Source organism: Lithobates pipiens, unplaced genomic scaffold, assembly GCF_037356315.1.
Source record: "Lithobates pipiens isolate NorthernLeopardFrog02 unplaced genomic scaffold, aLitPip1_a1.2 Scaffold_25, whole genome shotgun sequence".
NCBI lineage: Eukaryota > Metazoa > Chordata > Amphibia > Anura > Ranidae > Lithobates > Lithobates pipiens.
In genome coordinates this window covers 174,349,843-174,421,931 of record NW_027507787.1, presented here as the reverse complement: position 1 = coordinate 174,421,931, position 72,089 = coordinate 174,349,843, and positions in this window count along the sequence as shown.

The window sequence follows — 72,089 nt, the reverse complement described above, 5'->3', positions numbered from 1 at the left end:
TAATAACATTCAATTAAAACAGGACTTGTGTAGTAATTAAATACGCTTTATTATTTTTTATATCATTATTTATTCAATTTTTTTTCCTCAAAAGAGAAGTTCCCCTTTAAAGTGGAGAATAGGCCTGTGAAGAGATAAAGCAGATGAACATTTTATTTTCTACTAAAGGTTTTTCTTATGATTTTGTCTGCTGCAGTGACCATTTTACTAAAAATGTGAGTGTTCTTTCATTGATAAACGGGCATGTGACTAAAATATAATTTTTTTTTAAGAAACCTATATCTGTCAAGCTCCACCACAAGAATTCCTCCAAAGTCTAGTGTGGGTGGCGTATGCTTCCATAGACCATACTGTGTCTGTTTCCCTCAGAGATGGCTTATTTCTTCCTGCACAACTTAGGTCTGCCAAGTTCTCTCACCACCTTCCCGCTTACATTGATTCTGGTGCTGCTAGCAATTTCATTGACAGGGACCTAGCACACAGTCTACGGTTTCCGGTGACTAAGGCACAAAGACCTTTCTCAGTTTTAGACGTTGCTAATTCTCCCTTGTCCGTGGGTCTGGCGACCTTGTGTACGGTACCTATTACCCTAACCATTGGGGAATTTCACAGGGAGACAATCAGCTTCTCCCTGATCTTTTCTCCTGGCTTAAACTTCACAACCCGCACATAGACTGGGCTGCAGAGGAGATTGGGTCCTGGTCCCAGACCTGCATTCAGAATTGCATTAAAACTGCTAACCAGTTGCCCATGTATAACTCTGTGTGGCCAGTACCAGTCACGTGCCTTTATTCCAGTCCTATTCAGATCCTGATCATGACAACGTTTCCAAATGTGACTACAGTTTACATAACCATGTACCTTTATATGACTCTGTTATAACAAAATATGCTGACAAGTCTATTGAATTCTCTACAGGCCACCTCTCCAGCCAAATGCCACAGCTGGAAACCTCTCCTCCTAGAAACCCAGCTTAACTGAGTTGTCTCGTAGTCTTGAGCCCTGTTTGGATACTTCCTCTAAATCTTCAGAAGTCAAGCCCCCTGGATTATACCTACCTCTGTCTGTCGCTAAACTCCCTTGATCGCACAACCAAGCTAACTTGTCCACAAGTTCCACTGTCGCTACACCTGCTGATGCAATTCAGATTGTGGCTACACCTGGAAATGCGATTCAGAGAGTTGCTGCACCTGGCGATGCAATTCAGATAGTCGATACGCCTGGCGATGTGATTCAGACAGTTGCTGCGCCTGGTGAAGCAATTCAGACCATTGCTACACCTGGTGATTCAGCCCAGTCGACCTCTGCATCAGTTTTGCCAGTCCAGCCCATGCCCATTGAAATTCCTGCTTTTTCTTATTCTGGACTCTCTGGTGATGAGATTCAGACAGTCGCTGCGCTTGGCGATGTGGCTTGGTCGGCCACTGCATCAATTTGTGCCGGTCCAGCCCATGCCCACTGAGCCTCCTGCTTTTTCTTATTCAGGGCTTTCTGTAACCTGGCCTCACCCTACTTCTAATACACCCATTTGTGCCGGATGAAGAGGTTCAATCCACCCTTTGGATAAACTGCCTCATTCGGCCAAGTGGGGCTTTCAACCTTTTTTCAGGGCTCTCCGTATTCCGCTCGTGTTTCAGATGTCTGGCTTGACCCCTGTGATATGTTCCCTGCTAACCAACCTGACCTTGTGGATCCACGGACCTCTGCCCAGTCTGATGGTCCTGTACTGGATGTCCAATTGGTCTTTGAGGGTCCGGGGGCCCCTCCTCAGAGGGGGGGTAATGTCATGATCACTTAGTGCTCCTGTTCCTCATTCCAGCACCCGAGTGTTGGCTGTTGCTTTTCCCCAGTCTTTGTTCACCTGCAAGATGATTGATCCGATCTGTCACCTGATATAAGCAAACCGAACATTCTATCCTTTGCTTGTGATAGAGAAAGTTACCTGCATTCTTCCTGTTCAAGCCTCCCATTTGCCTGCCTTGCTTTGCTGTTGGATTTCCCTCTGTATGACCCGGATCTGATATTAGACTATTCCCTGAACTCAGCCTGCCTTATTACCTAGACTGTCATTGGACCGGATATTGGACTATTCCCTGAACTCAGCCTGCCTTATTACCTGGACAGTCTTAGAACTGTCTGCTAAACGGCAAGTAGTCTGCTGTTTGCTCTGTGCGCATCTGCCCTAGTGTGGTGGCCAGGCACTATAGCATTGTGTATAAGTCCTGGGTGCAACCAAGTACCGGTAGGCCTGCTTGTTTTAAGGGAAAAGGGGCTGCTATTGGTGAAGCACACAGTAGCTAGCTATAGTGTTTGACCACCTGCATTGAGGTAGACGTGACATTCGTGACAATCTTAAAAACCTGTTTGGTCAAGTTATCTCTTTCTATCACCTGCCCCTACCACTCTTTTGCTTTTTGTCCCATCCCACATCGCTATCTTGAATCCTCCATGATTGGGAGCCATCTGTCCCTTCTTCATTTGCATAGCTGGTTACCTAATGATGCTCCTTTTGATCCTGTATACGCAAAGACTAATGGCGCGTACACACGAGCGGACTTTTCAACATCCAAAGTCCGAAGGACTGAGTCCGTCAGACTATCCGATCGTGTGTGGGCTGCAACGGACTTTTGACTCACCAAAGTCCGAAGGACTTTAGAATATGGAACATGCTTCAAATTTTCCCGACGGAACTCCGCCGGACCCGGTCCCCTTCGAAAAATCCGCTCGTGTGTATGCTACTCCGACGGACTAAAACCGACGCTAGGGCAGCTATTGGCTACTGGCTATGAACTTCCGTATTCGAGTCGGGTCGTACGTCATCACGTTCGAATCCGTCGGAGTTTAGTGTGATCGTGTGTGGCCAAGTCCGTTCGGCCGAAAAGTCTGTCAGAACTCCGTCGGAATTCCAGCAGAACTCCGACGGAACTCCTTTTGGAAGTCTGTCGGACATAAGTCCTCTCGTGTGTACGGGGCTTTACTTTGGGTTTTGAATGGGACTGAATTATCACAAAAATTTGATACTTCAGATCCACAGCCTCCTGAGATGTGTGATGTATATATTCAGGTGGTTGAACAGGTGGTTGAATACATCATCCTCACCTAGGCAAAGAGGCTGGAAGATGGAAGTGGAGGGGGCATAAAGTTATGTGCTTAAAAAAAAAGGGAGGTTATTATTATTATACAGGATTTATATAGCGCCAACAGCTTACATGACACTTTACAATATAAAAGGGAGACAGTGCAGTTAAAATACAATAAAATACAAGAGGGTTAAGAGGGCCCTGCTCAAAAGAGCTTACAATCTAATAGCATGGGGCAAGTGGTACAAAAGGTTGTGACTGTGGGGATTGATTTGATGGAAGTGATAAATGATTAGTTGGAGGCATGATAGGCTACCCCGAAGAAGGCAGCCAGAGTAGGAAATAGTTGGACAGATTGAGGTAGAGGATAGGAGAGGTTCTGGAAAAATCCTAGAGAAGAGCAAAGGAGGAGGAAATAAGGGTGCTCGAGAGCAGAAGGTCTTGAGAGGGACGGAGAGAACAGTTTGGGTGATATTTGGAGACAAGATTGGTGATGTAGCTTGGGGCAGAGTTGTAAATGGCTTTGTATGTTGTTAGTATTTTGAAATTAATTGGCTGGGCGATTGGAAGCCAGTGTAGGGATTGGCAGAGAGGGGTGGCATACACTGAGTGGTTGGTAAGGTAGATGAGTATGGCAGCAGCATTCATTATAGACTGAAGAGGGGATACCCTGTGTAGAGGTAGGCCTATGAGGAAGGAGTTACAATAGTCAAGACGAGAGATAACAAGGGAGTGAATGAGTAGCTTGGTGGTTTCCTTAGTTAAAAATGGGCGAATTTTAGATGTTACGGAAGTGAAGTCTATAAGCTTTTGACAAAGATTGGATGTGGGGCTGAAAGGACAGGTCACAGTCTTGGATTACACCTAGTACCCTAGTGTGAGAGGAGGAATTGATGGTTGCATTATTGATTTTGATGGAAAAGTCATGGAGGGGGGCACAGATAGGAGGGAATAGTATCAGGACAGTTTTAGAGAAATTTAGTTTTTGGAAGTGGTGTGACATCCATGCTGATATGTCATTTAGTAAGTTAGTAATGCAAGAGGAGACTGAAGGAGTGAGGTGAGGAGTAGACAGATAGTTTCAGGTGTCATCATTGGCATCGAGATGGTATTGTAAGCCATGGGAGTTTATCAAGTGACGCAAGAAAGAGGTGTAGATAGAGAAGAGAAAGGGGTCCATGAACAGAGTCTTGGAGAAACCCTACAGAAATAGGAAATGTAGAGGGGGAGACAGAGTTGTAAATAACACTGAAAATGTGCTGTGATAAGTAGGAGGAGAACCAGAATAGAGCAGAATCTTGGAGGCCAAGAAAACTGAGTTTATTGAGAAGAAACGGGTGTTCAACAGTAGCAAAGTCCACAGAGAGGTGAGGACAAGTTACTGTAGGTGGCAACAAGGTTGGTTTCCGATATGTGCCATTGCTGTCAATTGGCCACTCCATTATTGCAATCACTGCCAGATACAACCTGTCTATTGTTTTCGGGATGACATTTCTCCATATACCTAATTATCCAAAGCTCAGAAAAGTTTAATTGAGGCCGCGTACACACGCGCGGACTGTTCGCCCAACTTTGTCCGTCCAACAGTTTCAGCAAACAGTCCGCTCAAAATTAGCATGGACGGACATGCCCACACACGACGAACGAACAGTTTGCTGAAACCGTGCGCGATGACGTGAACAGCACGTACGACGGGACGAAAAATACGACGTCCTATACACTGCATTATAGCTTTCGGCGTGAAAATCCTTTCTGAGCATGCGCGCAACTTTGTTTGACGAACAAGCCTACACACGAGCGGGCTATTCGCTGAAACAAGGTTTCAGCGGACAGTTTTTCGGAAATTCCGAAAAACCTTGTCCGTCCAACTGTCCGCTGAAACTGTCCGCTGAAAGCCCACACACGAGCGGACTGTCCGCCCAAACACTGTTCAGCGGACAAAGTTGGGCGAACAGTCCGCCCGTGTGTACGCGGCCTAAGAGTACATTTTGGGCCCATTCACACGTTTGTGTGTCAATGCAAGAAAAAATGCATTTTTTGCAATACAACACATCATGCAGAGTGTTCAGAGATGTGCATTTTGCATCAAATTATTACAAGGAGCAATATCACCATCTCATCTACTGCACTGATACACACACTTTGTGTTTTGGTTCATATGTATTTAAGAGCATTGCTATTCATTATGAAAGGCAGTCCAGTGTACATATAGGGTAGACCTAAAGGCAGCCATTAGGTCTACCCTATATGTGCGCTAGGGTGCCATTCACAATGAATAGCAATGCTTTTAAATACACACTGTATGAACCAAAAAAACAAAATGTGTGTATGAATACAGTAGATGAGCTAGATGGTGATATTACTCCTTGTAATAATTTGAGGCACAATGCACATCTCTGAAAGCTCTGCATGATATGAATGGTTGGTTTATTCAGCACATGTTCATTTCCATGCAAGATAACTTGCAGTAAGAGCAGAAACCTCTGCCGTAGGCAGCGAGATGGCAGAGACGTTGTAATATAGATCCACAAATAAGGAGAGAGGAAAGGTGCATCCTTGTTCCTTAAATTATTACGTTACACTGAACTGTACATGAACCCAGTTTGCTTATAAAGGAAGCAGCTGTTTGTGCGATTCAATCCATGGTTCACTAAAAGGGTGACCCTGACCACTTCCTCAATTTAACTGCAACTATTCAGACCATGATATTTAGACATGCACATTGTGCCCAGCAGGTGGCAGTTGTGTTGGCAGGCTAAATTCCGTGGAACCCTCGGAATATTAAGCACCTCTTCTAAAAGGAATACTAGATTGTTGTTATGTAATTTTTTATTTTTTTGGGGGGGGGAGGGGGGTTCAAGGTGCACGAGTTAAAAATATACATATATTAGGACAAAGAGAGGGCAGAAGGAAGGAATGGAAACTACTATGTAGTAGATATTAATAACCACTTTGTTTGGCAGATTTTTCATCCAAAAAAATATTTTTCAGGTTTTGGAAATGGGAGTTTCTTTTTCTTGCATAAGTATGTCATTTAAGATGAGAAAAGACACGGAAATGAGAAAATTTAGCCAGCAATATGAATTTTTTTTATTGGTTTCTTTTATAAATATATGAAATATATATATATATATATATATATATATATATATATATATATATATATATATATATATATATATATATATATATATATATATAATCTTATATTTGTTTCATGTTTACAGAAATTAAAGTGGTAGTAAACCCCTTCAATTTTTTTTTTTTAAATGGGTCTCCTGCAGGGTTATGCCATATTGTGCTAGTATGCACCACATGCTACCACATTATGGCAGACTTACCTGTAAAACGTAAACCCCCCTAGCAGTGTCCTGTCACTTCTCCCACTGCTCCTAAATGCTTCCATCTTCCTTCTGGGTTGCATCTTGCTGGGCACTTGAATTGGCTGGAATAATGTCACTTCCAGGTATGCGCACATGAGCCATATTACCACAACTCAATGTGAGTGCCATCAATGTGGTCTGAGCTGACAGGAAGAGGAAGACATTTATAAGAGAAGAGACCACTAGGGTCTCTTTTGTTATACTGTAAATACCAGGGGTCAAGTCCTGGGGAAAAAAGTGTGGGAACTGACACCCAAGATCCACTCCCCCACCAAAAAAAAAAATGATATGCTCATACACACGAACGCTTCAAAAGTGGTATTTTTCATCCAATTTTCGGCTTGTGTGTATAAACTGTTAGTACATAAAAAAAAAACAATCCTCAAACATAAATACGGTAATTCTCTGAATAATCAGCATTCATTCAATTGTGCTTCCATGCAAATGTGAACATCATGTTCTGATCTTTATTGGGGAATTTTATTTTGTATATAGAGTGTTTATGTGGTGAGTTTACACTTTTCATTGAACAGAGTTTGGATAACACAGGGTTAAACGGAAAGGTCATAAATTAACTGCACACTATCTGGACAGAATACTCGGGGAGATAGTGATGTGTTCCTGCTTAGGAGATGTATGTTAGCTTGGGGGGCTGCAAACTCTGCAGGGCTCCAACACACACTCGCTGCTATTCCAACCCTTCACATATTTCCACATAAACTTCCCTCCTGGCATTAAACTTTGCCAGGTATCGTGCTCAGCTTACCACCCCAAACTGATGTTCCTCCCTCAGCTCACCTCTCTCGCTGCATGTCCTGTGAGCAGAATAGCTGTGCTTCTCCTCTGGGTTCTCTCATCATATGGCACTGAAGATAGAGGAGGGGGGATTCAGCGGGACACACAGAGCAAGTATGCAGGAGACTGGGGGGGGGGGGGTGAGGAGACAGAAAATCAGGAGGGGTCTGACTAAATACATTCACTTAGCAGCAGGGACCTGATCTACCCGTCAGCTAGCTGTGATTGACAGGTAGATTGAAGCGGAAGCTGTCATGGGGCCCCCTACTGGCAATGCCTGAATGGTCAGGTGTGCAGCACTTACTATTGCGAGCTGTGTCGTCTGCTGCTGGTGTAGCACCTGCCACACAGCTCACATACTTCAAAGTCTTGCAGGACACAGCTGCTAACAGGAACTGAGTTCCTGTTGTGGAAAAAGTACAGGAACTCCGTTCCCATGCGTTCCCGCAGGACTTGAACCTTGGTAAATACCCTGCCTTGTGAGCAGTTTTTAAACATTTGAGTTTAATACCACTTTAATTTTTTTTCTTTTTCTTTAATACCACTTTAAGTATTTTTCTTTTTCACAATTCAGACAAGTAGACATGATTAGAGCTTTACAACTGCATAGATCTTTCAATAGATCAAGGTTTGAAGTTGGCAGTCGCCAGTGCAATTTTGCTTCTTTGGCTTTGTTCATACTCACCAACTCCGTAGCTATTACAGCATTTGTATGAGCAGTGGCCATTGGTATATTCAGAGAGTCCCAGAAGTTTTTAATCCTAGGCATCCTGCAATATGCAAATTACCAATTTTCCAATCCATCAACACATCCCACGATGCTGTGTGGGACCCCACACATTTGTTGAAAGGTGTCCAAATTGCACTGTTTTAGATGCTCTGATGCTTAGATGTTTAGATGCTTAGTGCTACGTTGGAACATTGTTCGGCATCTAATTTTGTTAGGGGCTTCAACTTTACATCAAGATCCTATCAGAGATATGTGTGTTTTTTTTTTTTTTGTGTTTTATTAAATTCACCTAAAGCCTGGCATGGGTTGTATTTAAAGCATTAGTGCACTTATCCATAGTGTGGACCTCCATGCCCTCTTCCCCAACATTACCGCTACCCTTTATAACACAAAATAAGTGTTTCGTTCTTATCATGTCATACCCATTCATAAGAGAAGGATAGTCATATCAGTCAGGGAAGACCAATGCTGCCATTATTTTCATTTATTTATTTTTTTTGTAATTTCTTCTACCTTCTGATGGATATAACTAAAGATAATGTTACTGTAGCATACACCATCTCACCTAAATTTTGTATGTGCATGGTGGGCGAAAAGAAGCACAATGGTCACTTTAACTTAACTTAAAGGGTTCGTTCGAATTTTCTGAAAATATGAAAAGTTGAACTAACACCCTACACCACCCTCTCCACCATCCATGGTTCATAGTTTTCAATTATTCACACAGCCCAGTTCAATGGTCCAGGGATTTGAAAATCGCTCTATTCTTCCAATTTTTGTCCCTAGTGTCAGGGAAATAGCCGCAATATCACCAGGTTCGTTCGTGTTAACGCGCGTCGGCGCCTACGTAAGCGCAAGGTAGTTTCCAGACGAACGACCGACGCTACGTCTAACCGGGCGGGCATACGCGGTGATGCCACGAATACTCAACGTACTCGACGTAGACGTACGATCGCTCCAACGCGCTCGCGACGTGACCCGGTCATCTCGTCCATTTAAACGATCGCCTGACACTCCTGCATTGCTGGATTATCGTCAGCTCTCCTGTGAAACCTGTACCCGTGCTTCCTGTTTTCTGATCTCCAGTGTACCGACCCGGCTTGCTTGACCTGCTCCTGTTGTTCTCCTGGCTCTGACTCCTGGCTTGTACCTGACGTTCCTGATCCGCTTCCTGCACCTGATCCCGGCCTGTTGACTATTCTCTGGACTTCCGCTGTCTACTCTCGGACTTCCTAGCACAGTTGCCCTTCTAGGCCTGCTTACTCCGTACTTGGCCTCTGCTGCTGCTACCTGGCAACCTGTGCTACTGTGGGCACTGCATCCCTGTGTCAACTTCAGGGTTGTGCTGCGCTCGGCCGCAAGGGGAGCCCTCTCAGCATTTCGGCCTCACTCCTGACCGTGACACCTAGAGATGCCAGGAGGGTTGATGTGTAGCTCCTTTTCCCACCCATGTGTTTATGTGGCCAGGGAGTCTCAGCCATGCAAGTGAATTGGCCAGATGTTGTTCATGGTTGGTAAGTATGTGGTGGTGAACACCAGGTACTCAAAGATTACCCCATAAATCACCTACAGAGATTATATAATAAAGATAAGGGTGAATGCTCTAAACGGTGGGAGTATATCGGTAAAGCTACAACATGAAAAACTAAGTTAAAAGGCCTGATTTCACTCAACCACCAGAGAAATACATTGAGTATATATAATGATACTCACTGGGCTGTAATAAATTCACATTGTATTAATCAAAAATATAAACATAGGTAAATAACTGCAAATTGTGTAATGCATTAAAATGGTACCAATACCCACATACACACTTAAAAACATGTATCCACCTCTCTCACTGTAAACAGTGCACTCAATAAACCCCTATAAAAATGAATGCATGATATTGTAATCAAATAACCAAGACAAATAATGGTGATGCCATGCATGGTAGATGAATGAAACTTTGGAGACAAAAAGTTCCATGCATTGTGATGCAAAAAGGAAACAAGCCAATGGCCATCCAATGGTAGTGTCCTTATGGAAAGTGATAATAAATATCAATACTCCAAGATTCCAGGTGGAGAAACAGATGAAAAAACATGGATCTCTGGTTAGGTTACCTCATATTGTAAGAGCTCCCATATTTATAAGGGCAGGGATGAATTAGCATGGTCAATAGGAGGGTTAATGTTCACCAAATATGCAAAGTAAATGGCTTTCTTAAACATATAGCTGTGTGGTCCTATAGTCAGGGTGGATTTGTGAACCAAGCCTCCCTCACACACCAATACATATTCAGATAAGTATTCTATCAGTTGCGTTGGAAGTGAGTCCTCAAAGTTTTTAGATAGGACCCAAGGGTCACAAGGTCAGTGGATGTTCCTATAGAAGCATGCATGCATATTTTGTATACTTATCCATCCAGTAGTTCATGTTAAGTTAAATCCATAGTTCTCATGCAGGGGAATGTGCTCCCTGGATGCTCATAACCATGTACCAAAAGGATCGCCATGAGGCAGAGAGAGAAGGTGAACGTCAGATGCACCTCACTGGTTTTGATGGGCACAGACCGGCTGCTTCAGAGGCAAAGTAGTGGTGGCTGGCTTTGTCACCATGGTTTTAAATTATGTTTGAAAATGTATAAAGATAATACTCCTGCGCTACTATGGGATGTTAAATATACATATAGGATGCTGCAGACACCATATGAGTAAAACAATTCTCACAATGAAATCTATTCCCTTCAGGGGGGTGGGTCCCTGAGCTGAACTTTACTGAAGATTTGTGGTAATGTCCAAACAGTAAATTTTAGTGGAGTGCTATCACACCCCTAACTATCTGGGGAGACTCAGTTGAAGTCACGTGACAATGACATAGGAGAGAGGCATACAGACACCGGAAGAGACGTCTGACACGAGCTCGATGCTCGTTTATACACTGCGTTGTTTATTTTAATTAAATGTGAGTAATTTTTTGCTTAATAAATTCAGCAAACTGGTTTTAAATACTACACCTAGGATGGCTCTCTCTTTCTAACTTTCTATATTGAGTGCCCCTATGAGGCTCAGGGATCCACCCCCCAGAAGGGAATAGAGTGGCCATCGCTGACATCCGACACTGCCATACAGGAGGAGCACGTTGGATCCATCTCTGTTCACTTCCTATATGCTGTTTACCTTACAGCAGTAAGGTAATTACCCACTATATTCCACGGGTGTTACCGACACTGAAGGATCACTCCTCACATTATCACTAGATGTGATTTATTTAGGAAATCTTCATCTGCTGTTCCCATAAGAACTTTCACTTTAGTTGCACTTTTGCACTTTGGGCTTTGATTTATGTCCATACACTTAAATATTTTTTAATTATTATATGTTCTTTAGTGATTACTGTTTTTGAGATATAAGCTAGTATTTTATGAATTAAGTTTTTTCTTTACTACAGTCACTTTTTTTACAAATTTTGTGCGTTATTATTAGCTGCATGATATTTATATTAGCGCGCTAGCACTTTATGCGCTTTATATATATGAATTTGCACTTAGCATATGTCTTTATATTTATTTGATCTTCACATAGGAGATATACGGAGAGAGATACACTGTTGGTATCCTATATATAGCACTTGTTTATCACGAGATTTATGTTTGAAAATGGCCACCACGCCACGTTGCGCTGGTGCACTTCCGCACAAAGTTGCGTGATGGTGCAACATTGCGCACACGTATCATCACCGCGTGTGTGGTGGCTGCCAGCCAGCAGCCGCTGCTTCCTTAACAGCAGTTGACAACATTACCCAAGTATGGCCCTGTAGCCATATTTAGGCAATGATGTAATCCGCCCCTTTGCGTACATGACCGGGGATTCCCAATCATGTAATTGCATGGGCTAGGTGACATCAGTGATTAGTAAGGATGCAGCAGCTGCAAGCAGACACTGCATCCTTAGCAACCATTGACAGCTGGAGACTGTCATGTTTGTCCATGCTGAACTCACTAAATGTCTAACATTCAGACCAAACTCAATGCCCATCCCTACACACCACATATCTCAACAGAAAAGAGAATACTACACCCTAGATGTCTATATAATCTGGATTCTAATTTTCATGATATTGAAGAGGAGGTACTTACTTTTTTCATATACCAAATTTGCATTTTTTGTAGATCAAAAATTAATACGCCATGTCAATTCTGTATGTCATTAGTTCCAATATTTCACTGTATCTATAGACACTATTTGAATCAAGATGTAATGTTTGCCTGTACAAGTTTGTTGAGAAAGTCAACAAATTCCGTGATCTGTATTTTTTTCACATGACTATAACTTTTCTTATGAATAAGCTTTACTGCATTGATTTTAGGTATGATGTAAAGTTGTATACTGTATTTGGCCTCAGTCAGAGCCAGGTGGACTGTGACTTAAAACTTTGAACAAAATTCTAACTAACACGCAATGTCCCATCCAGGTCTCAACATGTTTCTTATGGATGGAAGACCAGCAGGAGCCTGAAGTAGTTGTGCTGTCTGATCACTGAACTAAGCATCTGAGTGGAAGAGGGATTATCTCCTTAGGCCTTGGTTTTGAGATGGCAGTTGTCAACTATTCAGAATTGTTACTGTGTTTTTAGCTTTCCAGTTGTGGAGTCTGTCTACCAGTTGACAACTTAGATTGCTATAAAAACAGAATAAAAATAAATGTGCTTCTATTATTTATACTAGTGTGTAGGCAGGTTGCCTACAAATGGGTGTTCTGCTACAGCAAGTAGGTTAGCCTGCCCATGTGGGGAAGGATTTAACTAGCATTATGCTCCTTTCTGCACCCAGTAGTCCTTCGGAACATTGGAAGATTGGGAAACTGCCAAACTTTGGAGGATGCCAGTAATGAATTATCACCTTTGTCAAAGTATGCCTTGGCAGCTCGGTTCAGATAGTTAGGGCTGTGATAGCACTCCACTAAAATGTACTGTTTGGACATTATCACAAATCTTCAGTAAAGTTCTTAACTGTTCCTAAGACTGGTCTGAAGTTATTCAAAGGGTCTGTAACACACAATGGGGTATGAAGCAAGGCTGCTATTAAAATTTAACTTAGCAAGGACAAGTTAAAGGAGGAAAGCAGTAGCTATGGGTAACCCAAAGCTAGCGCAAATTACATTGCAGCCAGTCGTGAAGTATGGTACCTGGTGTAGGTGACAGGTCTTCCAGTAGCGAGGGGATCAGTGTTCTGGTTTCTCCAAAAGTATCGGGGACCAAACCTGCGGTACGGAGACTTTGTGCTCCTCGCTGCATGGTATGGGAAAGATGGAGTTAAGTATGATGAGCATGAGGTCCGCGCTAGGTGTTCAGAAGGACCCCATTCTTTCACTGGAATTGAGGTGACAGAGGTACGCTGGACTGGTGGAATGGGCATGGGATCAGCATTCTCTCCTAAATGCCATATACAACAAGGAAGGTGTGTAGTCACACGGGACAGCACTTTACAGAAGGACTCTGTACATTTAACTGCTGCACACAGTGTATGGTTCATCTCCATCGGGAAACTGCCATAATGTTTGACTTTCACATGAATGAGGTCCTCGCCTGGTCCTGGCCTTTGATGAGCACATGCATGGGGAAAGGTACTGCAAGTTCAGGACATGTAGGCCCCAGCCACAAGTGTAACCCTCTTCTGGGGTGTAAAGTTCGGGGAACCAGCTAGATCGCAGGACACAGGCTTTTCACTCAAAAGTAGGTTTATTGAACTTAAATAGCTTTACAGCAGCAAAAACAAAAGAAAGAGATTTCAGTCTCACCAACTTGCAAAGTCCAGAACTGCTGTCGCAGTTAAACAGTCCTTGGTTTCTGTTGCAGGTGGCTTCCCTGCCGGGAGGCTTCCAGGCAGTACACTGCTGTTCACTTTTGTTGCTGCACAAAAAAACCACCATCCACATTCTCCTCTACACTCCTCCACACCCATCTACAACATCCTGTCTTGTTTTAAAGCCACTTCCTCTGACAGGTGAGTTAACCCTTTTTGTTCCCTTAAAGGGACCACAGTCCAAACAGAGGGAAACCTAGCATCCTTACAGGACCCAGCCACGGCGTCCTGTACATATCCCCCCCCCCCCCCCCCCATGCCCCAACTCCAAGGAGGTGGAGGCAACAGTGGAGCTCAAACATTGGACTCTGGAGAGGGCATCTGCATTTTGATGCAGTCTCCCGGGCCTATGCTCCACTATAAATTTAAGTTCCTGGAGTGCCAGGAACCACCAAGTAACCCTGGCATTAGTCCTTTTACCTTGTCTCAGCCATGTTAAAGGGCATAGTCAGAAATCAGCCTGAACTTCTTACCCAAAAGGTAATACCTGAGGGATTCCAGAGCCCACTTAATGGCCAGACACTCTCGTTCAATTATAGCATAGTTTTTCTCCGCTGGTGTTAACTTCCTACTGAGGAAGACTACTGGGTGCTCCCTGCCATGAACAACCTGTGACAACACCTCTCCTAATCCTACATCGGAAGCATCAGTTTGTACAATGAACTCTTTTGAAAAATTGAGTGCTACCAGGACAGGGGTGCCCTGGTCCGTGAGTATTTCCCTGGGAAAACCAATCCGTGTAAACAACTGGAATAATTTCCGGGCAATAGCCTTAGTGGGTGTATTCCGCAGGGGTAGCAATTCAGGATATCGGGTGGCATAGTTGAGGATCACCAGTATGTAGGAGTGACCTCCAGCTGACTTTACCAAGGGACCCACTATATCCATGGCTATCCTCTCGAACGGGACCTCAATTATGGGCAGAGGGACCAAAGGGCTCCGAAAGTGGGTCACCGGAGCGGTCAACTGACAGGTGGGACAAGAGGTACAGTATCTCCTTACCCCCACAGTTTTGCAAATAATGGACAGTCTTGCCCTATGATAACATCATGTATCAAGTTCTTTACCACCCCCACCTCTTGAGTACCAGTGTCACATGCTGTGGAGATGGACACCGAGATGAGAGGGTACTCTCTAGTGTCCATGTGAATGCACACAACCCATAAAGTTTTTCTTACTGGACCGATCTTCCCAATTACTCTAGGATGAACCAGGGTTACCATGCTTCCGGAGTCCAGCAAAGCCCGGGCAGGGAGGTGGTTCACTTGGACTTCACACTCAAATTTCTTCTCCAAGGTCAAGATGTGTTGTACATGTTTTATGGGCATAAAAAGGCCTCCTCTGAAGAACCCTGCATTCCATGGGCTCCTCTTGCAGTGGGCCAAAGTATGGCCCCGGGAATGACATCGCCAACATTGTACATCCCCTCCTCTCTGAACAGGAGCAGATCACTAAGGAGGTACCGGGAGTGACTCTTGACCTTCCGGGGGATGTCCTTCGTCCTTTCAAAGGGTAGCAGTTGATCAAATAGGCCATGGCAGACTGGGCCCTTGGCGTTTTAGTAGGGCCAAGCAGATCCTCCACCACTATATATCGTTCCACCATCTCGACAAGGAGGTTCACTGTTTTGGGGTCTCCATGGCTGACCCAATGTTGAAGGTCATCTGGCAGTGACCTTAGGTATAAGTCCAGCATGACCTGCTCCACGATTTGGGGGCCAAACAACACTTCGGGCTGCAGCCATTTTTTTACCAGTTGCACCAGGTCAAGCATTTGAGACCGTGGTGGATGATACTTTCATTGGTCTACTCGTTGGGCCCGAACAGCCATAGTCACCCCCAAACGAGCCAGTATTTCTGCCTTTAGTTTTTGATAGTCTTTAGCATCATCTGGTTGGGAGGTTCGATGTAGGCTTTTTGAGGATCTCCGGAGAGGAAAGGAGCAATTAGACCGTCCCACTGGTCCTGGGGCCACCATTCTCTCTCTGCCGTCCTCTCAAATGTAGCAAGAAATGGCTCTACATCATCACTCAGGGACAAGTTCTGCAAAATATAGCTGGCCCTCATGGTCACCTGGTTGCCAGGGGCAACAGCCGCTTGCTCATGACCCTGAGAAAGCTGCTGCACTACTTTTAAGGCAGACCCCTGAGCCTGCATAACCCCTTGCTGGGTTGCTTGCTGGGCTGCCAACTGGGCCACCAACAGGCAAGTATTTTCTTGCTGTACCTCCAGCTGGGTTGCTAAGCGCTGATTAGCTTCCTCATGGCGGGTCTGTGCTTGCAGGGACAGCTGTTTAATTAGTTCCTACATTGCTTCAGCTTTCAGGGTTTGGGCAGCTTTAACCCAGGACATAAATCCACTTTACTGTCCCTTCAAATGTCAGTTTAAGTTCAAATGCAAAAACGGCAAGAAAAATGCCTGTTACTCTGTCTTGCCCGCATTCGAGCACCACTTGTAAAGTTTGTGGAACCAGCTAGATCGCAAGACACAGGCTTTTCACTCAAAAGGAGGTTTATTGAACTTAAATAGCTTCACAGCAGCAAAAACAAAAGAAAGAGATTTCAGTCTCACCGACTTGCAAAGTCCAGAATTGCTATCGCAGTTAAACAGTCCTTGGTTTCTGTTGCAGGTAGCTTCCCTGCCAGGAGGCTTCCAGGCAGGACACTGCTGTTCACTTTTGTTGCTGCACACAAAACCACCATCCACATTCTCCTCTACACTCCTCCACACCCATCTACAATGTCCTGTCTTGTTTTAAACCCACTTCCTCTGACAGGTGAGTTAACCCTTTTTGTTCCTTTAAAACAGTGGTCATCAACCCTGTCTTCAGGACCCACTAACAGGCCAGGTTTGCAAGATAACTTAAATACATCACAGATTATATAATTTGCTGCTCAGGGATTGCAGTAGTCTAGTCTGCATCTCCCCAAGGTAGTATATAAAACCTGGCCTGTTAGTGGGCACTGGGGACAGGGTTGATGACCACTGCCTTAAGTGGACCACTGTCCAAACAGAGAGGAAACATTGCGTCCTTCCAGGACCCAGCCACGGCGTCCTATACAGGGGGTTATGAGCACTGGCAATCCCCTAACAGGATATTGCGCTAAACCTGTATGTAATTAGGAAAACCACAATCCTTACTATGTGGAGGAGTGGATTTGATAGTAAAGTTGGTAGTGCCTAATCCCAGGACAGGGCATCTGTGAACAGAAGGGGTTCTCTTCCTGGGAAATTAATCCATATTCTAGACAAAGTAATTGGGAATAGAAAAACTAGTGTAACCAACATATAACAGTAACCATAAATATAGATATACACCAGTATAGAAATACAAGAAGAGATTAATAACAGTACATACATATATCCAATGTACAAATGGGTATTATCAGCAAAAGGGTCCAAGAAGTCATGGTGGAATTGTGCACATATACTCTGATATATAAAGTTATTAATAGAGAGACCTATAGATGAATGTTGCTGCAAAGTCCAGTCTTAGGGATCCCTGATGACGATGTAGTGTCTGTGTGTCAGAGACCTGAAAACTAGAGCTGCAGTAATGGAGAGATTCTCCAACTCTTGTCTAACTGGCCTGGAATGGAGCTTCTCTCCGAGAGGAACTATGGTGTGGCACTGGAACTCAGTCAGCCTATCTACTCTGTGCTTTAGTCCCTCCCTAATAGATTCTAATATGACATGCAACTGGACCTCTAAGCCTATGATCTCACTGTGGCTGCCAGAAGCTTAGGATTAATTAAAATAACATGAGCTACATATAAACTATATTGCAGTAGACAGGTTCCTACAGACCTAATAATATACTAGAAGGTATCACTACGCATACAGTAGCACAGATCTAGCTATCTGACACTGTGCAAGTGTGCATGTGAAATATTAACACAGTAAGGACAGAGATACTCTGTCACAAGGATTTAAACATACACTCATCAGCTGTAATTAAACTATTAGATCATAGTACTTGCATAACAGTCCCTTCTAGCTTGGGGTTTAACAGCATGGACAGGACATGTGGCTGAAACTTTCTCCCTCTCTCTTCCTTCTCCTTCTGATGTTTTAAAGCCAACAACCCAGGGACAAGAGGTGCATATGTAAGGGAGGATAGGTTAGTGGGGTAGCTGTCATGTCCTCTATGTTTCTTCCTTGTTGGGCGCCAAGTGTGACTCACATTTCTGGACTACTCTAGGCACTGGGTCATTGACTTACACATGGGGTACCTTTACTTAAACAGATAACTGAACTCTAGTTAAATACATGGTCACTGATGCATTTAAGAGGGAAACGCAACATTTCCTCCTCTCCACCTGTGCCGCATGTTTCTACTACCTCATTTACAGTACTGGAATGGGGTCCAGCTGTGCACCTAGCACAGACTCCATGCGTGCACTTCATTAACTCTTTCTCTTCCGTACCCTTGCACAGGCTGGGGACCTCTGTGGTGCTGGTCTGTTCACATTGCTATGGAATATGGGCCTGCTCATGAAGCGAGCACCAACAACTCCTCCTGCGAGAGGCTATCCCACTTGTAACATGTACGTGCTTAAGACAGGATTCTAGAGGAATCTTTGCTACTCTTGGTAACCACTTGTATCTTCACACTGTATTAACTCTTATACTGCTATCTTCATACCCCAATGTGCTTTGCTGACCCAAACTGTAGGCTATGTGTGCCGGTTACCTGCATTACACCCCTTAAGTAACTTCAGATCTCACAAAGACAAAGTTTTAAAAGCTTAACTTAACTTGGCATGATAGTCAAACCAACAACAGACTTTCTCTAAACTAGTTCTTAACTCAGGTTTGTGACTGCCACAGTATACCTGCACAGGATAGAGTCTATAAGTGGTTGAATCCATTATGGTAGTATCCAGGGTTGGTGCCTTCAGGAAGGACTACAGGTGCCATGCAATACCCTATGCTGTAGAAGACTCTTGAAGCCAGATGTTCACTGGCAGGCACTCTGGTCTTGATTTGGCGTTCTATCAGAATACCGCTACCCTTCAGAATAGGTAATGGAAGTAACATCTCATCACAGTCACCTTGGTACACCCCGCACTCGTCTTCAGTAAGCCTGCAGTTAGGAAGCGGCAACCGGACATCTTTTTACACCCAACGAAGTCTTTCATTTCACACTTATTTTTACCAGTAAACTGAACTTATATAGTGAAATACAATATTTGGACATTAATTTAATTTTAAAAGCATTGGCAAGCCTGCTGATCACACAGGTTAACTATTCTGACAGAACACTGCATCAAAACACTCTGATGGATTTCCAAATACTGTATTTCACTATATAAGCTGAGTTTACTGGTAAAAATAAGTGTGAACGGCAAGACTGGGTGTAAAAGATGTTCACTTGCCGCCTTCTGACTGTAGGCTTACTGCAGATGAGTGCGGCTTGTACCAAGATGGCTGTCGCGGTGTAGTGACGGAATGTAGCCAGGAGCTGGATATTTACCTATTCCTGCAATCAAGAGACCCTGTGTGGCATTGTTACAGAGGGGAGCTGTTTCCCTCTAGTGTTGAGTGTGATGCTGACCTGTTACCTTCTTAATCAAAGACAAGACAGAGTAAAGCATGTAGTCAGTATGGATGGGATTCATCCTCTGGCTGTTTGATGTGGAACTACAACTACCAGCTGGCTGATGGGGAAGAGCAGACCGCTGGGGGAGACTATAAGTGGGATGGATTGAGGCTTGGCGCGCTCTCTTGGGACCGGCGTGGATCTGCATGCAGGGAATCTGTGAGAGTGTGAGCTGCAGTTGAGTCGTGGCCTGCTCTAGCAGAATTATCCAGCAGATATCTGGAGGGACATCTGGAGACAGCTCCCTTTAGCAGACTGGGGGCTGCTCTTATCCCATCTATCCTGCAGAATTTTCAGATTCGGGTGAGCCGTGGTGCGGTGCAGCAGGGGCCAGATGTCATCCCTTGAGCCACGTTCCTGAGAGATCATCATCAGCATCATCATCATCATCATCATCGTCTCCTGTTCCAGTGTGGTGAGTGGGCAATAGCCCAGTCTTATAGGCACTGTATATAGACTCCTAGATTGTAAGATCTAGTGAACAGAGCCCTCTGATTCCTCTTGTACCAAATTGTATTATAACTCTAATGTCTGCCTTCATTTTGTTAAGTTTCAAGGATCTAAACTAAAACACCATAGATGCCATTTACAGACAACTTTGCTCTCCACTGTTCTGCTGCTGTTTGTAGTTACACAGAAAGTAACATCTTTAGGTCATTGATCACTGTGAAGTCAGTTGCAGTTTAATTTACACAGGAAGATTGTTTGCTGTTTATTCACAACTGATTGAGTTCAGTTATTTTGCTTTACCATTCAAAGTCTCCTTGCATGCAACTAAATATCAAAGAGCTATCTGAAGATCAACTGGATTGCCACACTGCAACAATGGACTACTTTCACCTCCCTCCCCACTTTAGAAATTTGTTTTACTGAAGCTTATATAGCTATAATCACCAATGACTCTCTGAAAGAAGTTGAATTGCAATATAGTTCTCTTTGCTAAAAAAATTACTTGTTATTTACTGTACTGCATGTATATGTGAAGGAGCACTAGAGAGGGCTCTGACACTCATAAGAGCCATTCCTCTGCTCTCCTGTAGCCTGTGCACATAGGCATTATATGCACTCAATTGAGCACAGAGATTATAGTGTTTACTAATGAATGTTTGAATCTAATAGGTGATTGTTATTTCGTTATTAACCGCTATCCGACCAGCCACCGCAGTTTTACTACGGCAGAATGGCATGGCTGGGCAAAACAATGTTACCTTAGGATGCTTTGCCTTTTGGCCACTAGGGGCGTGCCCACAGTGTGTGCCTGGAGCCAATGCAAGTGGCGGCTAGGCAGCCGCAATCGCTTGTGACAGAGCGAGAATCGGGATCTATGAGTGTAAACACACAGATTCCGGTTCTTTCAGGGGAGAGGAGACAGATTGTATGTATGAACACTGATCTCTCTCTCCTCTTAGACAGTCCCATCCCCCACAGTTAGAAACACACATAGGGAACACAATTAACCCCTTGATCGCCCCTTAGTGTTAACCCATTCCTTGCCAGTGACATTTACACAGTAAGCAGTGCATTTTTATAGCACCGATCGCTTTATAATTGTCAATGGTTTCCGAGGTGTCCGCCATAATGTCACAGTCCCGATAAAAATCACAGATCGCCGACATGACTAGTAAAAAATAAATAATAAAAATGCCATAAAACTATCCCCTATTTTGTAGACGCTATGACTTTTACGCAAACCAATCAATATACGCTTATTGCAATTTTTTTACCAAAAATATGTAGAAGAATTAGGAAAAGATTTGTTTTTTGGATATTTTGTGGGATATTTATTATAGCAAAAAGTAAAACATATTGTGTTTTTTTTTAAATTGTCGCTCTTCTTTTGTTTATAGTGCAAAAAAAAAAAACCTTGCAGAGGTGATCAAATACCACCAAAAGTGACGCAGTGCCGAAAGCAAAAAATGGCCTGCAGCCATATCTTCCGGGGCTGAAGTGGTTAATAGCATTCCTGTAGGAAACAACATTTTCAAGCATAAACTTAAAGAGGGATTCCACCTGCAAATTTTTTTTTAAAAGCCAGCAGCTATAAATACTACGGCTGCTGACTTTTAATAAATAGACACTCACCTGTCCCAGGATCCAGCGATGTCGGCAGCCGAGACCGATCGATCATGCCGCCATTCTAGGTGAGGGTATCAGGAAGTGAAGTGTTGCGGCTTCACTTCCAGGTTCCCTACTGCGCATGCTCGACTCGCGCAGCGCACTAGGAGTGGTCCGCGCTGTCTCTGGGACCCGTGTGTGTCCCAGCAGACAGGAAACGGCATAGACTCCCGTGGGAGTCCATGCCCAGAAGTGGGTGCAAATACCTGTCTTAGACAGGTATCTGCACCCCCCTCCCCCCTGCAAGGTGCCAAATGTGACACCGGAGGGGGGGGGTTCTGATATGCGGAAGTTCCACTTTAGGGTGGAACCCCGCTTTAAGTTGACTCTGATTTTCTTTTGCTTCTATCTCTTTAAGTACATTTTGCTGATTTAAACAATTCTGGTGTATTTCCTTCTTCCTGCTGTCATTTGAAGGGAAGGAAAAAAAATGGATGAACCCAGAGTGTCAGAGGTGGCAGAGGACTCACAGGGTCAGAGCAACCAGGGGGGTATTGATTTATCTTGCGACCCGCAAGAGGGCAGCATTACACCTATTCTGATGGGTAGCGGTATTCTGATAGAACACCGGCATACTTCAGCAGGCTGGCAGGAAGGACACCAGTAACGGTACAACAGACAAAAGCAAAGAACAGCCAACAGCAGCAACCACTCTATCAGGTCCGGACCCCTGTCCCTTTTATGATACACAAAACTAGCAGGTCGAACCCAAAAAAAGCCCACCAGAAAGAACCAAGAAACATTTAACACTAACCTTCCCAGCTGAAGCAGCATAAAACTCTATCTGCCTAAACATACAATATATATTTACATGCATTTACAAATTCAGATTGCAGAGGGCAGCAGATCTCTACACTAGCTTAAAAGTATAGTATATTTATAGTTATTATTGTAATGTTTTTATGTGAGTGCCACATAATAACATATTTGCTCATCTGTAATATTCAGGTTTCAGAAATATAAATATAAATATAGATCTGCTTGATCTATGCTACAGATATCTAGTAGTTTAAAAAAAGGAGTTCTGCCTGGGGAAAAAAAATTAAAGTCAGCAGCTGAAAATACTGTAGCTGCTGACTTTTCATATATGAACACTTACCTGTCCAGGGAGCCCACGATGTCCGTACCCCAGCCGATTTTTGGATCGGCTGTCGGGTGCTGCCGCCCCCATTCTTCATCCCTACTGTGCATGCACAAAGCATGCTGCACTTTCTAACTGGCACCGTGGCAGAGGAAGGAGGGGGGGGGGCGAATTTCTGAGGGACGGTTTTGCGGCACTGTCTCCCAGAAGTGGGGAAGGGAACCTATCAAAAACAGCAAATAAGCAGAAGCTCCACTTTTGGCTGGAACTCTGCTTTAATAGAGATTCAAAACGATCATAAGATTGAGCATACCAAGGTTACCATGTATTTTATTTTATCAGATATATTTAATTGGCCTTAGGTCCTTTTGACATAGTAGGTATCCTATTCTGTGCCATGTAACCTCCTTCTCTGATAACTACATAATCGCAGAGGAGGTTCCATGCTCTTGGCTCAAAGTGGAAGGCTGGGGTCAGAACTTAACTATGTTTAAACCTGCTCCCATCTCTATTCTAAGCCTATTCTATCTACTCAGTAAAATGAAAGCTGTGTATACTTACCTATTCTGAAGCTGCTTTGGTCTGGGCACATGATCGGGTCCCAGCTCCAGCTTTAGTTTAGAGGAGGAACAGCTGACAACACATGCTCCATAGTAGGCCTATGGGTGACATCATCTCCCAGGCCCTGCAGCCGTTATCAGCGATCTCTCCTCTTCACTGAAGCTGGTCACTGGAGAGATCATGTAACCAGAGCACCCTCAGAATAGCTAAGTATATCATTATTATACAGGACTTATATAGTGACAGTTACAGTCTACACAGCACTTTACAATATAAAAGGGAGACAATAGAGTTACAATACAATAAAGAGGGCCCTGCTCAGAAGAGCTTACAATCTAATACGTATACACATCTTTCCTTTTCCACAATAGATAGAATAGGGATATGAGCCGGTTTAAGCTTAATTAGGTTTTGACTTGCTTTCCACCAGAATAAAGATTGTTTCTATTAGGTAGGTATTTTGTGTTCAGCCAAGATAAATTAACACTTTTGCTACGTACACACGATCGCAGATTCGGATAACAAAATCCATGAGATTTTTTCCGATGGATGTTGGCTCAAACTTGTCTTGCATACACACGGTCACACAATGTTGTCGGAAATTCCAAACGTCAAGAACGCAGAGACGTACAACATGTACGATGGCACTAGAAAGATGAAGTTCAATAGCCAGTGCGCTACCCTTTGGGCTCCTTCTGCTAGTCTTGTGTTAGTAGAAGTTTGGTGAGAGACGATTCGCGCTTTTCAGCCTCGTGCTTTTCCGATCATTACTGTTCTTCAGTTTCTGCTTGTGGGTTCGTATTTATATTACGTATTTGATTTTCAGTGCATTCTTGTCCACTCGTTTCTGATTTTCAGCTTCGGGCTTTCTGTTTTTCAGTGCTTTGTTTTAGTTCGTTCTGACCAGCCGACCATTTTGAAGCCACCCTGGAACAGAGGGTTTATAACTACAATCTCGGCAGAGCCAGAAGAGTGGTGGAGAACGCTTTCGGGATAATGGCCAGCCGGTTCTGCCTATTCCTTACGCCAATCAACATGGCAGAATATAATCTTAACCATATAATCCTTGCATGCTGCATTCTACACAACTATTTAAGAAGAAATTCAATGAACTATGTGGCCTCAGTTGGGCCTGAGGCCAGACTTCAAGAAGAAACCCTGATGGCCCTTGAAGCTGGCCGTCCTAGCTTGCCCCCCCCCCCAAAGTGCCCGCGAAGACAGATGTATGTTGAGTGCTTTGCGGGTAGGGGGGGCCTTTGATATGCCAGAAAATGTTTAAGAAACATTTGCTCAATATCTTTTTTACTTAACCTGAAATAAGATTTCCTTTGATTTACTGCATGGGTTTCTTTTAGCTGTCTCCTAGGTTCTCCAATGGGCTTTTCTGTTTTTCTTCAATAGTGCAAATGTAATTTATTTGATATATGAGGTGACAATCTCTTCTTCAGCTAATTATTATTATGTTCTGGGTCTGCTAAACACACACCTTGTTTTTGTTGTTAATGTATGCAATGCATTACTGAGAAAAATAGTCATCATTTTCCGCACTGAAAGTGCACTTGTAGTGCAGAGTGGATTTGCCTTTAGTTAATAACCCCCATTTCAGTGTAAACACAAACTTTGTCCAAAAAATTATATTGAGCCTTGAAAGAAAAAGCCACAAATTGTTGAGTAGAAAATGTTTTACTCTGTGCACATTCACATGTGCCTTCGAAAAGGGTTTTTGAATCAACCAACATATTTTAAAAATAACTTTTTTGTTTTTGACAGTACAAATAGCCTTTTTTTGTGTTAAAACAGGCATGTTTCAAACCATTAAACAATACACAACTCAGGAACTTACAAAGTTCAACTTTGACAAAGGGAAGGCAATATCAGACATTAGTATGTCCAAACTGTGTTAATATTGCCTTCATCAGATGGGGTGATCTCACCCCTGTGAAAGCCAAATTTTGAAGATGCACACAGATTCACAGTCAAAATAGGGAGTTAACTCTTGATCCCATGCCTAATGCCAACATGTGCTAGCTCCCATCATGGGGGATCAATGGACTTGTTTTGGGGGGTGCAACCCCTTCCTCGCAGCTACCATAGTTGCAAGGAAGGGTTTGCACCCCCAAATGCATACCTTGATATCCCGTGGTGGCAGATAGCACATGTTGACACACTGTGTGCATCTTCAAAATTTGGCTTTCAAAATTTTGAAGAAAAGTTTTAGAAAAATATAAACAATTTTAGAAATGTTGGTGTGGTTTCCATTCTGCCGAAAACATCAATGATGTTTTTGATTATTTTTTCAACATCATTTATGTCTTCCTTGATCTTCTGTAAATCACGATTGCAGACCATGATCTCGCCGATGAGGATCTTGCATTTGTTAAATGAGATTCTTCTTCTACAACATCCACATCACCTAAAAGAAAAAAATACTCCATATTTTAGAAATATGCAGGCATCCATCTATTACCTGAAGCTGTGGTCTCAGACACTCACCTGTTGTGGTCACTATTTCGCCCACTTCATAAACCTCTCCTTCCTCCACATTCTCTGGTTGTTGTTTTGGGATTTCCCCTTCTTTAGGCGATTGGGGATCCCTGGTGACCTCAGACGTCCCAGGTCTTTTCTCCCCTATGTGAATAAAATAAAGGTATACTTAGCACACAGATATTTGAGGCAACAAATAGGAATATAAAACATTGCTTGGAAGTGTTGTACAATTGTCTGTTTTAGCAGAGTTCCAAGCTGAACACATGATTTTTTCACTTTATTAACCACTTCAATACCGGGCACTTAAACACCTTCCTGCCCAGACCAATTTTGAGCTTTCAGCGCTGTCGCACTTTGAATGACAATTGCGCGGTCGTGCTACACTGTACCCAAATGAAATTTTTATCATTTTTTCCCCACAAATAGAGCTTTCTTTTGGTGGTATTTGATCACCTCTGCGGTTTTTATTTTTTGCTAAACAAATAAAAAAATACCGAAAATTTTGAAAAAAAAAATGTTTTTTTTTTGTTTCAGTTTTAAAACTTTGTAAATAAGTAAATTTTCTCCTTCACTGATGGGCACTGATGGGGATACACTGATGGACAATGATAAGGCGGCACTGATGGGCACCGATGAGGTGGCACCAATGAAGTGGCACTGATGAGGTGGCATTGATGGACACTGATATGTGGCACTGATAGGCGGCACTGATGGGCACTGATAGGCGGCACTGATGGGTGGCACTGATGGGTGACACGGATGGGTGACACGGATGGGCACTGATAGGTGGCACAAATTGGCACTGATAGCTGGCATGGATGGGCATGGATGGGCAGCATGGATGGGCATGGATAGGCGGCACAGGTGGGCATGGGTAGTCGGCACAGGGGGGCATGGGTAGGCGGCACAGGTAGGCGGCACAGGTGGGCATGGATGGGCACTGATAGGTGGCATGGATGGGCAATGATAGGCGGCACGGATGGGAACTGATAGGCGGCATTGTATTATTATACTGTACTAATGGATGCCAATCAGTGCCAAGCAATAATGCATGCCAATCAGTGATGCCCATTGTGGGCACTGATTGGCATCCATTATGGGCACTGATTAGAATCCATTGTGGCACTGAGTGGAATCCCTGGTGGTCTAGGGTGGCATACCTTATCCTGACCATCCCTGGTGGTCCGGTGGTGTCCCTGGTGGTCCAGTGTGGGCATCCTCGGGGGGGCTGTGCTGATAATAGATCAGCACAGGCCCCACCTGTCAGAGGAGCAGCCGATCGGCTCTCCTCTACTCGCGTCTGACAGACGCGAGTGAGGAAAAGCCGATCACCGGCTTTTCCTATTTACACTGTGATCAGCCGTGATTGGACACGGCTGATCACGTGGTAAAGAGTCTCCGTCGGAGACTCTTTACCGAGATTGTAGTTGCGGGGTGTCAGACTGACACCCCGCAACAACGATCGCCGCGATGCGCGCCCCCAGGGGCGCGCAGCGGCACATAATCCTGATCACGTCATATGACATCCGATCAGGATTATGAAACCACTTTGCCACCGTCATTTTGTAATAGGGCGGGCGGCAAGTGGTTAAAGGTGGAATACTTACCTTTTTGGGTAAAGTTTCACACATGTAGACACCCCTAATACCCACTGGAGCACCTGTGTTGGACCTCTAAAAAGTTTGTTCTGGTGTCCCACACTAGTGCTCCTGCATCCGGATGTGTAAACAGCTGCTGAGTGTCCTCTCCTTACACTGAATCAAGTTTGCATTTCATTCTAGTTACAAACACATCTAGACAACAATGTCCTAAACTTCTTTTAATCCAAATAGGCATGAACAAATGTAGTTAACATGCATCTAGCAAAAACATCATATTAGGGGGCGAACAAACGATGTTTACTATGAACGATTACTGTGCCCGTGAACCGGAAACTTGCCTTTTTATACTGTACAACAGTAGAGAAAAGAACATGGAGCAGCAGGAGTGTAATAAGAAGAATAGGAACACATGACAAAATACTTTTTTGCAGCACTCTCTTGATTCTTCTGTACTTTCCCTCAATTTGAGGTCTGACCATCGTTTCTCAGTTGACCCTTGGATCACCGTACCCCAAAATTCTTCGGCAGACTTTTCACAACTTTAGCCATGATCTTGACCTTTCTCACATTTGAGTTTGTGTACGGTCCATGCTTCTCATCATAGTCGGCCCCCTTTTATATATCAAAAGACAGTAGTAGCCCCAAATGATTGGGACAAGAATGAAAAATGCTGGGGTCAGAATGTTCGTCTTTTCTATTTCTTGAACATTCAATTTGCAACAGTCATGAGCTGAAAATTGTATGTGATTGATGAACCAAAAACTAAAACTATGTATTTTTTTCATACACAGGAAAGACTCAGCCAGGGGGAGGCCGTGGAAAGTGGCAGCCAGGAGGTGGCGAGGGTAAGTGGCAGCCAGGAGGTGGCGGGGGTAAGAGGCAGCCAGGAGGTGGTCGGGCCCAGTAGCCTGCCCGAATCCCAGGTCCCTCCCCTCCGCCTTCCAAAGAAAAGGCCCAGGAAGAGGAGTAACTTGGCCTATTTCGGAAGGCTACTGTGGCCCTCAGAACCCCCCCCCCCCCCCAATAATGAAGACGACTATGCCTACATGTTTTAGTTCAAAAAGGATAGTTTGTTTGTGATTAGGCAGGTACATTTCAAAAATACAATGTGAAATTAACAAGGGACACCAACACCAACCAACCTCCTTGAGGTTAAAAAATAAAAGATAAAAATGGTGTTGTGGTAACTTGACACAATCGAAAGAAAAAATTATGGCGATCACTATAAAAAATAAAAAAAATAGGAGACCTGTGTAGCGATACCCCCATGGGGGCTGCTGGATTGTTCATTATCATCTTGCCAATCACTCCACTTCCATCCTCCCATCACATGCACATGACACCAACAGTCAAAGTTTTAGTTTTATTAATCTATATTTGTGGAATAAGTCTGGGATTGTTCACTGAGAGATATAAGATGCTCCACCGGACCCCACTATATGAGGGTGTAATCCATAGCCGTAGCTTTGTTAGTGGACTCCCCTAGAGCGATCCTTTCCCGATTCTATTGTTTCCTTTAGTGCAGCACTCCCAAGTTAAATGAAAAAGGCATTACCCTGAATAATTCCCTCCGCCAGACTGATAGAATTCCTTTGGGTGTTGGGCCTAAAGCCACAGGCCATCACCGCCTATTTCCATGACACACGCCAACATCCCTCAGTCATTGGAAGTATTGTCTTATGATTTATACTGCGGTCCTTACAGTATATAGTTCCAAGCTCTTCTGCGCTAGTTTCTCTGGGCTTCCACTGACCTGTTCTCTCCCAATCAACAGCCCATGTTTCACTCACAGAAAGTCGATCATCCAGTTTTCTTCTTCCGCCTTTCTTCTACTTCCTCCTCACTCGCCTGGCACATCCCCACGTGGGGATGTCTGGCTCTCTCCCAGCGTTACATACTGACTCCACTGCACTCCAGGCATCCTGCCTGAATCTCCTGAAGCAGTCCCGACTTCTTTCTTTGCTCTCCCGTGCCCCAGGCCCTCTGTCCGTGCTCGGGCCCCAGGCCCTTCCTCCCTTAGAAGCATGTAACCCCCCTTTATATAGGAGACCTCCTTTCGACCACACAAGTTAATCATTGGTCAGGACTCCCACATAAACTTCCTGCCACTCGGGTTTCAGCCCATCCTCTCCTGCTGTTACAATTCACCGTCAGGCAGAGGAGGTATCTCTGAGCCCAAGTGTAGGTGGCCACACCCCCTACTATTCTAACACTTCCAACACGGAATCAAAACAACCAGGCCTGGTAAAAAGACCGCAGGCCTGGCTAAATTTACCTATACTAGATCCTACACCACCAATTCTACAATATCACACCTACCCTTAAGTAGAGGGCGCTACAGCTGGATTAAAAAAAAATCCCACTATAACCAAAATTTCTAAACTTTATTATGGAGATCTGACGAAATCAAAAGATATTCATGAGATCATGAGAAATAATAAAGAAATCAGTTTGTGAGAACTCTGTGTGAATATGAGCAGCAAAACCACTTCATTCTTCTAGCATTCTAAAAAAGAAGAGAATACGCTGCATTAAAAGATTTAAAACTTTGCAGCGTGACAAATGTGCTATCTCCACCAGACCGATCGCTTCTGTCTAGTAATTGATTGAGAGCATACGTGTAACTTTGTGCGTCGGAATTGTGTACACATGATCGGAATTTACGAGAACGGATTTTGTTGTCGGAAAATTTAAGATCCAGATCTCAAATTTTTTGTGTCGGAAATTCCAATGCAAAAAGCTCTCATCAAACATTTTACGTCAATAAATACGACCGTGTGTACGTGGCATTAGAATTTTCTTTGCTTGAAGAAGCTGGCTGAGGTTTTGAAGCTGTTTAACCTCCCTGGCGGTATGATTATTTCTGATTTTAGGTGCTGAAAGCGGTACAATTTATTTTGCATGGAAATTTGGCGTTTTATATTGTAGGCTTGCAATTCTTAGGAATAACTCTCTTAAATCTGTTCAAACAAGAGTCTAGTAGACATCCCGGGTATGATAAAGTTCATAATATAATAAATAACTATAAATAATGATAACAAATAATAATAGAAATTATTCAATAATGTAATCAAATCCAAAAACACTGAAATTTGCTCATTTGCAGAATTGTCGCTTTCATTAGATTTAGTGTTTGATAACGGATCTCCCCACAAATCGCTATCCCTCAATTCTGCAAGTGATTCTAATTTATTATCGCTGTTTTCTAGTTGGTCTAAAATCACTTTTGAAATAAAAGGACACCTTTTGGTTGCTATGGACAATCTCCAAATTCCAGGCAGAAAAAAAACAGTATTTATAATTTAAAAGTGCATGAAGTGCACTGGACAGACCACTAGGGACAAATGGGATGTGTATTTTTTTTATACAGTACTGTAATCTGTAAGATTACAGTATTACAGTACTGTATGTGTATTGTGTATTTTAACTTTTTTGATTTTGGCGCCGTTCTCCGCTCCCGTGCGTCGTAACGTCGCAGGGAACGGAGTTCGGCGGCACTCGGGCACTGTGTGAATTGAGCGGAGGATGGCTCGCACACACAGCGGGGGGAGATCGCTGGATCCAGGGGACAAGGTAAGTAACTCTCCCTGTATCCAGCGATGCGATCTCGAGTCTGGCTCGGGGTTACCGCTCGTGGTACTGAAATTCCAGCCCGAGCCAGACTCGGGATTACCGCCAGGGAGGCTAAAGGATTATGACAGAATTATCACACTGTGTAAAAATGTGTACACTTCTAGAAATCTTCCACTCTTTTGTGAAACAAAATTAGGGAAGGGACATCCCTTATGTTCTAAGTGACAAGAGACTACTGCTCTTAGTGATTTATAGTACTGGCTAAGGCTACTGAAGGTCAAGAGTTTTCTCTCTGATGGTGAAAAAGGATATCCGTTACAAGCTGGTAATGGGCATTTTGTTATTACTGTTTCTGATAAACCACAAGTGAACAACTGCTTGTGCAAGGAGAGCAGTCCTGCCAGGGGCTTGGAGCTAAGCAAAACCAATTGTGCTTCCCAATTGCATTTTTGTTTTTTCCATCTGTGGATGGATTGGCAGCTGATTTTTACTTCCATTAGTGTTGAAAATATACCTTTTATGCCACGTACACACGGCCGGACTTTCTGGCAGACTAGGTCTGATGGAATCAGTCTGTCAGACAAGTCGATCGTGTGTGGGCTAATCCAATCGTTTTTCATTAAAATCAGATGGACCTAGAAATAGAACATATTTCAAATGTACGACAGACTCAATTCCTATCGGGAAAACCGCTTGTCTGTATACTGGTCCGACGAACCAAACACGACGCAAGGGAAGCTATTGGCTACTGGCTATTGAACTTCCTTTTTTAGTCCCGTCTTACGTCATCACGTTCAAAATCAACGGTCTTAGTCCGTTCGTGTGTGTCCAAGTCCGTGTGTTCGGAAAGTCAGTCGGAACTCTGCCTAAAGTCTGTCAGGAAGACCTTCTGACCTAGTCTGCCGGAAAGTCCAGTTGTGTGTACGCGGCATCACTTCTCGCTTCTGAATGTCCATTTGTAGCTGCCAGTCAGAAATAGGGAGCACATGTCTATGCTTATAGAAAGAAAGATGTGAAGGGGCCAGTGGCGCTACCTATATATCAAGTAGTGCTCTACCAAATCACTCTATAGTGACTAAGTATTAAAAGACACTATTATTGTGGAATAGATTATAACAAAAAAAGGTGATAGTGTAATAATTATCACACCTCACCAACCCCAGTAGGCGAGTACAAAAACCCTCTAGGTGTGGGCACACAGGAGAGGTTATCACCAAATATATAATGGCTTACAAATTAGAGAATAAAACATCCAGACATGAATATCATGATAGTATAGTGATCCTCTATTTGTAACAGTGCGTATAGTGTCCAAACCCAAAATATAGGATATGAGTGAGCCCAAAAACCAGATCCAAATAAAAATGCAAAGAATCGCACCAAAAAACAAAAAAGTTCTAAAAAAATCACACCAAACTCGCTCCAGAAAAAAATTATCGCACCATATACAAAAACATATAAGTATATACATATAGTGTCCCAATCATAAAATCAAGGTGTATATAAACCCAAAATGCAAAAAAAAAAATCGTACCAGAAAACATGCAGTTTATTGCACCGTGTACAGAAAACACGTAGGTGTATTCATCCCAATGAAGGGGACTGTTCGTGTTTAGACAGGTTGTAGCAGGTGACTTTATTGATCACATAATCTTGACAGGTGACTTGCGTGCTCCCCCTCAAGGGTCCCCACTAGACTTGTGCACAACGGAAAATTTTGTTTAGTTACGTTAATACGTTTTCGGATAATTCGTTATTATTCGTAGAGTGTCAAATTCATTCATTCGTATTCGTTGAAATTCGCTATTTATGTATGTATAGACATTCGTGATAATGATTCGTAGTTTGGAAAGTCGTTTGTTTATTGACTCTTTTAACACACACAATGACAACGTCTCTTCTCCTCGGCTCAAATACAATACAACACCCTTCTAACTCAGTTCTCAGGAATGCACTTTGCCAGTAATCCAACCTCCAACACAAAGTTAATTAGCTGATTGGACTATAAGATTTACTTTGAGCTGACCTTTTGTTTCATTAGATCTTTAAAGAATTACCAAATTCATTCGAATTCATTTGAATTCATTCGTTATATTTCTTTCGTATTCGTTGTTATTCGTTATTTTTTTATTCGGATGCATCCGAATGTCCGAAATATGCAAAATTCGGCCGAATTTCGATTTGTTACGCAACAAATTGCACAAGCCTAGTCCCCACTCACCAAATCCTACTACCCCTACAGGGGTGATGCGCATGTAGCTCCTTAGGTTGGTAGGTAACCACTGGTGTCAGCCTTTGCAGTTCCTCGGGCAGCCTTGGGATATCCGCATTGTGATAGATGATTTTCATAATCCTCATAAAAAAGAGAAATTGTCTCCTATAGTGCAGTATAACCAAAACTTCAGTTTATTAATAGATTATTTAAAAAAATGTATAAAAGCAAACAGACTAAAAATGCAGTTTATGCAGCGTAATGCCTAGTCCCATAAGGGCTGCACTTGCCGATATAAAGCATAGGCAGCCAAGCTATAGGTGGACAGCATGCACTCTGGTTGCATTCCACCCACTTGCTCAGCTTCCTGGAAGTCGCGTGATGTGCGTAATAACGCTGTACGCGTTTTGTCATAGACGTCTTCAGCGGCGATGTCTTACCACTGCGTGGCACGTATTTTATAAGGGAGAGCGGCTTGTAACCCTGCCCACTTAACACCAACCCACCCAGTAAATACTGGGAACCAGGAAACCCATGCATTGCATAACGATTTTTAATAGGTGCCCATCCCAGGGTGGACCAAATTTGGTTTCAGGTGAAGGTAGATAATAATACACCCGCTCTCCCTTGATAACACTATAGACTTTGTAAACACAAATCAGTTATACAGAGACCGGGGTAAATATAGCAGTATAAGATAAATTTGTACCATTAATATATAATATAATTGCTCCATTGGGATGAATGCACCTACGTGTTTTCTGTACACAGTGCAACAAATTGCATCTTGGTGTCATTTTTCATTTTGGTGCGATTTTTTTTTGCATTTTGGGTTTATATACACCTTGATTATATGTATGTATATACTTATATGTTTTTGTATATGGTGTCTGGTGCGACTTTGGTGCGATTTTTTTTTTTTTCTTTTTCTTTTTTTTTTTGGTGCAATTCTTTGCATTTTTATTTGGATCTGGTTTTTGGGCTCACTCACATCCTATATTTTGGGTTTGGACACTATACGCACTGTTACAAGTAGAGGATCACTATACTATCATGATAATCATGTCTGGATGTTTTATACACAAATTTTTAAGCCATTATATTTTTGGTGATAACCTCTCCTGTGTAGAACATGGTATAGACCAGTCCCAGCATCCCATGTTACTTACTATCTGCAAAAATATAAAGAAATCATAGTGAGAGCACGCATGGGGGGCATTATTGATGTGAAAACTTTTGAATTCTTGGACATGACTGATTTCACCACCCCAACCTTCTATGCACTTCCAAAGGTGCATAAAAGTCTGGTGTGCCCTCCGGGTCGCCCAATAATTTTGGGGTGTGGCTCACTGACCTAGAAGGCCAGTGAGCTCATTGACGAGTATTTGTATCCACACGTCAAGTGTTTGTCCTCTTATGTGAAGGGTACTATTGAGTTATTAAAAATCAGGGATGGGTTGCAGATACCAGAAAACGCTTGGTTGTTCACGATTGACATAGAGGCATTGTACAACTCAATACCACAGAAAAAGGGTGTGGAGGTTGTGCGTGAGTTCCTCAGTGAGCGTGACCTTGATTCTTGGAAGTACAATGAGTTTGTTCTAGAGATGCTTCGTTTTATACTGACACATAATATCTTTGTGTTCAAGGGTTCCCACTACCTTCAGGTGCAGGGTGTTGCTATGGGGGCCAAATGCGCGCCCTCCTATGCAAACCTGTACCTGGGGAGGTGGGAACGATACCTGTTTTCGGATGAATTTTGTTTTTGGATGAATCAAGACTGGTGAATCTTGGCCATATAATTTCATGGAATCGCTATATAGACGATGTCCTGATATGGGCAGGATAAAGGGCTAGAGGACTTGTTGAGCTTTCTGGAGGATTTACAAATTAATTTGTATAACTTGAAATTTACCTATAGCTTTGATCAAAAAATAATTACTTTCCTTGATGTTGAATTGTTTGTGGATAAGAGCGGGGCACTGTGTTCCACACTGTACATGAAGGCTTCAGCAGGTAATAACTTGTTGCATGCCAGTAGTTTGCATTCCAGATAATCTAATCAAAAGTATCACTTATAGCCAGTTTTTACGGATTAAACGTAACTGTACACAGGATGAGGATTTTCAGAGAGAGGCAAAGTCTTTACGAGATCGACTCCTGACTAGAGGTTATAGCAGGAGCTGTTTGAGGAAAGCTTACAATAAAGTCAGGGGATTTAATAGACAGCTTTTACTATATAAACCCATCCTCCTCGATATGGATTATAACTAAATTCAATCGGCAACATACCAAAGTTCAGAACATCTATAACATTTTTTGGCATTTATTAGCAGCGGATCAGAGGATTTCTACGTTTATTAAGTCCTACCTGCAAATTACATATAAAAGATCACGTTCATTACGAGATACTTTGGTCTCTAGATATTACATGAGTACAGGAGCCACTAAAACTACTATACCGGTGTGGCAAATGTGGGTTTTGTCACTTTATCCTGGAAAGGAGAAATGTTGTGCTCCCAAATGGCAACGTATGGACTCCTAAACATAGGACAAACTGTCAGTCAGTAGGCTCAGTCTATATAATGAAGTTCTCCTGCGGAGCCTTCTATGTGGGCAAAATGAAGCGTCCTCTCTATTGCAGAATGAGGGATCACGTTTCTCTGATATCAATACATAGAATGGAGACCCCGATAAGCCACCATGTGGGGCTGTATCATAATTTCAATCTCAGCTCCATCTGCTTTTTTAGCCTTGAACATCTGCCACCACAAGCACGGAGAGGAGACCTGGATAAAAATTTTTTACAATTAGAGACTAAATGAATTTATTCATTGCAAGTGACCCGTTTTCCGGGGCTCAATGAGGGGATCAGCTATAAGCCATTTTTATAATGGCCAGCACTGTGTGTCCCCTATTCTGAAGTATCTTTGAATAAAAATATATTCCAGATCCATTTTCCTGACGGTCAATCCACTTACCTGGGTATTGGGCTCCATGTCTCCCGTTTCGTTTTCCTCCAATTAAGGAGGGTGTGTATTAGTTTGCTAATTAAATGTAATGTCTGTACTGTGCATACAGCATAGCCCCTTTTGGGATGTATTTGTGATGTTGTTGTTTTGTTTTATAATGTTGTAATGCAATTGGGTGGTTCAATTTATATGCATGACTTATACACCATCCTCCTCCCTTTTTTTTTTTTTTTATCTTTCAGATCTCTAGCCATTTGGTTCATATGCCATAGATGCCCGTATGGACGCCCAAAGGTTTGTGGGGGGGGGGGGGGGCATTTGTTTTATCCACTTTATTGTGGATAACATGATTCCCTACAGGCCCATCTTGGATGTCCCTTATGTGACACGGCTTTCCCGGAGCCATTGCGCAGGCTCGTTAGGAACATCTCTGCCTTTTGGTTTCCCTTTAGGTAGTGTCTGCACGGGGGTGTTTCTCCGTGCAGAGCGGGAATGCGCACCGGAAGTGATACTCACTTCCGGTTTTGGTTTATCAGTCTGTGCCTCGTGGACTTCTGCTGTAGCGTCCACATTGCGTCATCACAGCATGACATCATATGCCACAGAGAGGATTATTTAAACCCAGCTTGACATGTGCTAAGCTGGGAGTAAATTGGAGCTCGGGGCTTGTTTGAACTTTCACTTACAGGTAAAAATTAGATGTCTATCTCCTTCATGGAGTTCCCTATTTCCTTTTTTCCTTTTTTGAGAGGCTTGTTTGCTTGACGTTTCATTATATATATTTTCTTTAATTAGGCACGTATATTGAATTTCCTGATCGTTTCTACTGGCGAGGTGCATCTGTTCTCCTCTGGGGGGCTGTGCGGTCGTTCAGGCCAAACCCCCCGATGGGGATCCAGTGGGTGTTATATACAAGGTGAGAGTTTTCATCTTTTGGATTTATGGGACATATTCAAATGAATTTAGTAAACAAGGGGCTTCTAAGGCATTTTTTGCCTTGTTCTTTATTATTATTATTATTTATTTTTTCTTTACTTATCCTCTTTTAGATTTTGGTGGAAAAACTTGTTCTTTAGGACAAAGCTATTTGCAAAGCTTACCCGAGGTTCTGGAATTATTTGTATATTTCAAGTTACTGAGTGGGATGTAGGTGCAGTTCATTTGTTGTAACTTGGGTTGGATTTCCCCCTTGCCCCCTATCTATACCTCTGTTATATAGACTTTCATTTGTTTAATGCTGTTGCAGGAATCTCATTGTATTCACTAGAGAAATTTTTAGCACGCTTATCCCTCTCTACGGGCAATCTGGCTTTTCTTTGGACCACTTTTGGCTGTATGGGTGATGAGAGTGGTTGGGAACTCTTTTGATTGGAATTAACCCCTACGTCTCACCCTTCTTTAGAGGCAAGGGGAACATGTAATGTCATGTTTTGCAAAAAAGAGGGGGGGTTGTTTTCATAGAGTCCCTTTGGTGTATGAGTTGTTGAGCCACGCATTTGCAAAAATGTACATTTTATATGTTGTAAATAACATGTGCAATGCAATTTATTAATTTTAGATTTTCTCTTTTTTGTCATATACATCTAGAGTGCAATATCTCTTTCTCTATTTTGAATGAATATTTTGAGTCCCTTTTCCTAAAGAAGCCACATCAGCGAAACATGTGGAAAAAATTGGGACAGAGTATATACCGTATTTATCGGCATATAACATGCACTTTTTTCCCCCTAAAATCAGGGGGAAATTGGGTTGCGTGTTATACGCCGATCCCCTGCTGTTTCTAATGCTTTCTTGTGTTCTCCGTGGCTTCCGGGCATTTTCAGCTATTTTCAGACACACTCGGCGGCTTTTGGAAAGCCAAAAGCCGACCGAGAATGGCCGAGTGTGGGCGAAAATAGCTGAGAACGGCCGGAAATAGCTGAGAACGGCCGAGTGCGGCCGAAAATACCTGAAAGCCGTCGAGAACGGCCGAGAACTACCGAGCGCCGCCGAGATACACAGGACATCCGCTCTGTATCTTGGCGGTGCCATTTTTAAATGGCAAACACAGTGAAAAGACTGCAAATGACTGACAAGGCTAAATGGAAGGCTGCAAATGACTGACAAGGCTAAAGGCTAAATGGAAGGCTGCAAATGACTGACAAGGCTAAAGGCTAAATGGAAGGCTGCAAATGACTGACAAGGCTGCAATGCAAGGCTGCAAATAATTGACAAGGCTGCAATGGAAGGCTGAAAATGACTGACAAGGCTGCAATGCAAGGCTGCAAATGACTGACAAGGCTGCAATGCAGGGCTGCAAATGACTGACAAGGCTGCAAATGATTGACAAGGCTGCAATGCAAGGCTGCAAATGACTGACAAGGCTGCAAATGACTGACAAGGCTGCAAATGATTGACAAGGCTGCAAATGACTGACAAGGCTGCAATGCAAGGCTGCAAATGACTGGCAAGGCTGCAATGCAAGGCTGCAAATGGCACTGATAAGGCTGCATTGATGGGCATTTAAATGTAAGTTTTTTTCCTTAAACTTCTCTCCTAAAAGTTTTTTTCTTTTAAACTCCCTCCTAAACTTGGGATGCGTGTTATATACGCTGGCGCATGTTATACGCCGATAAATACGGTAATACTCTTTAATGTACTTGAGTGCTGTGATTCCTGTTTTCCTGTGATAGGTTGTATGTATAGACTTATGAAAACAGGAATTATTGTAGTCATTCTATCTTTCTTTTAATTTTTTTCTAATAAAAAAAATCAGTTTTAATGGTTTGTAGTGTGTTATCTCCTCAAATTGGTACTTAAAAAGTCCCGTACCTCCAAGCTCTCTTTTGATCTATATTGAGAGTCAAGTCATTGAAAGGGATTGGCTCCTAACAGGGAAGATGTTGGGAACCTTTTATTAACCGAACTTTAAAGCGGTGATAAACTCGGAGAAAAAACAAACAACACTTTTCCCCTGCAGGACAATGTCATAATGTGCTAGTATGCATCACATACTAGCACGTTATGTGAAACTTACTTTAAAATGAAGCCCTCACCACTAACAAGGGCTTCCATCTTCACCCGGTCATCCTTTGCGGGCTCCGGTCCTTTGAATGGCAGAGCTGTGATGACATCGCTTTTGCACATGTGCATGAGAGTCACCTTTTACGCCACAGGGCTCTGAAGGAACTGCACAGGTATGCGCTGGTGACGTCACCGGCTGCTTCACTAGTAAATATCACCTAAACAGTACACATTTAGGGGATATTTACAGTACCTACAGGTAAGCCTTTCATAGAGTCATTCAATACTTCGTCATACATAGGTCCTATTGAACCCCTAGTGACTGCTGCATAGGATAGGTAGGGATGATAATACTGAATGTGCAATATGTGCCCAATCTCCTGGCTTTTTTATTCACTTGTTTTGGAGATGTCAAAAATTTCACCGGTATTGTCAGGATGTAATAGATGGGATAAACTCTGTTTATAACACTGCATTGATGTGGCTGTAAAAGCACTAGATTTTTAACCTTCATACATTCTATGCATGAAGGTAAAAAAACCTATGTGCAACTCCCAGCCCCCTTAATACTTACCTGAGCCCCCTTTCGATCCAGTGATATCCACTAAAGCCTTATCTCTCCGGGGACTTGCACCCCTGATTGGCTTTTCACAGGAGCCAATCAGGAGATGGAGGGGGCGGGGCTGAGCCGTGGGTCCATGTGTGTGAATGGACACACAGAGCTGCAGTATGGGAGCATGCCTGCTTTGGTGCCCCCACAGCAAGCTGCTTTTTGTGGGGGCACCTGGCAGGAGGGAGGAGCCAGGAGTGCTGTCATGGGACCTGAGAAGTGGAGGGTCTGGGCTGCTTTGTGCAAAACCACTGCACATAGCAGGTAAGTATAACATGTTTGTTATTTTAAAAAAAACAAAAAACAAGACTTTAATATCACTTTAATTCCAGACCCCTTTCTATACTTATTAGGTATATAAATTACAACAATCTGGACCACGATCAGGTAGTGGCCATTATAAGATCACTTTTTATAACCTGTTGATAGCCTCTCATTGAGTCTCACTCGAACCTCTTACCCTGGGGGACTGAATCCAGGAAATGGATAAACATGTTATGTGTGAAAAACATGTTATGTTTGAAAAACACGCCTATGTGCAACAAAACATGGATGGATGCTCTATGCTCCAGCCTAAATGCATAATAAAGAGATGTAGTGTTTGAAGAGAAGGTTGGCCTATTTTATTTTACTTTTTATACAGTGCATCGGTTGCCCTGGAATATTTCTGGAATTTTTGTATACTTGATATTAATTAAATAAATGTGTTGTTGTTAAAGTTTTATCAGCAAGTGGTGTTAAAGTCAGAAGATTTTTATCCTAATGCATTCTATGCATTAAGATAAAAAACCTTGTGTGTGCATCAGCCCCTCTAATACTTACCTGAGCCCATCTTGATCCAGCAATGTTGCACGAGAGTCTTGACTGTTCGGGACACCCTTCTTCCTGGTTTAGACAGCATTGGCTCCTGCTGCTGTCAATCAAAGTCAGTAAGCCAGCCAGGAAAGGGGGTGGGGCTGAGCCACGGCTCAGTGTCTGAATTGACACACAAAGCAATGGCTCTGCTCGGGCGCCCCATAGCAAGCTGCTTGCTGTGGGAGAGCCTTGGCAGGAGAAAGGAGAGAGAGAAGCATCGGGGAGGGACCCGAGAAGAGGAGGATCCAAGCTGCTCTGTGCAAAACCACTGCACAGAGCAGGTAAATATGACATGTTTATTATTTTTAAACAAAAAAAACAAGTCTTTAGAATCACTTTAAAGAGGAAGTAAACCCTGATGAGTTTACTCTTTACTCTTTCATTCTTTGCAAAGGTAAAGCACAATGGACTACTATGCATCGCATAGTAGTCCATTATGTGTCACTTACCTGACATAGAAGCCAGCAAAGTCACTGCTGTCCCCTGTAGTCCGGCGCATCCATCTTCTCAGTGGGTCTCGATGCTCCGCCGCTGTCATTCGGCAAAGCCGCGATGACGTCACTCCCGCGCATGCGCGCGGGAGCCGCCACTCGCGGCATATCGCCGTTGACCGCGTAAGGAAAGGAGAGAGGAGAGGAAGGAAAAGGGGAAAGGCAAGTTCTTCTGGGGGTTTTTTTTGGGGGGGGGGGGGGGATTGTGTTGTTGTTTTTTCCCCGTTAGTTGTTTTGTTTATTTGTAAAAAAAATAGAAAAGTAAAAATAAAATCTGATTTAAAAAAAATACAGGTAAGCCTTATTGTAGGCTTACCTGTAGGTTAAACGTAACCAAAGACCTTTACTACCACTTTAACTTTAGACAAAGTTTATGACTGGGGGTGGTAGATAGCACAGGACTGGGAAAGTTTAAAATAGGATTGTTTTTTAAATTTAAGGGTGAGTGGTAGGAAGTAAGTTTTTGTGCCTTTTTTCTATACTGACATCAGAATAGCAGTGGTGTGAGATGGGGGAGTACCTTTCAACACTTGGTTAGTGGTTTGAGAATGAAAACTATTTTTTTTTTTTTGCCCTTTACTTGAAGTATGCTTCTCTTTGGGGGAAGTGGTGGGCATTTTTTTACTTTAAAAACTTTTAAAAGTAAATAGAGAAAAGGAAGTGGAAAAAAAACAGGTGGTAACATTATTGCCAGATTAGGCCTGTTTAAACAGATTCAATCACTTGCCTGCTGACTGATTTTTTATTTATTTTTGGTTATCCTCTCATCTTTACTATACGCCATAGCTAAAATTTTAGTTAGCACTTACTTTATTTATTTATTAAGATATTTATTTTGTTAATAAAATACATCAAAATTGAACGTCCCCTCAGCACTTACAAAGTTTAGTTGAATTTATAACTTGCACTGTATTTCAAAAGATGTGGTGGGTACAAAGTTCAATATCAAAAAGTAACAAAATCTTTTACGTCAAAAGTAAAAAAATATATTGTATATTGTGCAGAATAGGTCTACAATTCAAGTGTTATGCACAAATAAAGATGTTTTCTAAGTAATCATTTATTTTAATTCCTGTATCACTTGGTGATGGGGATAAACCACCTCTTATAAAATATGCACTATAACAGGCTTACTAACTGCTGGAGAGATTCTATATAGTCTGTAATAGTAAGAATAGTATGAAAAATTGTGTGAGAAATACGTGAAAAATTATTTTTGTATGCCAGGCCACATAAGGTTACAGAAGATTGGAGAAAATAGAGACAAGACTCAAGTAAGATTAAAAAGTCACCAGTGTCCATTATTACTAATAATGGGTTAAGCTGCTTTCTATTCTACAGCTCTGTTTTTACTCTTGTATGCTTGACTGGGTATATGCAGATGTGCTCATTTGTGCCACACATTTGAATAATCCATAAGAGAATGTCAACTGGACAATGAGCATCACCTAAGCGTAGAGGGCTTCCATTGTAACCTTACCTGCCAAATCCTTTCTGCTATCTGACACCTGCTGTGTCTGTCTTGCCTTTGGCTCCCTCTTTCTCCATGCAGAAGTGCCTCAAGCTTGGTGACCTTTCTGCTGTTTGAAGAAAAATACCCCTTTTCTCTTCTTTGTTTTTCTCTAAATATTTTGCAAATGTCATTTGTCTTTTGAAGGCTCTTCTATCCGCATATTAAACTTCCTCTTCCATGAAACTTAGTAAGATAGCAAATATAACTTCATGTGTGAATTTATGTTGTAGTTTACTAAATAACCAAACATTAGTTATATACAAAATTATTGATACGACACTTAGCCTTGGCTAACAAGTGGAAAGTTGGACCCGATGGTATCATCTTCTATCTGGCGAGTAACCCATAAGCATTATGGGTTCCTGTTTTGATGATTGTAGTGTCTCTAGATAACTTCAGAGATGTGCAGGCAGCCTTGGAGGAAAAGTGGTTCTGATTAATTGGATTTCTTAAGCCAATTTTTATTGATCCACCAAGAAAAGAAGAGCAACAAGGGTCATATGGATGTATTGCTATAAAATAGGTCATTAGGTGGTCAGATTGTACATACATAACACAATTGCTGATTGTATTATGACATGTCAACCATTGTCAGTTTATGGATTGGCTATAGTGTGCAAAGCAGATTATTCCAGCTAATTATCTGAGAACACCAAAAGCGGAGGAGCTTGTTAGCCAGCCAGGCAGTTTTAGAATGAATCAGTATAGTTTATACAACAATCATAACCTAATTTCCATTCCATACACAATTAATGTGTATTTAAAAGTGTAGGGAATTTTACCAGTGAAAAGTTGGCATCTATTGCTTTTACGTAACTCTTTTTTCAAGGATCACTCCTAAAGCTGACCATAGACATACTGTAAGTGATCAGTCTCATATTTGTGCATGGTGTGACCATTTCACACAGTCTGCAGCTAGAGCTTTTGCCCTACTAGAAAGCGCAAGATCCCATGAACCATCATAATGGAGTAAACCTAGGGAGGCACAATTTCACTTTCTTAAATCTTTTGTTTTTTTTACCTTGAGGGAAACAGCAGTGATTAGACATGATTTTAGAACCTGTCCAATCGGGTTAACACCAAAGGAGTGGCTATGGGACAACTCTGTGAATGTCCTTAAGTGGCCCAGCCAGAGCCCAGACAATATTAAACATCTCTGGAAAGATCTGGAAATAGCTGTGCACTGACACTCTCCATCCAATCTGATGGAGTTTGAGAGGTCCTGCGAAGAAGAATGGGAGAAACTGCCCAAAAATAGGTGTGCCAAGCTTGTAGCATCATACTCCAAAAGACTTTAGGCTGTAATTGGTGCCAAAGGTGCTACAACAAAGTATTGAGCAAAGGCATACTTATGTACATGTGATTTTTTTTCGATTTTTATTTTAAATAAATTTGCAAAGATTTCAAACAAACTTCTTTCACATTGGCATTATAGGGTATTGTTTGTATAATTTAGAGGAAAGTAATGAATTTAATCCATTTTGGAATAGGGCTGTAACATAACAAAATGCGGAAAAAATTAAGCGTTGTCCATACTTTCCGGATGCACTGTACATACAGTAAATAGCCACTTCCCGAATGCCTGACTGGGAAAATCCATCATTTGTTTGACATTAAATACTGGGGTTATGGCTGCAGCTAGATGGAGTATTTTCTTGTCCCTCAGGCACCGGACTTTCAGATAAAGGTGATACCCAAAGCGGATTTGCCACAGGATCACTTTTAGAAACGGTGGGAGAGGTACGCCCCCGTCACTTCCCAATGCTTTTCAGACTTATGCTACAATCGATGAGCCATCTGGCACCAGCGGTGGCTTGATGGCAAGATCTCATCTCTATGCCCTTGGAGCGACACCCGTCAGTTCTCAGAACATGCAAACGTGGCTTTTTTTTTTTTCTCTCAAAGCTTAAAGCAAAAGAGAACAAATGTTTTTGATCTTTTGCTTTTTAAGGTAGAAGAGAGATTTGGGGTCTTATGGACCCCAGATCTCTCCATAAAGAGGACCTGTCATGCTGTATTGCTATCGCAAGGGATGTTTACAGTTGGTTACTGCACAGATGTCTATGGAAATCACACCCGAAGGCGCCAAAAGTAGTACAGAAACGACTTTTGGGAATCGGCGTGGCACTGCAAATGCAGTGTCGCACCAATTCAGATGGTGCCATTTCCGGCAATTGCCGCAGATTTGGCATGCAATTTGACATGTCAAATCACAGGCCAAATCATTCCAATGTGAACATAGGCTTAAACTTGTAAACAACAAGTGTCAGAAAAGTGGCCAGCAAGCGGAATTGAGTGTAGAATTGATGCATACAAAAATATCAAGAAAACTTACATATGCATATTCATAAAGCAGTGAATGTGACATTTCCCAAACTTTCACTGCAGATCGTCTATCACTGTAATTTACATTCACATGAACCAGAAAGATTCATTGGCAGTTGTATGGTACATTTGCAGCTTTTTAAATATACTCTACATAGTATACTTGCTTTTTAAACCAAAAAAATGCACTCATAGCATGACTTGGATGTGTCGGTTATCAAAATTTAAAAACATTCATTTTACATTCTCTTTGATCCTTTTTTATTTTTTATTATTATTACACAACTGCCATCCAAGAAATCACTGACATAGATAACATCTTTCAAGACTAGTAACAGATTTCCTATCTAGAAGTAAAAGTCCCACTTGAAACAAATGTTTTTTATAGCTGCTGTTGACCCAAGGCAAGTTAAATGTACAGAGATCAATTTGTTGTCTCCTCCCAAAGCCTTTATTGTTGTTTATCAGTCTTTTCTGAAACAAGCACAATGTAGGATATAGTTTGTGTTTAGTAAATAACCATTTTGTCTACAAAACAGAGCATTTTAAAATTAAGTACAAGAGAAAATTTGAAGCATTAATAAAGTCAAACCTTTTTTTCTTTTTTTGATAGTGTAGGGAAAAGTTAAAACAACTAAAATAGACCAGCATTGGCCTGAGCGCTCATACCTCCTCCTCTCTGGCAGTAGCAGGGCCTCATGTGTGCGGTATTGATGGGCTCAGGCGTGTTCAGATCGTACGGAAGCTGTCACTGCACATCGCCAATCATAGGCAGAGTGTGTATGCAGGTAATGCCTCACTGCCTATGAGTGTGCAATGACAGCTTCCTGGCGGGTACGATCCAAACACACCTGAGCCCATCCCCTGTCTGTGGACACCACTGAGCCCTATATGTAATCTGCTGTATCTTTGTCTAATACTGTTGTAGCGCTGACTCTCCTGTATATTAATGTATGATAGCATGTTATAACAGAAGTCTATGGACGTTTCTATGGCTTAGTATTTTGCGCCATCTAGCGGCCAAATACTGGTACTGAGCTTAAATGTTTATTGCTTTGCAGAAAGCACAAAAGACATATACAGGAAGTGACTGTTGTTTTGATCAGAAGGTTGACCCTTTTACCCAGGAGGCTTGATGACCTACCCATGAACACTTTCTCTAGCAGTGCATGCTGGGTAGGACATAAAAAGGACCCTGAGTGGCCGTTTTAGGTCTCTTGGGATCACATGGCCTGCCTGTGAGGATCTGTGTGAAGGCCCTCCCGGATTGGAGAGATCCAGAGACACTTGTTTGAGCATCGGAAGGACCGGGCTCACCCAGTGGAACGGAACGGAGCGACGGCCAGCTGACAGAGAAGCAAGCTGCAGTCACCGGACCAAAGCTACTACACGGAGCTCCGATTCAGTTGGTGAGTGGGTTACGGCCCACAGTTTGTTAACTTTTACACACAGTTATACTCATACACAGACCTCACTGGGATTTATAGTTCCACGGAGGAGGAGCAGAGCAATTGAATACTGAGCAGGCTTGAGACCTACCTACTCTAACATCCCAAACCTTGTAGTATAAGTACTGAAGTTATACCAGGAGCACCTTTACCTCAACTTAACTTATTTTAACCTGTGGATTACAAATCACTTAGCTAGCGAAGACAAGAAGACCAAAAACCAAGTACTTTAAGTGAGATCTCACGCATAGCTTAAAATGTAGGGGGAGCTCCTGGGTATATATATATATTGTTTGAAATAGTTTATATTTAAATCCATTGGGCTGTTGTTCTATGTTGGGATGACAGCACAATTATTGTAATCACCTCTTTGAATATTTTCATATATAAATATAATATATAATTCAATATATAAAATACACTGTTGTTTAAGTATCCAGTTGTGTGGTGTACTGTTTTCTCCCAGTAGGTGGACCCAGTGGATCCTGAGGTTACAATACAGGTACCTTGCATTGTATTATATTGTACTTTATTGTATTGCACCACAGCTGTGTCAAGGGGACTGAGGCAAGTTAGTGGGGTGTGTTGCTAGAGTGCAGGCCCAGCAAAATCAGTGCTACACTGTCTAATTCTGATACATTTACTGCAGCTTTTGTGATTTTTTTAATACATTTATTTTTAAACCAAAATCAAGTTTATTGAGCATAGAAATAAGAATGTCATCAAACATATGCATAAACACTAGTGCCACAAGCACCAATATATACATAGAATAATAAAATATACATCCTATGTCTGACATACAAAAGCGAAACATCCTGACTGCCGCACATACGAACATCCCATGCAGGTGTGTTCAGGAACAAATACCCCAAGAAGCCAGGGCATCGAGAGTGGCTGAGGGGGAGGTCGGACTCTGCTACGGTGTGGTAACTGCACTTCAGCTTGAGCAGCTATTTGTGCTCCCCATCCACCTATCCCACACCTTACAAAATTTCTCTGGGCACCCTCGGTTGGCATAGATTACTTTTTTAAACGGTAAAATGCTGTTCACAGCCCTCTTCCACTGCTGGATCGTAGGGGAAGTAGGCCTAAGCCACAACAAGGCTATCTGCATCCGAGCAGTGAAGAGGACCTCTTGTAAAAACGTCCTAAAGTGTTTGTCCTCCTCAGGAAGAGGAAGAAGACCAAGGATACACTGCCGCGGGCATAATGTGAGGGGGGAGCCCATATGGTCATGCAGAAACTTGACTATTTGCTCCCAGAAACCCTGGACAGGTGGACAGGCCCAGATGAGGTGGTAGAAAGAGCTGTTGGCGTCACCACAACGGGGGCAAGTGGGATTAGAGTCTAGCTTGAATTTAGACAGGCGGCCAGGGGTTAATATATGTGCGATGGAGCGTGTAGAGGTGCGTGAGCCTATCTGACAGCTTAGGAGATACCACCCTAGATACATTTAAAATATCACTCCACTGGTCATCCTCCATACTCCCAACATCAGCCTCCCAGCGTGCCTTCAGCCTGTAAGCTCTAGCCGTGGCTTGGGGGGTAATGAGAAGCTGGTAAAAACAAGAGATCAATTTCCTCAAGTCGTCTCCAAACACCAGGTCCGCCAAGGCTGTGGATTCCAGTGGTGAAGAGGAGCGCCCGAATTGGGTCTGAGCTGCGTGACGGACCTGCAAGTACCGGAACAGCATATGATTTGGAAGGTCATACTCCTCCTTGAGCAGCTGAAAAGTTTTCAAGCCCTGAGCCCCATACAGCTGGGACAAATATACTATCCCTCTACATATCCACAGTTTGTAATCCGGCACCCTCAGCATCTCGGGTAGAGAGGGGTTCTCCCACAGAGGCGTGTGGGCATGCAGGATGGGGGCCGCAGTCAATTTCTGCGCCCCACTCCAAATTCTACTATGGTGTAGAAGCATGGGATGTCCCATCTCCGAGCGCGAAAGCCCCCGATGACTACAAAATAGGATCTGAAAGGGGTGCGCAACCACGTCCGTGACTGCCGTACATACCAGAGTAGAGTATCGAAGCCTATCATAGGTGTTAATATAGTAAAGGTGGGACAGTTGGGAAGCCATGTAATAAGCTGCCAGGTCCGGCAATGCTGCCCCACCCAAGTGGACAGGACATTTGAGAGTCTGCCAAGCCAACTTATGCCTGGAAGACCCCCAAATAAAGGAGTTTAAGATAGACTCCATGTCACGGAAGATATGGGCTGGGATAGATACCGGAGCGTGCCAGAAGATATAAAGCAATTTGGGAAGAAGAATCATCTTCACAAGCCCCAACCGTCCCATGACCCCAAGAGGCAATCTAGACTAAACCTGAATCTTACATTTTAGAATGGGGAAGAGTGGCTGTATATTCAAACGGATGTAATCCGCAATGGAGTGGGAGCACTGTATTCCCAAGTATTTGATCCGGTTCGCCCGCACAAGGGGAAGCGCCGCTTGCAACGACGTGGGAGCAGTCACATCTATGGGAAGGATTTGGGACTTAGACCAATTTATTCGTAGGCCTGAAAAGTTGCCGAATCTCTGGATAAACTCCAAAGCCGCTGTCAATGAGGGGCCAGCATCCTCCAGGTACAACAGCATGTCGTCAGCGTAGAGGCTGAGAACCTCCGACACCCACCCCCTACAGAGACCCCGAATGTCAGGGTGAGCTCTGATAGCGATAGCCAGAGGCTCCACAGCCAGCACATACAACATAGGCGAGATAGGGCAACCCTGGCGCGTGCCGCGTGATAGTGGAAAGGAGTCGGATATCTGGCCATTTACCAATATACGAGCAGTGGGGGCCTGATAAAGAAGCTGAATCCAGCGTACAAATTTAGAGCCGAATCCGAACCTGCGGAGGCACTCCCACAATACTCCCACTCCACTGAATCAAACGCCTTAGCGGCGTCCAGGCTAACCACCACCCTGGCACCAGAGTTATCATGGGGAGCCTGTAAATTCATGAAGAGCCTTCGCAGGTTAAACGCTGTGTTTTTCGTGGGCATAAAGCCAGTCTGATCTGTGTGGATAAGATGGAGAATTACTTTATTAAGTCTAAGGGCTAAAATTTTGGCTAATATTTTAACATCCAATTGCAATAGGGAGATCGGTCTGTACGATTCGGGGCAAAGGGGGTCTTTATCAGGTTTCGGGATGAGAATAATCAGGGCCTCACTCATGGTACGGGGGAGGGCTCCGGTTGCAAACACATGGGAATAGAGCATCTGGAGTTTAGGGATCAACACCTCCTGGAACTGGGAATAAAACTCCCGAGGGAGGCCATCGGAGCCCGGAGCCTTAGCTGGCGCCAAGCACGCCATGGCCTCCGCAATGCATTCCTCGGTGATGGGGTCATCAAGGAGCTCAGCCTGAGAGTTCGTGAGAACAGGGAAATCTATCTCGTCCAACAGGGCACCCAACTGCTCCTGAGAACCGCTAGCTCCCGAAGCATAGAGATCCATGTAAAAGCGATGGAACTCACACGCCACCTCCACTGGATCAGACAATAGTTCCCCCGCGGCTGAGGTCAACTGAACAACCACAGGAGGGCTATGGTCCATTCGGGCCAGGTAGGCCAGTATCTTCCCCGCCCTCTCCCCATATTCATAGGTTTTTTGTTTGTTTACTATAGAATATGGTCCTGTCAGATTTTTCATAGTGCAGGTGATCCGTAAGCCTGGAATGTAGACACAGCCTGGCAGAGTTCGAGGGCGTGGGATCCGCCACAAACTCCCTTTCCAGCTCCCCCAGCATCTCCTCAGCCTGCTTTATAACCAGATGCGAGGAGGCCCTGTGACGGCTAATACGGGTAGATAAAATCATGCGGGCGTGCAATTTAAAGGCCTCCCAGACTGAGCCAAACGAGACCGATCCCACGTTGGTTTGGAAATAGTGGGCCCACTCCCGCTGAACAGCGTCCAGATCCGGAAGGACCGTCAACCAAAATGGGCTCAGCCTCCACAGGCGAGCAGTGGGGACAGTTGGTAGTCCAATACGGACCCAATAGGGCGAGTGGTCTGACAGGGCCCTGACTCCAAAACCCACCTCCCGTAGATATGGGAGCAGGGTAGGGAAGAGCAGGACCATATCTATACGGGACATGGCATTGTGTGCCGGTGTAAAGCAGGAATACGCCTTTTTAGTAGGATGTTTATACCTCCAGGTATCCGTCAGCGCGAGCTCAGAGAGGAATTTGCCAAATCTAGTGAGTGAGGGGCGGGGCAGATGCCCAGCAGAGTGAGTGACCCTATCAAGGACGGGATCAATCACCGCATTAAAATCACCCACCCATATAGCAGGTAACGCAGGGTGCTGCAACATATATTGGACCCCCTCCCGAAGTACTCCAAAATGGAAAGGGGGGGTATATAAAAAGCAAGCAGAAGGAACTCCAACCCCCCCACCGTGACATGTAAAAAGAGGTATCTCCCTTGCCTATCCGATCGCAGGCTGTGTAGATAAAACTGAGTACCCCTGGCCACCAGAACAGCCACCCCCCTAGAATTACTCATGTAGGGAGCATGGTACATCCACCCCACCCACGGTCTTTTAAGGGACAGTTGTAGCTGGCCCGTCATGTGAGTTTCAACCAAAACAACAATATCTGCACGCATCTGCTTAACACACGACAGGACAGCCACACGTTTCTGTCTGGTCCCCAAACCCCTCACATTCCAGGTGGCCAATTTAAGTGTTCCCATCGCCATCCAGGTGTTTCACACAGAACCGGTACCCCAACTGCGGGTCACCCCAAGTCGAGGCCCATATATTCACCTGAACAGAGGGAGCCAACCAGACCACCCCCCTCCCGAGGTCTCTCCCACACCAAATAAAACAATACAGCAAGCACATAACACTTGAGCAGCAGTCACAAAACATTGATTTGGAAAAAAACAGACATATAATAACTAAACAGTGCAAAAATAACGGTATCTACTCTGGACCGGCAAAACAACCCGAGCTCCACGCCACCCTCCTCCTCCTCGTGGGCCGAGGCCGGCCAGGGAAACTCATCTTGAACAGTCAGTGGCGCCCGCATCCGGCCACTACAACTTTTATGGAAGGCACAGAATGACAAGTAGAAATGAAGGCCGGGTGCGTCCGCCACCGGCAAAGGGGACGAACAAGAGTTAACTGTGCTGCACAGCCAGGTGGAGGCGTACAACATCCAACACCAACAAAGGACGGGGTGCAAGAATCCGGCTGCCAGAAACGTCTATGGAAAGAAGGGACCGATCCAAGATATGAAAATGTAAAAATCAAAAAGAATGTAAAAAAAAAAAAAAGGGGGGGGTAAGAAACCCCCCCCCCCCCATAAGCAGAGGGAAGAGGTAAGTACCGTGGTGCACATAACAACAAATGGACAGTCAACACCAGGAACCAGTGCTTCCATATAGTTCCATCCCCGGGGGGCAACAGTCGCGGGTAACTCACAGGTTAGGCAGCAGACATCTCCCTCAACATCCTAAGGGCAGAGGGCAGCATACGAGCTAAAACACCCTAGGAGCAGCGGTTCACACTTGGACATCTGCAGGGGCCTGTTCCAGCCAAGAGAGCACCGCACCGGGATCCTCAAAAAAATGCGCCTTACCATCTCGAATGATCCGTAGCTTAGCAGGGAACAGCATCGCGTAAACCAAATGTCGGGCACGAAGCCAGCGCTTCACCTCGGAAAACTGTGCCCTCCTCCGCTGAATCTCAGCAGAGAAGTCCGGAAACACTGCCATACGCTGGTTCTCATAGGGGATATTACCCTTCTCCCGGGTGAGGCGCAAGACCGCATCCCGGTCGCGGTAGTTCAGCATCTTCGCAATGAAGGTACGGGGAGGGGCTCCAGCCGGCGGGGGTTTAGAGGCCAAGCGGTGCGCTCGCTCCACTGCAAAGGTGGTGGAGAAGGCCTCTCTACCGAATGTGGCTATGAGCAGGCGCTCCAAGAACGCGGGGGGGTCCGAGCCCTCGGCCCTCTCTGGCAGTCCCATAAACCGGAGGTTACACCAGCGCAGCCTATTCTCGATGTCATCTTGTTTGCTCAGTACGACCTGTAGCTGGTGCTGCAGCCGTTCGGTGGTGACTTGGAGGGGAGGGATGTCATCCTCCACCTGCCCGATTCTGCGTTCTGTTTCGCCGACTCGTTCCCGCAATTTATGTAGATCCTGACGGATAAGGGAAATGTCTACCTTAACCTCCTCAATTCTGGAGGTAAGAGTAGTGCGGCACAGCGTAACAGCCTCCAGGATACGCGCGGTGTCATCCGATGCCGGAGTATCTGCGCTCGGACCCGATGCGGCGCCATCTTCCTCCACAAGGTCCGGGCCGTCTGCCCGGAATTTCCCGAGTTTCGCAATCGCGCTCTGGGCCCTCTTGGTCGGCGACATGCCCCCGGGGTGCACACTGAAGGGAGGCAGTAGGAATTGCCCTCAGGGGGGTCAAAATCAGTCCACTAGGATAAAAGCAGGATATTAGGCAGCCGGAGCTCTCACTAGATGCGTCCTACACCATGCAGCTTCAGGCCACGCCCCCTTGAATACATTTATTAATGATTGTTTGATCACATTTAGAATAGCCCATTGGAATATGGACATTTTTGATTTTAGAGCCACTAAAGTGGTAAATGTAGATGGTGTCTTTGAGCTCTATAAAGAGGAAGAAGGTGATTTAGGGAGGATATTTATGAGGTTAAAGAACCTTATGGTCTCTGAAACCCACACTAAGTGAGACATAGCCTACCTTGAGACCTATATTAAGAACTCAATGGTCCCGAGGAGTTTAAGGTGGGAAATTGGCCCCCAAAAGGGTGACACCAAGCTGGAGGAGTGGTAAAACTATTTTACTAAGGCAGGAGTTGCATTCCTCTAGTTTTTGGTTGATAGAAAATCCAAGAAATTGGCAAGACTTGATGAGGAGATCAAAAGTATCAAAGACAAACTTAGACCTATTAAAGAGAGCAAGAAATACAGAGAGAAATCACAGGATCACCTAAAAATCCTGGAGAAGGAGGATAAGGATTAAAGAATCAAGAAAAAAATAAAAAAATAATAGAGACCTATTATACTATCAGGGCAATGTTGTTTTTGAATGGCAAAAGAAAATTTTGGAGAGGCAGTCCAATCAGAACAACATTGAGATGGATACTTCCATACAAGGGGTGGGAGAGGTTATAGGTGAAGGACAGCAGTCTATCCAGCCTTTTATCCCGAACCCTCCAAGGAGAGGTGTCATGGTTATGCAGTGATCTTCCTGTGTTTGCTTACCTCCCCTCATGTCTTCACACTAAGAGGCCAGCCACTTCCACCTGGTGGTTTTTATAACCTCTCCTCTAAGCATGGCTCCACCCCAGGCCCTATCAGGGAGCCCTATATTAACCTGTGCACTGCAGGCCATCAGGGCTGATCAACCATTGTGTATTCCTTTGTGTGTTAGTTTCCTGTTTCCTGCCGTGTGCTCTTCTACTGTTTTCCGTTACCGACTTTGGTGTGTTTTGACTATCCCTGTTTGCCTGTGATCCTGACCTTTTGACGTGTTCCCGACTATTCTTTTCTATTTGTGGCCCCGACCTTGGCTTTGTCCCTCACCATCCCTATCCTCCTGTTGCCTACTGTGGGTGTGAGCTGGGGGACCCTGGGGGTCGCGACCTGGAGCCAGTTGCAGCCAAGTCCATCCTCACCACCAGAGGCGCCGGTGAACACCTGCTGGCTCTTAAACTCCGCGCCCCAGGGAATCTTATGCTCTAACCCCAGTGGGGTCTGTCCCCCGTCTGCAGCAGTCAGTCGTAGGGTCCACAACCTTGTGGTGCACTCCTGATCCTACGGTGTGCACCAGTCACCTCGCCTCAAGGTGACCTGACAAGAGGTTTGCCTAATAGTAAACCACAGAGGAGTGGAGGGAATAACTCCTACCAATCCCCTCATAGGATCCATGGGACTAATAGAGGAGGTTCCTTCCCACAAGGTCAGCCACAGTTTTTTGGTCCTCCCAGACCTGATCAAGCACAGGTTCATGACCAAGGATCCTACCATTCTGTTCCCCCACCATGGAATAGAGGCCCTCCCTTTCGGGGTAGAGGATGTGGATATCCTACCAACCATCGAAGGCGAGGCCATAATACAGGGTATTCTGAAGGGTGGAAACAGAGCCCTAATGGAGAGTTTGGTCAACAATCTCCTTACTATTTAGAACATTAAAGAGAGAGATCAGAATGGGAGTTCAATGTTCCCATACATAATAGCTTCTTCCCTCTCAGAGATAAGGTTGATCCTGAGAGTGATTACCATTATGATAATTCTCAGTATTATCAAACCATGGAAGGGGCCAACTCCACTTCATCCTCCCAACCTGCCAATGGAAATCCCCCTAACCAAGGATACCCTGTTCCTAATGGACAAGGCAGTTGGGGTTTTTCCAAGCCAAATCAGGGTATCAAAAGGCCAGTAGAGAGAGGAGAGGATTCAGAAGGGGGAAGTGTTTACGAACAACAAAAAAGACCCAAAATGTAGTAGGTAAGGGGATATTTAATCTTGGCACTAAGGTGCTAACAGACCCAGAGAAAGTGGTTTTGGATAAAGGCCTTAAATTTGTGCCACCCAGGAGTTTGGATAAATTCCAAACGTAAGGAAATTAAATATCAAACGTCTCCAGTAACCCCATTAAAGATAATAGATTGGTGACCACTGAGTTTCTTCACTCCTAAAGCGCCACGGACACCAACTATCTATTACCTGCCAAAGATTCATAAAAATCCTATCTGCTCCCCGGGAAGCCCAATTGTTAGTGGCATTGATTCTGTCACATTCTGGGTGGGCAGATATATTGATTTTTATTTGCAACCTTTGGTTTGGAAAATGCGCTCATTTATTAAAGATTCACGACATGTCATAAAATTGGTTTCTGAGGTGTCCTTGAAACCAGGCATATGATTGGTGACTGTAGACATCACCGCTTTATATACTGTAATTCTGCATGGCTTAGGTTTTGCAGCAGTTAGAGGTTTTCTGGATCAAGATTCTGGACTTTTTTGTTGCCAGGTGCCCTTCATAATGGAATTATTAGAATATGCTGCCACCCACAACTACTTCTGATTTGACAATCAATTTGTTCATCAGGATTGAGGAGTTGCAATGGGGACTAAGTATGCCCCCAGCTTGGCCAATTTTTTTATGGCCAAGTGGGAGGAGGATGTCATCTATGCCTAGGACAGACCTCAACTGGTCCTGTGGGCAAGGTACAATAATGACATCCTCCTCCTCTGGGATGGTGACCACCTGGAATTGCAGGAATTCATTTCATCCTTGAATGACAACTATAGGGGGATACACTTGAGCTATGAGATGAGCCAATTTCAGATTAACTTCCTAGATCTGAGGGAGAGAGATTGGCTATGTTGACTTTTGTTAAATCTTCTTATACTCCTATCGATAGTTGTCACTATGGCCCCTGGCTCAAGTCAGTTTCTAAGAGCCAAAACATGAGACTCAAAAGGAACTGTTCTGATCAGGGTGAATTTCTTGCACAGGCTGAGACCCTGGCGTGTACATTTTTAGAGAAGGGTTATACTGGAGATTCCTTGACCAACACATTAGAATCTATAAAGGTTATGAACAGGGATGACCTACTAGTTGATAGGCCACCCCGTATAGATGGGTCTTCGTATTCAGGGGTTCATTTTGTTCCTTTTGTGTATTCATTACAACACAAGAGTATTAAGAAATTAATTTCTAGGCATTGGCACATTGTGAATAATGATAGAGTTTTGAAGTCAGTCTTACCTGCTAAACCACAGGTAGTGTTCAGAGGGGCTCCTTCCATAAGAAATAGGGTAGCACCTAATATCTTTAACCCACCCACAAATAAAATCAGTTTCTTTAATCAACTAACTGGGTTTTATCAATGCAAGAGGTGTAAGGTGTGTTCTCTGAGTGGTTGCACTCATAGAAGAACCATTATAGTTTTATTTCTACCAGCACACAGAGGCAGTATACGATTAAACTGTTTATTACCTGTTCTACAGTGGGAGTGGTCTATTTTTTGCAATGTCCATGCAACTTTCAATGTATAGGGAGAACCAAACGCCCCTTACAGGTTCGTGTTAATGAACATATCACTAACATTAAGACAGGTTTTAGTACTCATTCAGTGTACAAGCATTATTTGCTTGTACATAATAAAGACCCTTCTAAGAGCATTTTTATGGGCATCAGTCACAGTTTAGTCCCCACTGGAGGAAAAGCTCACCAGTAAGGGAAATATCAAAACTAGAAATGTCCTGGATTCATAAGCTTAAAACCTATGCCCTTTATAGGCTAAATATAGATGTCGATGTGAATGCTTTCATTGAATTTCATTCAATTCATAAATGGGGAGAGATGATTTGAGACACAAGTATAGGTGTAATTATGCACTTAATTAATTTATTTTTTATTTTTGTTTTTTATATATTTTTTATATATTGTTTTGTTTTTATTCTTTCACTTGTTTTTATTCTTTAACTTATTTCATTACATTATACTTATTATCTTATTTAATTTAATTTAATTTAATTTAAATGTACTTTAAATACATTTTTGAAGTATTTATAAATGTATTTATTCATTACATGAGTCATTACGCTGCCCGTTCCCCATTGACGTAATGTATGGCGAAATGCGTTTGTGACATCACCACACTGTGTACTAGGAGGACGGGCTTCTGTTGTTTGCCGGACAGCTTTTGCTTTTAAATGCAACTTTTAAACATACCAAATGTAAGTGCAATACTTTTTTATAATTAAATTGTTCAGACTGTATTACACTATGGTCAGTCTTTTTTCTGGGTCACTTGCTGAGTGCAACGGTCACGGACTTCATAACGGTGCCAGGGCTTGGGAGACCTACAGCCATTCATCCATTCTTCTAGGCAAGTAAAGGCCTTGGCTGGGCTATAGCCACATAACTTTTTTGCTTGCCATCCGGTAAGCAGGTTTTTCTTCAGGTGGTGGGGCACTTTTTGGTTTAAATCACTGTGGTGCTATTGGGAAGAGAATTCATTCCATCCTGAATGTTAATCAAATAACATGCCGTTCCTATGAAGATTTTCCTGCAATACTTGGGACTATTTAGCACAGCTTCTTTCATTTTTATTCATTACTGTGTTTATCTCACTTCAAGCTGCTGCTTCTTGTTTTTCACTTATTTATGCTGGTACATTAACGCGGTTTCTTTGCCTAATATAACCTGCTGTAGACCGTTTAATTTAACCCTTTCGCTGCCATAATCTTTTTTGCACACATCATCATTATTATTTTTTTCTTTTCACATTAAGTTTGGATCAATTTAATTGGGTTTGTTTAATGATTCACAAATCTAATTCATGGGTTTAGCGCGATTCTAATTTTTCCCACATCATTTAAAAAAAAAAAAAATCTTTTTAGGTCTGAAGTTTACACAAAACCCACAAATATTATATATTTTCTGAAAGCAGGCATCCTAGCGAATAAAATAATGGTAGTTGCAATTTTTTATGTCCCACGATATTACCACAAAGGGCTAGGAAACGCAAAATTTCAGTAAAAAACACACTAACCTAACTTTTAGGGCAAACAAACGCAATAAATCTCTCACATTTTTGGTAAAATATTAAAGACAAGGTTGCACTGAGTAAATAGATACCCAACATGCCAAACCTAATTTATGTGCACCATGAAATGGCAACAAACTTCTACAGTCTCTATAGGCGACGCTTCAAAAGCCCCCTATAGATATCAGTTTAGTGTTATGAAGGAGGTCTTGTGTTAGAATTATTGCTCTTACTCCGGTGTACGCGGCAATATGTAACATGTGTAGACGTTTCTCACAATCTACCCAAAGCTGCATAGTGATTCAAATAGCGAATAATTTCTATAACCTGGATCTTTCTTTCATCTGCACAGGAACTCTTATTCTGCAATATGGAATACCTGAGTGGTGGAGACCTGCAGAACCTCTTAAAGAAAAGGGCACCCTTAACTATTGAGATGACAAGGTAAGGCGGTGGGGTACTATAATAATAGGAATGCGGGTATAACATAGTACTGTATGTAGTGCACATCAATGAGATGGATAAGACAATGGGGTACCATAACAATAGAGATGGAGGTAGAATATAGTACTGGACATAGATCAAATAACATATAGGATTTTACAAGATATAAGTTAGGTAAGGCAATAGGGTACCATCATAATAGGGATGGAGGTAGAAAATAGTACTTTACACAGATTACATCAAAGTGTAAGCTTGTCCTAGATACGAGATTCCGGCAGGAAGGTCTGACTTTCAGAACATCTGTCCTACCAAAGCTCTACCTATACATGTACATTCACACACTGAGCAGACGTCCCAGGCATCAGACATATCTTAGCAAACATCTAGTGAGACTGATTCAGGACAATAAAGTTTGTCTGTAAATGTAAAACGTTTTTTGTAGCTTTGGATGGAGCTGGTAAGCTTTTTTTAATGCTTTCTGTTGAGGCCTTACATACAATTTGAGAGAGATTGTACATTTTCATTCAATCATATCTGAACACCTTTAAAACAATTTGTGAGAATTTACAAAGCATATTTGTTAAATATTTATCAGTGATGTCAAATATCCCTATAAAATACTTCTATGTATTGTGCTAAATTCTGCCATTATCATAATATTTTCTTTCAACACGACTTAGTTATTGCAAGTATACTTGATTATAACTGATAATTGGAGCATTAGGATCAATGATTTGTTATTTTCTGTCTTAGATTACCATAAAAAATGCTTTAAATCAACCTTTTCTATCTCTCCACCAGATTCCTCACTGCCGAGATCATTTGTGGCTTATAGTTCCTTCATATCCAGGGAATTGTACGCTGGGATATCAAACCAGAAAACATTCTGCTGGATAGCATTGGACATGTCAGAATCACTGACTTTGGCTTATCAAAAACAGATGTGCATTTCTCTCAGGCCGTGAAGTCCAAGGCCGGCATGTCACTCTACAAGGCACCAGAAGTGAGTATTGGACAATTTTGCTTTTCCCTTCTTGTCAGTAAAGCAACCAGTACTGACCATTCTACTCTTTTTTTATATTTCTACAGATCTATTTGGAAATGCCATATAGATTTGCTGCTGACAATTTCTCCCTGGGAGTTATAGTCAGAGATGGCAACTGGAGAATATCCATTCTCCTTCTCGGACACCGTCTCAGGCACCGACTCAGACACTAGCTCATACATCGATGAGGAGCTCGAAGACTCAATCTGCAACGATTATCCAAGATTCCCTGAGGATTTCGGCATGGATCTCATGGACCTCATAGGGGACAATGTAAATAAACACCATCTGTAGGCAGCTAGAAAATGGCTATTTTATTAATATTAAAGAAGATTTGCATAGATATTGCCTGTGTACCAATGTTAACCTTTGTTTTGTATATTATTACAGCTTCTATGAAAATGACCAAGCGTAAGAGAGATGTATGCTAAATATCTGCAAAGCCACTGATTTTTTTTAAGGGGATAGACTGAAACTGAAGGCTGGGGAAGTAAGCCTGCCATTTGACATGGAGACAGTAAGCATTTGAACCACACATTGATCCTTCTACAGTATATTCTGTGTGTGTATAACCATTTCAAATACAATGGCTATCATTGTACATATTCTCAGTAATAATGTTTCTTCTCTTCACAGTTACCACTGATGGACCTGATGACAGAGATAATGATAGGATAGGAGATGGTGATAGGATAGTCAGTGGATAGTAATAGGGTAGTCAGTGTGCAGTGTGTAGTGATAAGAGTAGTCAGTGTGCAGTATGTAGTGATAGAGTAGTCGGTGTGCAGTATGTAGTGATAGAGTAGTCGGTGTGCAGTATGTAGTGATAAGGAAGTCAGTGATTAGTGTCTAGTGATAAGGTAGTCAATGAGTTGGACCAGCTATATGGGGAGATTGGAGGCTGGTACTTTTTTTAGGCTTGTGTTGGCCTGACTATAAGGGGAGGTCGTAGGCCAGTATTTTATTTAGATATGTGTTGGATCACCTAAGGGGGAGGTTGTAGCCATTTGTTTTTTTTAGGCGTGTGTTGGACTAGCTATAAGGGGAAGTTTGAGGCTAGTGTTTTTTTAGATGTATGTTGAATCAGCTGAAAGGGGAGGTTGGAGGCTGGTACTTTTTTCAAGCATGTGTTGGGCCTGCTATAGGGAAAAGTTGAAGGCTGGTATTTTTTTTTAGGTGTGTTGGACTAGCTATAGAGGATGTTGGAGGCCAGTTTTATTTTTTCAGACGTGTGTTGGATCAGCTATAAGGGGAGGTTGGAGGCTGGTAATTGGGAGAAGTTGGAGGACAGTACTTTTTTTTAGGCGTGTGTTGGACTGGTTATAAGGGGAGGTTGGAGGCCAGTATTTTTTTGTTTGCCATTTAGCACTAGATGTGTGGAAATCAGCAATACTATATTGACTTGAATAATATGACATTACTCTCACAATAAATGGTAAAAATAATCCTTTCAAGTGCTAGTGACTTTCCAAACTTTATAAACACTATCCATTGTATCAGCACCCAAGACTTAGAATACATTATGCGAGGTGTCACTGTAATCAAGTGCAAGCCATAACGTAGATCCACGTGCTTTGCAGTGGGAATGCTGTGTAAGTTCACATATGTTTGCAAATATATGCAACAAAAACCTCTGTTTTATTAACATTTTTGCACTAGTTTAGCTGCTAAATGTACAGTTGTGCTCATGAGTTTGCATACCCTGGCAGAATTTATGATTTCTTTGCCATTTTCAGGCAATATGAATGATAACACAAACTTTTTTTTCACTCATGGTTAGTGTTTGGCTGAAGCTATTTATTATCAATCTACTTTCATTTACTCTTTTTAAATCATAATGACAACAGAAACTAGCCAAATGACCCTGATCAAAAGTTTACATACCCCAGTTCATAATTGTCAGAAACCATGAATCAGACTGAGACAGAAGTACAATTAAATCACACAAATCATTGTTTATTAATAAAAAATAAAAAAGGAAAATAGAGTAAGCATAGTCAAAGCATAGCCAGAGTTCAGTAACCGGATCGGGTAAACAGTCAGGCCAGAAGTCAGGGATCCAAGTGGAACAGCAAGCAGGCAAAGGAGCCTGAATGGATGTCAGCAAAGCCAGTCTTCAAACAGGGATTGCAATAGATGGTTTCTTGTGATGTGACCAAGACGAAGGCAGAGATGAAGTGAGCTGAACAGCTTTAAGTAGGCAGGTCAGACGAGCAGGATCAGGAACAGCTGGGTAACTGTGGAGAGAGGTGAGAGCTAGCAATTAGCCGACAGCTGAGCCTTCAGAGAAGGAAGGGCTGAGCCAGCCCTGACATTAATACTGTGTATTGCCCCCTTTAACATCAATGACAGCTTGAAGTATTTTGTGGTATTTGTGGATGAGGCTCTTTATCTTCTCAGATGGTAAAGCTGCCCATTCCTCTTGGCAAAAAGCCTTGAGTTCCTGTAAAGTCTTGGGCTGTCTTGCATGAACTGCATGTTTGAGATCTCCCCAGAGTGGCTTAATGATATTGAGGTCAGGAGACTGAGATGGCCACTCCAGAACCTTCACTTTATTCTGCTGTAGCCAATAACAGGTCAGCTTGACCTTGTGTTTTGGATCATTGTCATGTTGGAATGTGCAAGTACGTCCCATGCACAGCTTCCTGGCTGATGAATGCAAATGTTCCTCCAGTATTTTTTGATAACATACTACATTCATCTTGCCATCAATTTTGACCAAATTTCCTGTGCCTTTGTAGCCCACGTATCCCCAAAACATTAGTGATCTTCCTCCGTTCTTCACAGTAGGAATGGTTTACCTTTCATCATAGTCCTTGTTGACTCCTCTCCAAATGTAGTGTTTATGGTTGTGGGCAAAAAGCTGGATTTTGTTCACATCACTCCAAATGACTTTGTTCCAGAAGGTTTGAGGCTTGTTTCTGTGCTGTTTGGCATATTGTAAGCGGGATACTTTGTGGTATTTGGGTAGTAATGGCTTTCTTCTGGCGACTCGACCATGCAGCCCATCTTTCTTCAAGTGCTTCCTTATTGTGCATCTTGAAACAGCCCCACCACGTGTTTTCAGAGATTCCTTTATTTCACCTGAAGTTATTTGTGGGTTTTTGTTTGCATCCTGAACAATTTTCCTGGCAGTTGTGGCTGAAATGTTTGTTGGTCTACCTGACTGTGGTTTGGTTTCAATAGAGCCCCTCATTTTTCACTTCTTGATTAGAGTTTTGACACTGCTAATTGGCATTCTTGATTCCTTGGATATCTTTTTTATATCCCTTTCCTGTTTTATACTGTTCAACTACTATACTTTTTCCTGCAGATTCTTTGACAATTCTTTTGCTTTCCCCATGACTCAGAATCCAGAAACGTCAGTGCAGCAGTGGATGAAAGATGCAGGGGTCTGTCAGGAGTCCAGAAACTCATTGACCTTTTATGAACACACACACTGATTACAAGCAAACTGATCACTGGTGAGGATGGTTACCTTTAAAAGCCATTCAAACCCCTTTGTGTCAACTTGTGTGGATGTTATCAGGCCAAAATGACCAGGATATGTAAACTTTTTATCAGGGTCATTTGAGTAGTTTCTGTTGTGATTATGATTTAAAAAGAGTAAACACAGTTGATTGATAATAAATGGCTTCCTGAGTTAAAAAATGTTTTTTTTGTATTATTCATATTCTCTGAAAAATGGCCAAGAAATCATAAATTCTGCCAGGGTATGTAAACTTATGAGCACGACTGTATTTATTGCCATAAATGTCTCAATTTGAAATTTACGTTAGAGTAGTGTTAGGGGCTGCACTTTGCAGAGGGGCCTTGGTGTGGCAGTGCGGCTTCACATATATTTGCAAATATACATACAATGTAAACCTAATACAAATTGTTGAAACAGTTTAGACTTGTTTTATTTTGCTGGCTAGCTGGTAAATGTGCTATGGAATTTTGAATTGTATTGTTCTGTGAACTGCCATACTTAAGAAGCATCTTCAACTGAAAAAAAAATAAAAGTCAGCAGCTATACTGTAAATACTGTTGCTGCTAACTTTAAAGAAACATGCAATTACCAATCCAGTTGTTCAGTGATGTCCTTACCCAGGCTGGTTATTCACCGGTTTTGGGGTTCCCAGTGCTGCCATCTTTAGTATGGGAAGCCAACTGTGACTTGGCCGTCTCCCTATTGCACATGTGCGACCAATGCTGGGCTTTTTGAATGGACCCACAGTATGTGTCCCAGGAGGTTGCTGGCAGAGAGGGGGGGGGGGGGGACTTTTGTTTGGTTAGCCTAGGTGAGGCAACCAAAGCAGGGAGTAGGTACCTGTCAAAACTAGGCACTTGCTCCATAAAAAATAAATAAAATCCTGAAATGGTGGAGAAGCAGGAGAGAAGGAAAATCAGAACATCCTTTTTTGGGTGAAGCTTTAAGCACCAAAGCACGCTTTTCTGCGCTATTGCAAAGTATATTAACACATGTAGGCATCTGTTGCTCACTACTGTCTAAATTTGTAAATGCCTGTAAATAAATTATGTATACATTTCCAATCCCTGAGCTTCGAAAACCCTGGTAAGAGGAAGTGGAGAGACAAAAAGTCTCAGCCAAAACCCCTGCTAAACCCCAAGCCAGAAGGGACTATTATACAAGTATTCTTATGATCTCAAAGTTTATCTGCAGCTGCTGAGTGTATATCTAAATCCATAAAACAGAATATCTCAGCTCTGTCCTTGTTATTATTTCACATGAACAGTGCCAGATAGCTAGGGCTGAGCTACTGTATGTCTTGTGTCACCTTCCAGTATGTCGGTAGGTGAACCTGTTTATTGTTATATAGTTTATATGCTAGTTAATCCTATATCTTCTGGTCTGGGATTGTCTTGCTAGTTTAGGGCTCAATAAATATGCATAGCCTAGAGCCAGGTTAGACATCCGGGGGCCACGTCAGGATGATATCCTTACAGATCTGGTTGCATCTTCGAGTAGAACCTAGAGTTCCAGTGCCACATCATAGTTCCTGCTGGCGAGAAGCTCCAATCCAGGCTGGTTTGACAACAGTCGTAGGATCTTCTCATGATTGCAGATCTTGTCTTCAGCTGCCTGACACCAAGACAGATGCTGCATCACCCTCAGGGGCCCCTGCAAATGTCCTGGGAGGAGGCACTGGCAATTTAATTATTGAACCCACTCTTCCAAATACCGGAGCAGTATTCTCACCAACCGGGGACGGTAAAGAATCAGGAAACTTCAGTGGGTGTCAAGCAAGGGACCCTGCCAGCTGAGTTGATGCTTGCAGAGCACCCTTGTGTATCAAGCTAGGGACCTGGTGGGGTGAAGCTTGAGAAGTATCTGGAGTGCCAAGCTAGAGACCCAGCAAGGAAGCAGGGGTGACTCCTGAGGAAGATACTAAAAATGAGGATTGGAAGAGCTCAGAGGATCCGGTGGCAGTGAATCAGCAAGTCTAGTGAGAGAGACTGGGAGCTCAGTTGAGTGAAGACCTCCAAGGAATGATTGTAGGGGAAGTGAAGGAACTGTTACAACTTGTGTTAGAAACTGTTAAGGACTGCTGTTATAGAAGACAGAAAATCCTACACATGCAGATGTGGCATCTTGTTGGATGCCTTTCCCTGCATTGCTGTCTACCTGTAGAAGTCTCAGAGTCTGCCAATTGATATTTCAACTACCAAAGGGTGTCCTGGCCCTAACCCTCTCTCCCCCAGTTTGTTCAAGAGAATATAAATCTCTTTTCCTTCAAGAAGTGTCTGATGCCCATGATGCCCTCCTTGCATTACACCCACCATGCCTTGTAACCCACTATATACAGAAGCATGTCAGCTATCTCTGGCCCTGAAGGTTCTAATTAGACTGAAGAAGGCCCGGGATCTTGCTACATATTTATTATAATTTTTTTGGTTGAATTTGATGGACTTGTGACTTCTTTCAACCTGACTAACTGTAACTATGTTAAGCGGACTGCAAGGCACAGCGGTCACGATACATAAGCAGAGTCTAACCAATCAGTTTAGCTAGGAAGAGGGCCCTGGACCTCAGCCTTTCCCTATTTTATAGCACAGGTGGGCCAGCCAGCACCAAAAAGCTCCTAAAGAAAATGTTCAAAACTTTCCCCCAGGCCTAGGCGAGCCGATAACTTACTAGAACCAAACACAGTTCCACCTGCCTACACTCGCCCTCCCCTTTTTGCAATCCATCCTGGCTGCAACCAACTTCAAATAAGTATAAGGCATACAATAAATACACATGAACAATCAACAGCATAAACACTATGGCATACTAACATATTAAACACTAGAACAGCATGTAGATTAAACAACTTGACGTCACACATTCAAACATAAAAATTTGGATTTGGCAACAAGATCTTCTGCCCCGTGATGGGGTGGGTGCTGGTCACCTGATGTAAAAACAGTTAGGTGTAGTGCGGTTTGACCAGTTCAACCTGGTCCATGTAAATATGGAGATCGGTGTTACACACCTAGTAGATCCTATGAAACTGGGCTTCTATGAATTCTATGAATTTATTTTGGTACCAGAATTCCCGGAGAAGTTGTGGTACCTGGAGTTTCCCCCAGACAGCTCAATTATAGATCCTTAGCCACTCTACCTAGAGTTGCCTAAACACCTTCTTGGGCACGTTCTTGGGCACATAAGGGAACACATACCGATACTTGCTAAAAACATGGGCATTAAACTATCTTTTAAACCAAGAGAACAAGGTTTAGCTTCTGTCCTAGGGGAACCAACCCATACAGGAGGTAAGCCTCCTCAGGGTGGTGTGGACTTTTTGGAAGACAGTCTCTGTGTGAGGCGGCAGCGGGTGTGCGGGAGCAGTGGCTTGAGGCGTGAACAGAGGAGAGTTGATCAACGGCTCTCCTGACATGGGGAAGGTTCTGCACTGATAATCAGCGCATTGATTATCAGTGCAGCCCCCATCAGGGGAGGTCCCCATCACAGATGTAAATCAGTGACCATCAAAAAAACAATCAGTGCCCATCAGTAATGCCTGTCAGTGCCCATCACAGATGCCAATCAGTGCCCATCAGTGCCTCCTCATTAGTGATTCCCATCAGGGCCACCTAGCAGTGGTCATCAATGCTGTCTAACAGCGCCCATTAGTGTCCATCAGTGCCCATCAGTACCGCCTATCAGTGCTGCATATCAGTGCCTCCTCATCAGTGCTGACTCATCAGTGCCCATCAGTGCAGCCTCATCAGTGTGTGTCAATTACCACACCCTGTGTAATATTACTGAGCAATGACATAGCTGCCCCTTTAAAAAGTGAAGTGGTCACCTATTATAAGCACTGTAAGTATAAAGGTAGTGGTGCTAGATGTGCTCTTATACATAATAAAAACCATAAATTAATACAAATGAAAAAATGCACCATAATATTCAAAAAATCATTTGTGTGGAGCAGCAATCGTAAAAAAGTCAATGACATAATATGCAAACATAAAAGTCCATAAGTGATAGATCCCAACACCAAAACGAGTTGCTCTTATATGAATAGCTTCTAGTTCTTTCACCACAGGTGCTCAATGGGAAGGTGGCAACTCACCAGAGGTGTTTGACCCCTTTTTACAGGATGGTTAAAAATTGCATTTGGAAAGCCAGGTTGCGCTGCTGACACCACTCCACTCTACTGCTCCCTCAAGATAGAACTAGAATGTGAAAAGATTCCACAGGAGAAGAACCTTAGATTGTAAGCTCCTTGAGGGTAGGGACCGATGTGAATGTACAACGTATATGTAAATCGCTGAGTAAATTGATGGAACTATATAAGTACCTTAAATAATAATAATAATAATAAATGTATTAATTGGTATAAAAGCAATGGGTAAATATTGTATATGTGCCTGTTTCTCTGCACTAGGCTTATACAGCATGTGCTGATATATGGCTATTTTATCCAGCTATGGCGTGCGGTGCAAGCCCAGCTCTAGATGGTAAAGCCAGATATCTCACAGGACATGGAAGTTACAAATCCCCCTCTCCGAGGTATATAACAAATATATACCCCAGGAAGAAGTCACTTTTGACGAAACAACGTAGGGTGAGCGGCGTGCTGACGTCACCGCATTTCCACGTTAATCCGGAAGGGCGGGCAGTGCAAACAAGAGAGAGCCGGCCGGCTTGTTTTTTATACGCTATACGCTTACACTCTGCTGGGAATTCGTGAGTTGTTACTTTACTTTTTATATTTTAATAAATCTTTACGGAATTATGCTATGGGAGCTTTTTTTCTTCTCTCTTTGCCGTACTAAATGATTGTGGTGGAACGAGATATACCATAAAGAGGGAGCAGATAGATTGGTCTTACCAACAGAGCCCAGCGTGGGGACCAGGAACGTAACATTTTACAAGCCCGTATGATCTCCTTAAAAAGAGATCTTGACAGCTGGTAAGCCTCCTCTAATTTGGTGGTGGATAATCTCTTTCTACTCTGGGTGCACCTGCTACGTGTGTAAAGGGTGGTTTTTGAGAGTCACCGAAAATGGACTAAGATTCAGCATCCTATCCATCTTTCCTTTTCTTTGGACTGCTTATATGCCTGGAAATTATTACTTTGGCACTATTTTTGCATGTTTTTGGTATTTTTTGTAAATTAGAAAAATTATGTCACTTTATAATTTTGTTTTATAAGTTTTAGCGCAGCCATATTTTTTGATTGATATAACAAATATATACTAGGAAATCTGCCTCTAGAAATGCTGATCTGCTCATGCTGACTGCACTGTGCGGTAGTAGACATAGGCATACAATCCAACAATTAAAATATAAAATAAATACATATGAAAATGTTTTTTGAAACAAATTAGATGAATATAAACATGTTCCAAACAAACGGCCAATAATGCATAACCAGAATATCCAATTACGTGATGTCTCTTACTGTGGTGCCCTCTAGTGGGAACCAACTCCACTACATCCCCACACATAAGTGAGTGACAGTATATAGTTGATAGGAAAAAGAACCCTCCTAATTGGTAGACAATACGTGAGGAAAAACCTAGGTGAAAAATTATCAAACAAATAGGTGAGATGTATAGTGGTGTGAAAACTATAAAATATGGAAACTGAAAAACTAATAATGTTGATCACTGTGGGAATAGATAAACCCATATGAAGTATTTAGTATGAAATAGGTATAATAGCCAATATATTAAAAAATTGTATCAAGAAGATGTATAAATATATGAGGATCACCCCATATTTGGTATATCCAATCACAATGAGCATATTCTGCATAAAATAATGAAAATAAATCATCTGCAATAAAACATTTAAGCTCAATATCTATATTTAATCTCAAAGGTTGTAAAGATTAGAGATTAGAAAATCCATTGTGTCTCCATTTGGGACACCTCTTTGGTCATATCTCTGTCTCTCCAATGCTGGCGGACTCTATCTATACTCCAAAATCTGAGAAGGGAGGGGTATCCAACCATTTCAGGGTACCAACCTGAAATGGCTGGATACACTGTGGTGTCTAAAGCCTTTTTTTATACTATCTGTTCACCTATCCTCTTGGCCAACGTTCTGGTGTTCTACCAATGTATTGAAAATTACAAAAGAAGGTAGATCACAGGAATTTGATATCAGACAGTTCATCACCTGTGATAGCAGGAGAAAAACTTGTAGTTTTCCTTGTTCTATCACGAATAGTTTTAAATGCTTTGCATCTTTTGCAACAAAAGGTGCCATCCAAAAAGGTGGGGTGTCTCCTACAGGACCTGATAACATTCTTTGCTAGCATGTTTTGTAACCCTGGTGCCCTCCTATAGATGAACTTTGGTTTGTGTGGGAGGATTTTTCTTAAAGTATGGTCTTTCAACAATATGGGCCAGTATCTTTTAACTGTTTTCTCCACTTCTCTATATTGGAGATTAAACCCTGAAATGAATTAAAAAAAAAATATTAGCAATGCTAGGGGCATATCTAGTCCCCATAGCCACCCCTTTAATTTGGTTATAGAATTATTGGTCATTGCCATGTCCAAATTTTCAATGAGTAATTCTATTTGGGGGACTTTGAGGTCTAAGTATTTATGCAATGCCCATAGCTTAGTACCAAGAGCATCCCTTTGTCTGATATTGGTATATAAGGATTCAACGTCTACTGTAGCCAGCAACGTATGATCTCCTACCTCTATGTCCTTGATTCGATTGATTAGTTCTCTGCTATCCTTAAGGTATGCTTTACCCTTCATGGATACAGCCTGTAGAAATATATTGATGTATTCCCCTAGTCTAGAATACAAGGAATCATTGTTGCTGACTATGGGCCTCCCAGGGGGAGTTGTTTTATGTTTATGAATTTGCGGGACTTTGTAAATGACTGGGACTTTGGGAACTTTTGGTGTAATATATTTGGCCTCTTTTTTGTTTACAATGCCTATTCAGGACCCCTTTTGGATCAATTTGTTAAGAGAGTATTTTAATCTATTAGTCGGATCTCCTGATACATTTTTGTAGATGGATGGGTCCTGTAGTATTTTTTGCATTTCTGCAATGTAATCTTTCTGTGAGAGGATTACCAGCCCCCCCCCCTCCCCCCCTTTTTCCACCTAGTAATCCTCACACAGGAAGAATACATTACAATCTGCAGCCTCATCGGCACGTCAGTGAAGGAAAAACTTTTTTTATATCAAAAACAAAGAAAAACATTTTTTTTTTTCAAAAATGTCAGTCTTTTTTAATTTGTTTAGCAAAAAAAAAAAAAAAAAAGCAGTGGTGATTAAATACCACCAAAAGAAAGCTCTATCTGTGAGGAAAAAAATTGGATAAAAATGTAATTTGGGGACAGCGTTGCATGACTGCGCAATTGTCATTCAAAGTGTGACAGCGGTAAAAGCTGAAAATTGGTCTGGGCAAAAAGGGGATGAAAGGGCCCTGTATTGAAATGGCACTGTTTATTTTAGAATAGTTCTCTATTATTCCTGTTCTGATGACAGTTCAAAGTTTGGGATTACCTAATCCTTTCATTCCAAATGATAGTGCTCACCAGGGAGAATAGAGAAGGCAAATCTCCCAATGGGAGTCATAGACAGCAATGAAAACTGGACAGTCTTAACCCCTCACTAAAAAGGTTTTGACTTTAGATACACTATAAGACAATTTTAATTCAGCAACTAAAGCAGCTGGTGAGACATTAACATTTTATCATTGGCTGCATTTTGAAAGTTGATTCCTGATTGGTGGATATAGATCACTAATGGTGCATCTGTACTTTTAAGTCAGTGATGTTAAGATAAATAGTAGAAAAATAATTTACATATTATTTTCTATATTATATGCATTCATCTTTCTTGCAATGGCAAAGCACGTCATCTAAAAAGATGTGTTTAAAAAACAGTTCATCTGACAACTTTAATTTTTTTCAACTATTTGTATAAATGCTCTTAAGGTATTAACACAATATAGTTAAAACCACAACCTTGAATCTGTACTTCGGTTAACTGTGTTGTATATGAAGCTAAATCAAATGTATCTATTACAAGTACTGTACTTATATACAGTAGCATCATCAATGTATGTAGCACTTTACATATACAGTACATTGTACATTCACATCAGTCTCTGCCCTTAAGGAGCTTACAATCTAAGGTCCCTAAATCACATTCATGCATACACATACAGGGGCCAAATTAGGCAGGAGACAACATACCAGCATGTCTTTGGAGTGTGGGAGGAAACCGGAGAACCTGAAGGAAACCCACGCAGGCACAGGGAGAACATGCAAACTCCAGGCAGGTAGTGCTGTGGTTGGGATTCTAACCAATGACCCTAGCACTGTGTGTACAGCCTCTGTTATAGTGTTTTTGGATTTTGCTGGCTGGAAAAAGGCAGTGTGTGCATCCCAGGTTTGGATTGGTCTTCATATAACATTTAATGACAGCCTCAGACATGTATGTATTTCACTGCAGGATTGTGTATACCACTGCTAGTGAGTGGGTCAGCCAAAACGGACATGGCCACCATCTCCTTCCAGATATTGGTGGGAAGGTTTTTGCACTCAAAGGTTGCCAGCCAACTTATCTATCATGACATTTATAATCTCCATCACCTTCCAAGAAATAAAATAAGTAGCTAATGATTAATCCACCTAGCATCTACCTGGGCTGTAACCAATACATGAGTTTTCGATTGTCTTACCCATTAAATAAATGTACCTAGACTTTGAGCTTGTGGGTGGGGCCACCTCACCTGTGCACATGTGCGGGGTACCTCTCCTCTCCTTTCCTATCATGAATGCCCATTAACAAGCTTTCCTCATTCATGTGAAAGTCAACATTATGGCGGTAACCTGACTTAGAGCTGAGCCGTACACTGTGTGCAATAGGTAATGCAATGTTCCTCCGTGAAACGTGTTGTCCTATGTTACTACACACTCTTTCTTGATGTATGTGGCACTTCAGAGGGACACCGCTAAGGTTATGCTCTCTTCACCAGTCCAGCGTACCTCCTGTCACCTCACTCCCAGTGACAGAATGGGGTCCCACTGTGCACCTAGGGTGGACCTCTTGCATGAGCTTAACTTCTTCTGCACTTCCGTACCATGCGGCTAGGTTATGGGTCTCGGTAACATGGGTTTGAACCTGGTTGCCTTGGGGAATCGACCGCTGGGGGGGGAGTCAGTTCACCGACCCCCCATTCTAGGAGGACCATCCACCTTGCCATGTACCACACTTTATGACTGGCTGCTTTGTCCTTTGCACTAGTTACTGGTTACCCATAGCAACTTTTACTGAATTCTT